Here is a 72089-nt window from a genome sequence, read left to right as displayed (position 1 = left end):
ATAAGATAATAAGAAGTAACATTGAAGCCGAATCCCAGCCTTTTAAATTTGTGTGAGCGTCCGTATTGCTTAAATAAATTTGGCGATCAGCAGCTCAAGTAATATACTTCATCACAATACCATTCATTGCTCGTCCAAAACACACAACTCATTGTCAAAGTGAAGGTTTCACATTGCTAGGAGCCTAAGACCCAAGGTCATTCAACATCAGAACCATTTTTATTCGACAAATTATACTTCGCACTACTTAAAACTACATTCAAAATTGATCAAAAGAACAGTAAACCTTAATCGCCAAAGGTCACACAACATGACAGAAAGAAAACGGCAGAGCTGCAGCCCATTTTTGGCAAAAAAAAGTGCTCATACAAAGTTATCTTACAAAATGATAATCTCACAAAAGATTTAGCTATTGTCAACCTTCACTACTGTTCAAATATCTCCTCCACTCCAAACTTCTGCACTGACCTCCTCAGATGGAGAAAGTAGCTTTATGTCTGACTGCTTTCAAGCGTATGGCCAAATCTTCAAAGGATACGAAGCTTGGTCCAAACAGGTAAAATGAGTTGGAAATCTGAGAACCTCGTGAAATTCTCTTACCTACGAGCAGTGTTTCCACCTCGAGTCTGCATTTCGTTTCCTGCTGTGGTTCGAGCAGCAGGTGGTGGAGCAGCAGATCCATAAGCCATATTGTTTACGGGTGCTTGACCCTGAGAGGGAGGAGGAGGAGGAGCGGCAGCTGCTCCCCTAGAATGTGCGTCATAGTTATTTGCCCACGGCATTTCATAAGCTGCTCTTTGCGGATCATAAGGAGGTCTTTGCATGTCATAATTAACTCCTCTATTATATCCATCATAACCTGATGCTCTCTGAGCGTTGTTGTAGACTTGACTACCCTGCGGGTCATAGGTCAGACCCCTTTGTGCTTCATAACCAGGATTCCCATACCCTACTCTTCCAGAGGCTGTCCCAGATTGAGGTGGAGCATAAGTTGGCGTACCACCGCTGCTGGCTACCACACCACCACCTGTAGCAGCAGGTGTAGATGCAGTAGTGGCAGCACCGCTAGCTGGAAACTGGTGATGGACCTGTTGCAAAAAACAAAAGAGATGACCTCAAATTTCTAGGGCGGGCAAACAGTTCATACTGGAAAGTAAGCAGCAGTACGAATTCAGCATAAGAAAAGCAGTATACATTCCAACAAGAGGAGGATAAGGTTCAAATTTATTTGACCATATTGGAAATATATATTAAAGCAGTACATACAAATAACCAGCTGCAAGGTTCGGTATTAACACCACCTACTATGAATCACACCCCTAGCCACGATTAAGAAGGTAATATGCAGCATTTACCCCTCATGCAGGTAGAGAGATTGTAATCAAAATACACACATATGACGCTAGATTTGGGTTGCAAGGGGAGAGTACCCCCCCCCCCACACACACACACACACACACAAAATAAGAGCAATGGGGGGAAAAAAACAGGAAAATGTAGTAAAATATAAGAGGCAAATAGGAAGGATAAATAAAATAAAATCACTATCACTGAAAACTAAAGCAGACATGATAGACAAATACAGCACAAAATACAAAGACTACTAGATGAGTAAACTTAACAATTAGTAAAGCTTACAGTAGAGCTTCATAATGGAAGGCATTAGGAAAAGGCAATCAACAAAAGCACGTGAGACAGATTAGGGGAGCATCCTAAAATTATCAAAATGGGCACGAATGAAAGCAAAAGGGGCCGTATTCGTGTAAGCTACCCTTGAAACTATTGTAATCTGTAGCTAGTGAACATATCACAGCACACACAAAGTACGCCAAAGTCCAGAACCACATGCTAAAGAAATGCTGAAGTTCGATATACTCTAAGACCAGAGGAAACACCTCGCCACTTAACAAACCAAGGTATTCTTCTAGAAAACACCACACGTCCACCAAGAAGAACAGTAAACCAACTATGAATAGTGTCAAGAAAAGGAAAGGCGTGAGTGGTGAATCGTGCCAGAAGACCAGAGCTGGTCTTGCAACAATTTATGTAATTATGCACACAAAGTAAGATCTAACAAGAAGATATGTAGCAAGTTCCTTTGACAAGCCGATAAAGCAAAAGACACCGAATGTAGCTTAAAAGGAAGACGAGTTATGTGAGGGTTTGAGCATGACAACTACACTTTACAAATCAAGATTCAAGACAACAAACAGACAAATCTCGGCTGAATTCATATCATGTCAGATTGCCAGCCAGGGTAAGGGGGTTCTCAATCAGCAGTCTTGCCACCAAACAGTTCAAAGAGGGTGTTTCCATTAGGCCTCGCAGTGCAGATCTCAGTATAAATGCAGTTAAACAAAAAATGCTCCCTTGAGCTGAGGGGTTCTTTTCATAAGAAAAAGTGGTTAAGTTTATTAATCGAGGATAAACCTACTCTAGTCTCAGCTAATCAAATTACAACTGCCTCATAACGAGGAGGGCCAACCAACCGGCCAAGGGGAGGGAAAGCAAGTATAGATCTTCAGATAAAGTCCACCTGCTTTAAGTCCAGTAGATAAATATGCAAGTCAAACTACAATGTTGGCACATGTTTCAGGTTGACAATTGACCACACATCAATTTCGTGCAAATTGAAGCATAACAATCAGTACCTAAAAAGCTCAAGTGATTTGAGGTAACCAAATGTTGCTAGCACCTTTTGGTGGCACATGAAAAAATACTAAAGACTTTGTACCTGCTGCATCCCATAACCATCTTCATAGGAACTCTGCGCCGAAGGATTGTGAGCAGAGGCATCAATGTCCCCATATCCAGCAGCACTACCATAAACTGTGCCAGCATAGAGGTATGAGTGTGTGATTCAGAAATAATTAGAAACATTGAAACCACAAACCTAAAAGGGGAGATCTTCCACAACAAACAATTTACCAGATCTTTTATCAACATTTGATGTATTATTCAACTCAGTACGAAGCTTTGCCACCTCATCAGCCATGCTCTTATACTCCTTATCCATAGCTTGAAGCGATTCAATATGGTCACGGTAAACCTTTTTTTCATGTTCATATGTTGTCCTGCAAAATTCAGCGTCTAAGAATGTCAGTGAATATTCAGAACAGCGACATGAAAATTTGAAAGGAGTCTTAACAAGTTTATGAACCAAAATATTGAATGTTGAAAACACGTTTACCTGTACTGATGAAACTCTTGTCTGAGGTGATTAAGTTCAGACATCATAGCAGGTATTTGCTGCACATCTACATGGGCCCTTTGAAGCTCACTGTTTAGTTGCTGCGCTTTAGTAATAAGCTCTTGCCTCACTTCAACCAAGGTTTGTGCCTCTGTCCTAGCCTGCTTCAAATCCAGTTTAAGGCGATCCACTGCCTTCAATTCGGTTTCCATCTTCGAAATTCTATCCATAAGACCCCTCGTTTGTTGCTCCCTCTCTGACTTTGAAGCTCGAATCTGAGTTTCCAACATCTGAAGTTCCTGCTGTGCAGCAGCAAGCTGTTGTCTCGATGACCCATGGGTGGCAGCTAGCCTTTGGTTCTCCGTTGCCAACCTCTCCATCTCCACATGTTGAGAAGCAAGTTTTTGCTCCAAAATCTCCGGCGGAGGCAACATGTCACCATGAGGAAAACCACCATGCGGGGGACGTATCCCGGCTCCAAATGGCTCTGGATGCACTAAACCAGGCCCATGAAGAGGGTGCCTCATATGATGAGGTGGTAATCGACCTTTGCTCCCCATTTACCCACTGCGAATGCAAGGAAACCACGAGGTTGAGAAACATATGCTATCTAGTAACATGGTAACCAGTATTATCAATAAACGGCTTGCGCCAAGTAACAAAATAATGATGATACTAATAAAAAAAAATCCTTCCATCTAACCGAGATTACAGGATAGAAACAAAATAAATGACATGGAAAAAGTTGCCAAATAATAGTCCTATATATGCTCTGCTTTTCTATCGTCCCCCAACAATATCACTCTATTAGAAAAGTACCCCAGCTGATTACCCCAACACTTTAGCAGGCATGAGCTCGAAGAAAGAACCTCAAATTGTCTCAGGTGTCTGTGTTACAGTCTTACAGGTCCTCCTGATTTCTTTCTAATGCCCCGAAACACACCCTACTGTTAACTAGAATCTTACAAACGGGCTTGTCTACCTAATCAATCTTATGAGAATCATATCAAAAAGGATAATGCAAATTTCAAGCAAAATCATGAAGTGGTATAGAAACCATCATATAGAACAACACCAAAACAAAGCTAACAAAAAATCCAACTGAATACATTTAACAGATTGAAACCATCATATAGAAAATTACAAATAAAATAATTTTTTAATCAATAAAAGTACAAATAAAATCAACAGAAAATCCAAAATATAACTCGATACAAAATAGATAATACCGAAAATAGCAGCAGCGAAGAAAGAGAGGTGGTTGGCAGAGGTGGCGCAGACTACAGGAGATGATACAAGTACAACTACAAGATGCTGCTTTTATTGGAGGAGACTTGTCAGGGTCCTGAGAGGAGGAAGGACGAAGGAGACGCAGAGCAGATGCGACCATGCGACTTGGAGTTTGAGCCATTGAGGAGAGAGAAATTTCATTTGTTAATTATATTCTGAGCTCATTACCCAAATTTCAGATAATTTCATACCAGAAATCCAAATTTAAGGTGCTCGAGCGAAAACCCTAATTTGATAATTACTTCGCTGCACCCTGCATGAACCCTACCCCGCAAAATCAATCGACACTAGCCATATTAACTCAAAAATCCTCACCATTCAACCTCGACAACTAACCTAGCTACCGTGTAATCATCAAACAAACAAACAAAATGAAGAACATGATGCTCATACAAATTGAGCCAATTCAATTGAAAAAATGATGATTATCATCATAATAAATAAATAAATAAATAATCGAATGCCTAGAGAGCTAATATAATCACTGAAATCAGAAATTTAATCGAAGAACTAACCTTGTGAGAAGCAGAGAGATCGACAGAGAAGAATGGCAGTGAAAAAATTGAAGCGAGTTTAGCAGTGCCGAAGAATGAAATTATTGTTTGGCTCTTCAAAACGCAAACAAAAACGATAGAGGGTTCAGTTGTTAACGGATCCAAATAGCCAATGTTCAAATCCGTCTGGCGAGAGACCTGAATCACTTAACAACAGGCAGAGCGGGTCGGGTTCGGGCGGGTCGCTGTAATAAAATCTGTCCATTGTGTCGGGTTGGTCCGGGCCAAGCTTCAGTTTTTGTGCCCATTATTTCGGGTCAAAATAGCGGGCTTTTCGGGGCGAGCCAAATTTATAACTAAAATTTTTGTTTTACACTGGTCAAAGCCCGTAAAAAAATTGGAGTTCGAGTCGGGCCCGAAAATCGGGCCGGCATATTCTGACCAAAACTCGGTAATTTTTGGGTCGGACCCATATTGATCAGCTCTACGTGAATTAGAGTTGTGAACGAGTCGTTTTGCTCAAGGACGGACTTGGCTCGTTTGATATCATTGTCTCTCTGTTTCTTATTTTGGTTTATTGATTTTGAAATTCATATACTTTAGATTAAACCATGAATCAAACAATAGGTTTATATTGATACGTTGATTATGAAAACTGACAACAAAAAATGAAAAATATTTTTTGTGATTTTCATATTTTGGTTTTTAGTTTTGCAAAAAATAGAAAATAAAAAACGATAAAAAACAAGCCCTAATGAACAGATGAATTTCATCCAATTACATCTATGTATACTAATATATTAAAAGGCGTTGAGAAAAATGTCCATGTGGCACATAGTACTCTTCCCTCTGCACCACATCATCCATTCACCAAATGATATGTCATATCATGGACAACCAAAAATCAATACGTACAATAAGGTTTGAACTCGAGACCTCAAGTGTGGAGGATAACTCTCATTACCATCTTAACCAACAACCATTTGTGGTATATCTCTTCACATTAATTTATAAATGAATGTTAACATGAAGTTTACAACAACTAAACTTTTATGTGACTTTTTATTTTCTATTGACTATTTTGGAAAAAAATAATAATTAAAGAATTAGGACAACCATGAATAAACATGATGTCATAAGTCTCATAAGCATCAACTACAGAAATGCCTTGCATGACTGCATGTGTCTAATTTGGTGTTTGTAAATTTTGAATCACTTATTTCCACTAGAAAACAAATTATAAATTGTAAGATGATGCAATTGAAAAATTATTTCTCATGATAAATGACTTAGTGTGTTTGTGTTATTGACGAACTTGATGAATGCTTTCACTTAATGCTATACATGTATCTTATCAAATATTTTGCTCAAGAAAAATCTAAAATTTTAACTATTTAATGTAGCAATCGGGGCATCGCCCGAGCCACACACTAGTACCTATTTAAAAAGGATAACCATACATGATTAGATGACACGTGTCACCTCCTTCTATCATCCATGGATTTTTTCTTTTTTGTTAGAAAACATGTGTCATCTCCTTCTTTCATCCATGGATTTTTTATTTTATTTTTTTTAATTTTTCATGTTGTTGTTTGTTATACGAAGCATTTCACAATTTCAACACATTTTCCACTTTATCTTCCTCATCCAACATCAATTCATCATTGAATTCATATTCAACCTCTACTACTTCATCTCCCTCTTTAACACTTAATATTATTTCACCATATAATTTATATATTTTTAAACTTAGAAATTTGATCACCTCTATATAAATCATATACTCTAACTAAAATCACAAGTCCTCAATAAAATTAACACTTTAAAAAACGGCTTAACAAATACTTCGTACTATATAATCCCGTTCTTTGAACGGGCTCCAAAGCTAGTTTTTGGTTTAGTACAAGTTTGTGAGGGTTATCCAATTGTTTATCCGTGAAGGAACCGGTTGTCAATATAACTCGTATTTAAATCAATATTGTTATGTCATTAAAGTGTCAAAGATATAACGGAGCAAACAAATATATATTGAGATCACATTAATATCTTTAACTTTGATTTTAGCATAGGAATCCAACGATGCTCTTGGATAAAATGTTGAGCTTATAAATTTGTCTTGCTTTCTCTTTAGTAATGTGACCATAATTTTTATGTTGGAGTAAATAGTGGTCTTAATATGATTAATGTCACTTATGAGTTACTCATATATTATTGAGCAGATTTGAAACCTTGCGTGAGAGGAACAATAGTAAAACGCGTTCTTTCAATATGGTAAAAGGTGTTCTTTTTTAACGAAGTTTTTATTTTACGACTTGGTTAATTAATGAAAAATGTAAAGGTATCACACGTAGTATAGATGGTGTTCATACAATGTGTTCAAAATTAATAGAGATTTAGGTATTTCTTAAAGCACATGCAATTACGGGTTGTTCACTAGTTTACTTGTTCATTTGACTCCTATTATAAACGGATGTTGTGTATTATTGTTGTTTTAATTTTATTTTGAAAAACTAGTTGTAATTAGGGGTTTACAACTATGTTTGGATAATGCCTTTAGGATGTACAAACGTATAATAATTCATTTTAGAACCATATCAACAATTGTTAGAATCCATAGTTTCCTAATGTGATCAAATAATGAATTGCATTTTAAACATGATAGTATATCAGATTAAGTACCTATGGTGATTATACGAGAAAAATAATCATACTAAAATGTAAGGATATTTTTATTTAATATAATATTTTAAATAAATCTTCCTAAAGTGGTAATGACATTTTGAAGATGGAAATATAAGATCACTACCAAGATTCAACTTTGTATTTTTGCAAATTGAATTGATTTACTTAAATGTCAATATTGTAGGGCCCGTTCGTTATTATTGCCAATTTTTAATTTTTTGGTTATTTTGGGTTCTTCAGTTTTTGATTTTATGATTTCTAAAGTTATGTCTTTTAGGTTGAATGAACACCAAATTTGTTATCCATATAATAGTCATGTTAGTACTTGTTTGGGCTCCCAATTGATTCTCAATTGGGCCACTAAGTCCAAAGCCCAATGGCTCTAAACAAACAGCATCAAACCTACCAATGGCTAGTCAGCCATCCATCAAGGCCCAAGGCCCAAAAGCAATAAATGACCTATGGGCATTTATTATGCAAACACTATAAATAGGCCGCCAAGGCTCACACCTCAAGGTACGTCCAATTTATCGCCTTAAGACTACTCTTCTAGAGAACTTCTCTCTAGAATCCGAGCATCGTTCTTACTTAGGCATCGGAGGGGCTTTCCTCGGAAACACCCCCGAGGCTAGTGACTTTGCTCTTGTGCAGGTGAATTCGGACTCTACTCATTCAAACAAGCAAGATCTTCAACACATACGAAAGGGCCTTCATTCGAAGCCCATTGTTTCCATCTTTACAACACCGGAACAATTTGGCGCCGTCTGTGGGGAAGAACACTTCAAAGCCTTTGAAAGACATCAATCACCTCTTTCCGCGAAAATGGTTAATGATGTTATTAACAACAATGATGACGATATGATGGTGCGGTCAGATTCAGAATCTGACCAAGAGGAGCACCCTCAATCGATGGCGAGGTCACAGCCAAGCAGAGCTACGACCGCCACAAACGCAGGACCTCCGATTCCAACTAGGGAAGAGCTCACTGCGGCCATGACCATCATGCAAAACTTCCTCTTCAATGAGAAGCAGCAAGGATTGGCAAAGGACCGCAGAGAAGAGAGGAGGACCAGGCGAAGGCTGAACGAACAACCCAGTGTAGAAGTGTCCAGACCCGAAAGAGAGCTCCTCCCCTTGACAGGAACACACCTGACGTCGAGATGGATGGAAAGCACGTGGGACACCCAAAAAAGGGCACAACAACAGCCAGATTGGTTTGCAAGACCATCGCCTACTCCAACAGCTCTCCAAAGCGAATCGAGTACTCGTAACACTCGGATCCGAAGCTCGGTGCTCAGCAGGTTGAGGCCCTCGGTCCACTCAAGTTTAAGACCTTCGATCCATACGAGACTCGGGGTAGGTGAGTCAAGCAGATCTGGCGAACGACCCGAGGTCAGTAGCCGAGAAAGAAGAAGAGACAGGAGGCATGATCGAACCCCTAGTCCCCATCGTACGCCCGAACGTTCTAATCACAGAACCTCGGCAAACGAAGGCATCAGGGCTAGACTCGGGAAAAGAATCATGACTCCCACGTCATCCCCTTTCTCGGACGAGCTGATCATGGAAGAAATACCGAAGGTAAGACTGCCAGCACACCTAACCTATAGCGGAATCACAGATCCGAGGGATCATGTCATCTCCTACGAGCAGCAAATGTTCTTGAGTCCCTACTCCGAAGCATGTTGGTGTAAATATTTCCCAACCACGCTAACCGGAGTGGCGGGAGAGTGGTTTAGATCGCTGCCGAAGGGATCAATCAAGAGCTGGAAGAAGCTGAAAAAGAGATTCTGCACACAGTTCGTGAGCAACAATCGCCCCGAGCGAACCACAGCAGAACTGACCTCAATCCAACAAGAAAGAGACGAAAGTCTAAGAGAATTCATGGCCAGATTCATGAAGGAATCAACAAACATACCAAACTTGCAGCCAGACGTGGCCATCTTCGCCTTGAAGCACGCGCTCCAGGAAGGGAAATTCCGTGACGAACTCTCAATGAAGAACCCCTCCAGAATAGCTGACGTGCTCCAAATGGCTGATGCGTTCATCAGAACCGAAGAGTTCAACAAGGCCGCTGCAAGATTGAAAGGATCGTCGGATCCGAGAGACACAAAGAATACCCAGAGCAAGCCCGAGGGCGGCTCAAGGAAAGGGAAGGAGAAAGTAGGAGCTAGAGAGATGAGCCCGAAGAAAGACGGGAGGAGGGGTGAACTTCAACCCAGATACACTAACTACACTCCACTGACTCTGCCCCGAAAAGAAATCTTTAGCCTCAACAGAAATGATGAAAAGTGGAAACTACCTGGGAAGCTCAAGTCCAACCCAGCTCGGAGAAACAAGAACAAATGGTGCGAGTTTCATGATGACTTCGGTCACCACACCGAAGAATGCAACTCGCTGAAAGACAACATTGAGGACCTCGTTCGACGAGGCTACCTGAAACAGTACTTGTTAGACCGAAGGGAGGAAAAAGAAAAGGCCGCAAGTGGCAAACAACACGAGCAACCCCAGAAAAGGGTCTACGAAGCAACAGGGCACAAGAAGAATGACATCCTAGTGGTGTTCGGGGGACAAAAGTCTGGCCAAGCCAGCAAGAAACACCTAAGAGCCCTCTCCCATCGGGTCAACTTCAGCGCGGTGGGAGACAACCAGCCACACCCCCCGAACATGACCTTCACTGCTGATGATTGCTTCGGAGTCCAGTACAAACATGACGATCCTCTAGTCATTTCCATGGACCTCAATAACCACAACGTACATCGAGTGTTAGTCGACGGAGGAAGTGCCGTCAATATCATCTTCAGAAACTGCTTCGAGCAGCTGATCCTCGAAGAACCAGAGGAAGCACTGACGAAAGTCAGTTATCCTCTGATCGGATTCAACGGATCCGCAGCTATCCCTCGAGGAAAGATCACCCTGCCAGTCACGGTGGGTGAAGGCCAAGCAGCAAAAACCCTTCGGGACGAATTTTTGGTGATGGATTGCGATTCCGTATACCACGTAATCATGGGAAGAACCATGATCCACAAGATGCAAGCAGTCCCCTCCACATACCACCAGCTGATGATATACGTCTCGGACGCAGGGTTCGCCGAGCGAATTAGAGGCGATCAAGAGGTCGCAAGAAGAACCTGCCACACTGCTGTCCGAAAGCCCAAACTAGGGGACGGCCCCGAGGAAGAAAAGGGAGCTACAGGAGAGGAAAGCGAGGCAAAAAGGAGAAGAGCAAGCACGAGCAGCCTATCTCCCGCAGAAGTTGATGCCCGTCCCGAAACCCTATCTCCTGAACCAGATCAAGAAATGGAGGATATCTTCCTCGAAGATAACTCAGACAGGAGCGTCCGAATAGGCAAGGGCCTAAGCTCGGGGCTCCGAATCGATTTGATCCGACTACTCAGGGATCACAAAGACATCTTTGCATGGTCAGCAGCAGATATGCCAGGGATAAATCCGAAGCTGATTTGTCACAAGCTGGACGTCAACGCTGAACCTCGGCCAGTCAAGCAAAAAAAGAGGAACTACTCCTCGGAGAAAAACAAAGCCATCGCCGAGGAGGTGAAAAAGTTGCAGGAGGCCGGATTCATCGAACCATGCATGTATCCGAAATGGCTGGCCAACGTGGTGATGGTCAAAAAAGCGAACGGCTCCTGGCGAATGTGCGTGGATTTCACGGATCTGAACCGAGCCTGCCCCAAAGACTGCTATCCCCTGCCAAGGATAGATCAATTGGTAGACTCCACCAGCGGCCATGCGCTGCTCAGCTTCATGGATGCCTTTTCAGGCTACCACCAAGTGTTCATGCACCCCGACGACAGGGCAAAGACAGCATTCATCACAAGCGCAGGAGTGTTCAACTACAAAATGATGCCTTTCGGCTTGAAGAATGCCGGAGCCACCTACCAGAGGCTAGTTGACCACGTCTTCGCCGACCAGAAAGGGAGGAATGTGGAGGTCTATGTGGATGACTCCATCGTAAAAAGCATCAAGGAGGAAGACCATGTCAAATACTTGGCAGAGACCTTCGGAAATCTGAGGAAATACAGCATGAAGCTGAACCCAAAAAAATGTGTCTTCGGGGTGAAGTCAGGGAAGTTCCTCGGGTTCATGGTGAGCGAAAGAGGAATCGACGCGAACCCAGACAAAGTCCAAGCGGCATTGGATTTACCCGAGCCGAAGACCAAGAGAGATGTGCAGAGGCTAACCGGCAGGTTAGCCGCACTAACAAGGTTCATATCAAAAGCCTCGGATAAGGGAGCCCCCTTCTTCAAAGCACTGAAACCAAAGAACCTCCCTGGGGGAGAAGCAGAACCAGTCAAGAAAAAGGGGGTCCCGAGGAAGGTGGATCCCGAACTGATATGGGAACAGGAGCAAAGAGAAGCTTTTCAGCAACTCAGAGCCCACCTAGCTCAACTGCCGACACTGGCCAGACCAAAGGAGGGGGAAACCCTGTACCTATATGTCGCAGTCAGCCCTGGAACCGTCAGCGCAGTGCTTCTTCGGGAAGAAGAGAAGAAGCAACAGCCAATCTACTTCACCAGCCGAACACTCATAGGGGCCGAAACTCGGTACCCGCTCATCGAGAAAGTCGCATATGCAGTAGTGGTAGCTGCGCGAAAACTGAGGCCATACTTCGACTCCCACCAAATCACAGTACTAACCGACCAACCGCTCGAGAAGGTACTCGACAAAATAGAGAGGTCAGGAAGATTGGCTGCCTGGGCCTTCGAACTATCAGAGTTCGGCATCAAATATCAGCCGAGGACAGCAATCAAAGCACAAGCATTGGCAGACTTCTTGGCCGAGTGCTCATACCAGGAAATGCTGGATGATACGAAAAGCACTTGGGAGGTCTTCACTGACGGATCTTCCACAATAAACGGCTCAGGAGCAGGAGTTGTACTAATCCCCCCAACGGGGAAAAGCATAGAGTATGCATTGAAGTTCAGCTTCAAAGCAACTAACAACGAGGCCGAATATGAGGCCGCAATCGCAGGGATAGAGCTTTGCTTATCCCTGGAGGCCGAGCATGTCTGCCTCAAAACTGATTCCCAGCTTGTAGCCAACCAGATCCGAGGGGAGTATGAGGCCAAATGGCCCAGCATGACAGCTTACCTAGCAAAAATTAAATCCTTAACGTCAAAGTTAAGATCCTTTGAAGTCATTCTCATTCCCCGAGGACAAAACACGCAAGCAGACGCACTGTCAAAACTCGCAAGCTCAACACTCATCGACCTAAATAGGTCGGTCCACGTGGAAGTTCACCAAGAGAGAAGCATTGACTTGCTACCCACCACAGTATGCAGCTTACGTACCGAACCCAGCTGGATGGACGCAGTAGTTGCATACAAAGAAAGGGGGGAACTTCCCGAAGATAAGCTGCAGGCGAGAAAATTGAAGAGATTCAACAAGTGGTTCATCATCAGCGCCGAAGGAGAGCTCATGAGGAAATCATTCTCCGCTCCGCTGCTAAAATGTGTGGGTCCAACAGACGCTAACTACATCCTAAGAGAAATCCACCTCGGGATCTGCGGAAACCACATCGGAGGAAGGACACTGGCACATAAAGCCCTTCGGGCCGGATACTGGTGGCCCACTATGGTTTCCGAGGCAAAGCAGATGGCCAAGAAATGCGAGAAATGCCAAAAGTTCGCACCAGCCATCCATCAACCAGCTCAAACCCTACAATCAACACTGTATCCCTTGCCATTCGCACAGTGGGGGCTAGACATCATTGGTCCCTTCCCCTCAGCTACGAACCAGAAGAAGTGGTTGATTGTAGGAGTCGACTATTTCAGCAAATGGATCGAAGCCGAGGCTGTCTCCTCCATCACCGAGCCTCAGGTCCGCAAGTTCATATGGAAGAACATCATCACAAGGTTCGGCATACCAAGACCGATGGTCTTCGACCACGGGAAACAGTTCGACAACACCCCGTTGCAAAAATGGTGCAAACAGTTCGGCATACACTTAGCCTACTCGGCAGTTTGCCACCCACAAAGCAACGGGCAAGCCGAAGCTGCCAACAAACTCATCCTCAATGCACTCAAGAAAAGAGTCGAGGATGACAAAAACAAATGGTTAGAAGAGCTACCCGGAACGCTATGGTCCCTTCGGACCACTGAGAAAGAAGCTACCGGGCAAACACCGTTCCACCTTGTATATGGATCCGAAGCTGTCATCCCTGTGGAAATCGGAACAGAAAGCCTGAGGATCCAGGCATACAACAGGTATGATGGACTCCAAGGAGAAAGCAACAACCAACTTCTGTCCGAAGCTCTCGATCTACTGGACGAAGCTCGGAACGATGCAAGGACACTCAACGCAGCCTATTTGCAGAGGGTCAACAAGCATTACAACCGAAGAGTCAACGCCAGACCCCTAAAAGTCGGTGATCTAGTACTCAGAAACGCCGCCTCGGTTCAGAAAGGACGGATCCATGGCAAACTCTCAGCCACTTGGGAAGGACCATACATCATCCATTCCGAAAAAAGGCCAGGCACGTTCATGCTGAAACAGTTAGATGGAACAATTTTGAAGAACCATTGGAATACCGATGTTCTCAAGAAATATTTTGTATGATCTCTGTCTGTAAACCAAGTAAGTTGTTTAATGAGAAGAGGAAAGCCATTGGCACCATGAGTTTCATTAAACTTATCTCTATATTTATTGTCCCTTTATATATACATGCAGCCTCGGATCTGATCAATCCAAGACTAAAAACAGGTTGACTTTGCCCATTCCTTGATAAAATGCAAGAAATGACCAAATCAAGTTAAAATCAACTTCAGGGAATCGTCCAGAATCCTCGGATTCGCGATACCCAGATAAAATTTGTTCGCAACAAACAGTCGCTCGAATCAAGTTATAAAACTTCGGCTCAGATCCACGGATCGCCGAAGACATAACTTAGAGGCAGACTAGCGATCTCTTGCCCAGGTTTCCGAACCACAAGAGATCGGAAGAACAATCCAGACCTCTGAGCAGATCGACGGATTTGAAGAGTCTGGAAACTAAAGAGTCTCTTAGCAGATCTACGGATTTGAAGAACTCGCAAAACTAAAGAGTCTCTTAGCAGATCTACGGATTTGAAGAACTCGCAAAACCAAAGAGTCTCTTAGCAGATCTACGGATTTGAAGAACTCGCAAAACTAAAGAGTCTCTTAGCAGATCTACGGATTTGAAGAACTCGCAAAGTTAAAGAGTCTCTTAGCAGATCTACGGATTTGAAGAACTCGCAAAGATAAAAAGTCTCTTAACAGATCTACGGATTTAAAGAGCTCGCAAGATCAAAAGGTTTTCAGCAAGTCTACAGAAAGAAAAGCTCGAAAAGTCTACGGATTCAAAGACTTAAAATTGCGAAAGTACAAAATTGAAAAGAAGCAGCCAAGTAACAAACATTCATTTTTCATTCAATATATGGGGGAAGTACAAATACATTGAAAACCTCAAAAATTGAAAACAAAATGAAACAGTTAAAATCAGCAGCCATCAACAGACAATACCGGCCTACCGAAGTACTAAGAAAACAAAAAGAAATAAGTACAACGCAGCGCCGAGGCAAAAGGGGGAAAAGCAAGCACATATTCGGAAGTCCTCAACTGGAACCGACCGACTCTGAAGAAGACGACTGCCCGAATCCCTAACTCTTGGGAGTCTCAGGAGCAGCCCCTAGGGGAGCATCCTTCGAAGAACCCCCAGCAGTAGTATCACCCTCGGAAGTCGCCTTCTGGGCCCGAGCCTCTGCAAGAGCAGCTTGGCGTTCAGCTTCAGCTTCATCTCGATCAGCTTGGCATTCCACCAAGTGGTCCTCGACCTGCATCCAGAGGGGAACTTTCTCGTTCCAAGGGAAGTGAGGCATGTGCTTCGCAAACATGCGCCGAGCACCCAGGATGTCATTCCAGTACTGCTCTCTACACTGATCAGCAGTGTAGAGGTCGACTCGCTCTTGCTCCAACTTCCGAATGTAGTCGTCCTTTTCCTGGAGCTTCAGCCGAAGGACAGGCACCTTATCAGCTTGCTGCTGGATCAGCTCCCGATGCTTGACAAAATGGCAAAGCCTCAACTCTGCCTCTTTACTCTCCTTATCGGCCGCTTCAAATTTAGACTTCATCTCCTGGAAGAGTCTATCTTTTTCTTCAAGTTCGCTAGCGAACTTAGCGGCCATATCCTTCTTTTCCTCAGCAAAGGAAGCGATCTTCTCAGCATCCTCTTCAACTCGGAAGATGAGCTGGCCAACCTCGGCCTCGATCTTCTCAGCAGACTCTCTAGCCTCGCGACTATACTGAAGGTATAGCTGCTTGACTTCCGTAAGCTCGGAGAGGAGTTGCCCAGCCTTCTGGTCCAAAATGGGAATATCACGAGCATAATCCTCACGATATTTCCTCAATTGTTTCTCCTCAACCGAGCTGCACTCGGAAGCGAACGAGGACAAGAAAACAGCCTGGGAACGAGGGAAAGATGAGCAAAAATAGGAAAAGTATAAAAAAAAAAAAAAAAAAAAAAAAAACACAACTCAAAGAGAAAAATCCAGCAATTACCTCGTTCAGATAGTACTGGGCCATCATAGCCGGATTCCTCTCTTCAGCCCCAAGAACCCTCCACTGCGGGTTAGCACGAAGCAGATTCTCCCGAGCAGCTTCGGGGCCCACCAAGGATCCCACGTGAGCCAAGGGGTCATCTCCCCAAAATCGGAGCCCTGGCATACCGAGCCATCGCCTCCCTTACTTCTTCGGGGATCCGTTTCAGCGGAACATCCGAACAGGGATCAGCATGGATCAGCCTATCCAAGGCCGAGGTGGAAGTAGAACCCAAAGTCGAGTGGCGCCTCTTCCTTGTCAGACCTTGCTCGGGCTGCTCCTCCTCTCCAGCAGAGGGAACCTCTTTCTGAACTTCGGGAACCGCAGCTTCGGGGCCCGAGAGATCTACCATCTCCTTGTCTGGACTCTTCTCCCTTTCGAAGGGAAGATCAGCAGACTCCTTCTTCTCCTCAGCTACCTCAGGGACATCCGAGGCAGGTGCAAAATCGGCTTCAATCGCCTCCACCACCTCGGTGATATCCTGGATTTCGACCCCCAAAGCAGCAGATGGCTTCAATGGAGAGGGGATAACATCTTCCTCGATCAGCGGCTGGTCCACGGGCGGCGATTCAGCAACCACCACACTCTTTAACTTCTGCCCTGGCAAGGGCATGAAGTGAAGAAGGCTCTTAGGAGGAGGCATGACTTCCGAAACCGCTTCCTACAGGGCAAACGCTCAAAGGTCAGTTTCGGAAAAAGAGAGAACGGACTACAAAAAGCTCCAAGTCAGAACAAATACCTTCTCCGAGGACTGAGAAGCCTTTGCTTTCTTCGGATGCGCGGAAGGCCTTAAAAGAGTACTACCCTTCCTTTTGCGTTGATCCTAAAAAGGAGAGACCAAGGGTCAACAAATGAAAAAGAAGAAAAAGGAAGAAATAAAGAAAAAAGCGTGAAGTACCCAGTTCTTAGATAAAGAGATATCTATCCGAGCCGGAGATGAAACCGAAGGAACGGCACGCGGCACAGCGTCAGTCCCAGGACCCTAAAAAGATGGTCCAGGACCAAGACGTTAGCCGACGGCCAACCAAAAAGAAAAAGACAAACGGAAAACCGAGCCTATAAACAAACACTCACCGGATCCGAAGTTGTCTTCAACACAGGAAGCACAACCTTCACAGGAACAGCTTCAATAGAGGAGGCGGAATCCCACGGATCAGCTCGAACTTCGGATATCCGAGCAACCCCCGAGGGAGACAACACGTAATCCTTCAGGCGAGGATTACGAGGATTATCTTTTCCGAACTTGTACTCGGGAGCCGGGTCGTGAATAGTCTTCAAATCCAAAGAAATGCCCAACTTCTTAGGATCAATGCAGCTAAAGCCGTACTCTGCAAAAACAAAGCACAAAATATGTCAGCAAAACGAAACAGGAAAGAGAAGGACAAACTCACTGAAAAAACGGTCTCAGCCGAAAGACACCTACCCCTGTCAAAAATCCTGCTGAGACCGGCAACAGCAAGAATGTCCTCCCGCAAAATGTAATTAAGGTTCGGGAGCCAGCTAGACGGCAGTCGATAATTATCCTCTTGAGCCAAGAACCACTGGAGGAGATCCACATAGTGGCGATGATTCCGATCCGGAGCTGCCACACCCCTCATATCAGGATCAGGAGCCACGAACCACTTCGGAGGACGATAAAAATTGGGATGCTTCGGATCCGTCGGCACACGAACGAGCAACCACTCCGTCTTCCAATTGTGGTCAGAGCTAAGGTAAGGGTACGCCGTAATGTAGTTCGGCTCCCCCCTCTTTCGGGACTTTTTGTTGACGATGGTCCACCAACCATACCCATCACCCTTGGAAGCATGGTTGAGAACCAGATCGTGAAGATCCCGAAAAATAGCGACAGAGCAAGGGAAATTGACAAAGTCACACACCCATCTAAATCCGATTATGTGCCTCATAGATTTGGGTGTGAACTGGGCCAAACTAATGTTGTACGACACCAAAAGCTCGGATACGAACGAATCCAAAGGAAAGCGGAGACCATTCTCCAAATGATGAGTGTACACGGAAATGAACCCTCTCGGTGGATGAGTCACCCGAGGACGCTCTTGTTCAGGAAGCTCGCACCAGTACCCCAAGGCGTGCTGAATTCCGTATAGCTCCTCGGCCTTCCGATGATAATTCCCCAACTTCGCTTCCACCAACCAGTCACCACTGACCGATTTCTCCAACGGACCGTCGATCTTGGTGGTCTCGTGCAAAATTGAGGCATACCTGCCCTTCGGATCAGCTTCCGTCCAATGAACTGGAAACTCGGGGTAACGACGACGAGCACCCGAAGAACCAGCTCTCTCACCAGAAGTTGCGCGTTCAGACACGCTAGACCCACCAACAACATCATCTTCGGAAGCATCCCAACCAATCGAACGCTTCTCCACCGGCCTCGCCGAAGGCCGACCCCTCGAAGTTTTCGGTAACCTCCCCGAAGGCACGTTCTCCCTCTCACTAGAGGAGCCAACGACGAACTTGCTTTTGCCCCTATTCTTTGCCATGGTCGCGAAATCTCGGTCTAGGGTTTAGATTGAGGGGTAGAAAGAAGAACGAAGAAGAAAGGAGAATTCAGAAACAAATTACCTTTTTCCGAAGCGGAATTCGCCGATAAAACGAACAACACAAGTTCCCGAAGTCTAAAGCTGGCCGAATTTCGTAGATCTGAAGAAACTTAAAAACTGCGATCGCCGGAATTTAGAGAGAGAATGGGTTTGAAAGAAAGAGTAAAAAGTTCGAAAGGAGCAAAGCACCCAGTATTTATAGAAAAGAAAGGGGGCGCATCAACTTCCTCAACCCACGATCTCCACGACACAATACAACTCCCAACACTTGTCATCAATGCAAATCATCCCTTTTCAAAAAAGAGAGGGAACTTTCGGACTTCTGACAGCTGGAAACCCACCCATTTAATTCTAAATGGACCGGGTCTGGGGGGCATGTTGTTTGGGCTCCCAATTGATTCTCAATTGGGCCACTAAGTCCAAAGCCCAATGGCTCTAAACAAACAGCATCAAACCTACCAATGGCTAGTCAGCCATCCATCAAGGCCCAAGGCCCAAAAGCAATAAATGACCTATGGGCATTTATTATGCAAACACTATAAATAGGCCGCCAAGGCTCACACCTCAAGGTACGTCCAATTTATCGCCTTAAGACTACTCTTCTAGAGAACTTCTCTCTAGAATCCGAGCATCGTTCTTACTTAGGCATCGGAGGGGCTTTCCTCGGAAACACCCCCGAGGCTAGTGACTTTGCTCTTGTGCAGGTGAATTCGGACTCTACTCATTCAAACAAGCAAGATCTTCAACACATACGAAAGGGCCTTCATTCGAAGCCCATTGTTTCCATCTTTACAACACCGGAACAGTACTTAAAGTAGACAATTAAAAACTATAAACTACGTAGTACTTTTTAATCCGTATTTTTAAAACTATAAACAAAAAATGAGAATGAATGAAATCTTAGTTATAAAACACTAATATGATTTTTTTTCTTCTTCATATAATGTATTATTTCTCTTCGTATGTTCTTTATTGATATACATTTTTTTTAATGTTTGTTCCTTAAGTAAAGCACTGACTCGAAATCCAAGTTTAAAAATTGTTCTTGTCGATTATAATTTCCATTTCCAATGTATCTCCTACACCCTTTACTACATAAAGTAAGTTTTATTAATACGTGTTGCCATGCAAGTCGGCTAATATGAGTCAATTTCATATATCGTTGTTTGTTTAGTCTACTGACTTAAACAAAGTATTGGTTTACGAACAACATTAGAAAAAAAAATACATGTTTCATTCATATTCTTGTAAACAAGGGTCATTTATACATTGTTCGTATGTAAAAGAACCAAATCAACACGTGAAAATCACTTTGTTTTTATTTTTAAATATTATACACAATTTCTTATATCCTCACATTACTCTCGAATGTTTGTCATGATATCAATACACAAATACACAATACACAAGCTTTCAGCTTTCATACTTCCTCCGTTCTTATTTACATGACGCAATTGGGTTTTTGACACTATTCACACAAGCTCGTTTAACTTCCTTTTGTGATTTATACTTAAGAAAAAACATAGTCGTGTGGGGTCTTATTAGATTCGTGTCAATAAATATTTTTTAAATATCAAATTTTATAATTTTTTCTTATCCATAATTGAAGATATTAGTGTTTGAAATCGTGAATTGGCAAACGTGCCTAAATAGTTGCGTCATTTAAAAAAGAGCAGAGGAAGTATAATCGTGTACGATCATATTAGAATTAATGTATATGCATGAACTAGATACTTCCTCCGATTCTTCTTAGTTGCAACACTTTGTTTTTCACTTTTGTCAATTCATATCTTGAACAATTAATATATTTAATTAGCGAGAAGTAAAAATTATAAAAAAAATAATTTTCGCAAAATATGCATTAAGACGAATCTAACAAGATCCTACATGCATGAATATGTTTTTCCTAAAGCATAGATCGTGAAAAATAAACGAAGTAGATTATGTAAATAGTGCAAAAAATAAAGTGTTGCAACTATTTTGAAGCGGAGGAAGTATATAACAATAATGTCATCAAACATGTAATTCCCTCAGAAGTTGATATCATGTACTTCTACTATATACCACGTACCGTGGTCACTTTTATCTTCAAATAGAAAACTTTTAAACAATTTGACTATACTTAAGTTTAATCCTTAGCCAAGATCTAAGTTTGAAAAATAAGAAAAATGCTAGTCACTCACCGATAGTTTATGGCGTTGTTTATTATTAATAATCATTATAATTTATTTATTTTTTGACACATGCAAAAGAGAATTAAATCCTATTACTAAACGTAGATCCTTCCTTTCTGCAATGTTAGCAATGACGTGTGCTCGTTTCACTTTAATCCTATCTGTTTTTAGGATCGTGCATATGTTGAACGTTGTTGCTATCTTCTTGATTTCCTGAATCTCCCAAACTATTTGAATTTCATTTCTTAACTCCATCCTCAAATTTGTCAATAAATTCACCGAGTCCGTAAATAGCATTATGTTGCCAATGTTCTGCTCCTTTGCCCATTTTAACCCATGAAGGCAAGCTTTTGTCTCTGCTTGGAGTGTTGTAGAAGTACTACTGTAGTTCCCTCCTCCATCCCTGAAGTAATCGTTGCCCCCCTCCTTATAAGCCCAACCCCACCCTTCTTTTTCCGTTCCATTCTCCCATGAGCCAACCACCTGCAAAACAAAGTTAGAAAATATATCCTTGTTGCTTCCTAATTGAACCAGGTAGAACCTTGGAGGACTACTGAGTTCCTTTCCCAACGTATGGAAACCAACACATGCAATTGAAGGAGATTGTTGAAACCAATGTAAATGGCTCATGCCTTCATCGGCTTGAGTTAGAAAAGTTCTTGCATGACCTCCTATATTTCGAAACACTCGGGCGTTCCTAGTCACCAAAATACTCCATAGCATGGTCACGAAGCCTTCTAACTTGCTATTGTCAGCACCATCCTCGCTATAAAAGAGCAGGATGTGTTTTTGAACCCATGTTGTAAAGCTTATGGACTCAATACTTTCTATTTGAACTTGTATATTGTAGACCGTCAAGCTAGTCTAGCCACATTACAAGTTTGAAAAATATGTTGTAAACTCTCATCCAAAACAACCACAGTAGCCACACTGGCTATCAACATCAATACCTCTTCTTCTCAGGTTATAGTTAATTGATAACCTATCATACATGATCTTCACATAAACACTTTCCATTTTCGAGGAATATTTATCTTCCAGATTATTCGAAGCACTTTAAAAATATCTTCTGCAATCCTCTCGTCCTCCATGATCTTGTTCTCCAAGAGCATTACACAACCTGACCTAATAGTAAACTTTCCTGACGAGAAAAGAAAGACAAAAGGCTTGCCTTGGGTTAAAATGGGCAAATTAAGGAGCGGAACATTAGCTAGCAACATAATGCTATTTACGGGCTCAATGAATTTAGTGACAAATATGAGGATTTCATTTATTGGAATAATCATTACATTTGAGGTGACAAGAAAGACAATAACATGACTAACCGATCGAGGACATGCATATTGTATATAGTTGTATGTTGATGGAACAACTAATAGGAATAAGTTTTCCATTCATTGTTATTTCAACATATAATGGTTTGCATGTGATCAATAATATCCCCAATAAGTAACATGTAAGTAAAAATTAAATCAAGTGGCGATTAGTTATTGGGATGATTTTCACTTACCTTCTTAAGACAACAACTATGCGATAAGTATATATATCCGAAGTATGTAATAAGGAAATAGTTCGTTTTAGATATATTATTTATTAAATTACTTTGGATTTGTTATGTGTACAAAAAAAAGCACACAGTGATTCCCATCAAGTAATATGTAAGTAAAAATTAAATTAAGTGGCGATTAGTTATTGGGATGATTTTCACTTGCCTTCTTAAGACAATAATTACGTGATAAGTATATATATACGAAGTATGTAATAAGGAAATAGTTCATTTCATATTTATTATTATTAAATAACTTTGGCTTTAATGTGTAAGAAAAAACACACGGTGAAAATGAGATTAAAGCATTGGAAGGAAATGAAAGGAATGTATTAGGTTACTAAGAAAAGAGACCAAGTGAATACTATAGGCATGCAGAAAGATTGCCTATTAAATTTTTTAAAAGGTTTCATAACAACGACATTCGATATAAATGATAACCTAAACTTGTAAATAAAACACAACTATGATTCTCACTTTTGATACGTTAACTTTTTGTGTGATCAATCTAATCACAACAATTAGAGCAAGCAAATTAACTAGTGTAGCTTTTACGTTGTTCAGTTTTATTTACAAATCACGAAGCACTTTAGCTGATAATATAAACGACAGATTGCAAAAGAACCACCACCGATTCACTTGCCGTTAAGTGTATATTGATTCTCATTACTTAAATGAAAATCACTTGTTTCGCATCGCCCTATCTTTCTCCACGTATTGTTGTCTAGTTCATTTGTATTTCATGATACACTCTAAACTGACAATATAAATTAAACAACAAAAGTCAGCAACCACATTCAAAAAATCGCCTATTTTAGAGTATTGATTCTTATTTCTCTATGTGAATCACAAATTTTACATCACCACACATTTTTCCGCACTAATTTCAGGCACATATATAAAACCATGAAAGATACAAACAACAAACAACAAACAAAAGCAAGCTTGAAACAAACTCACACTCTTTTATTTATGACCTATGACTTCTATATTCATAACGTCTCCTATCAATGAGTTGATCTGACAATTATTTAGTTAACTACATACACCAATCAGACTAATATCAAAACATAAACATGTTTAATTATCTACTAAGTATCTATGTATAAAAGTAACTTTCATAATCCATTTGCGTCTCAACGTCTTTTCAAACATATCCATTCTATAGAATAATCCACGATTACTTACTTTTTTTTTTACTAATCTATAAAAGCACATGTGCTCGATCACAACCCATAACAGGCTGCATATCATTAATCATGACGTATATATTCATAACATTTCCTATCAACAATACAATCCGACAACTCTTTACCGTCAACCAACCATATTATACTGAAACATAAACCTGTTTAATAACCTACATTATCCATAAAGTACTTTCAACATCCATCTCAACCTTTAACTGTTTTCAAACATCAGATCCATTCAAAAAACAATCCAAAATTACATACTTTTTACCAATCCATCCATAACCATAAGAGTGTTCGTTCTTAATCACAATCCATAATTGACTGCATATACTTACCCACCAATTTCCCGAGTTTATAAAACACCAAACAAGAGCCCAAATTTCAACTCCAATCCCACACAAGCGGACTCCAAATCTCAGTAAAAACCATTTTTCATATTTTTCTGGGCATTATTTATCTGAACACTCTCTTCGCTCACTGTGAAAAAGTGACGAAATATTTCATTTTCTCTCCCATCAACAAAATTAAAAACCCTCGTCATAATTCATAAATCCATCTTACGAAAATCTTGGGGGAAAAAAAGAGAAAGAAAAAAAAGGAGGCTCTCATAATTTTCTACCACTTCGCACAAAAGTAGGTTTCTTTCTCTCTCCTTCTCTATCTATCCCCATTTCCCCCAAAAATTAAAATCGATACAAAACCCTAGTTTTTCTCTCTCATCCGAAAAATTTCATCTTCCTCCTCTTTTCTCTTCCATAAATCGTAAAAAAAAAAAAAAAATTAATCTCCACCCCTTTTCGCGCTCTTAACTTTCTCTCTCCATCTCTAAAACCAAATTTTTTGATATTTTTTTTAGTTTTGAGATTCAGTTTTTTTAATTCATTTTTCGGTGTTTTTTAGTTGTTACGGTGGTGATCCTGGGTTGCCAGGGTTTTGATGCTGTTGAAGAAGTTGAGTAATTGAGAGATCTAGAGAAGTTTAACAATGGCGTTGTCAGATGAAGAGCTGCTTGAGAAGCAGCTCACCGAAGCTGGTAACCAGCTTCTCTCTCCTCCGTCTTCCGTCGCTGAATTGCTTGCTTCGCTTGACGTAAGTCTTTAATTTATCCCTTTTCCAGTTTTCCAGATGCTAGGTTTTTCCCGAATTTCTTGAATTTTGCTTGATTTATTTATTTAACTCAAGTGTTAATTGGGTGTCCTGTTGAATTAATTGCGTTCTAATTTTCTTAAACAGTTGCATGTGTTATAAAGTTGCTATTTTTTTTTTAAAATGTTTTTTTAATGTTTAAGTTTAAATTGTAATTAATTGGCATTTGTGCTTTTAAACGCTTTTTTTTTTTTTTTTTGCTACATTTCCTTACTTTTGGTTCAATAATACGCTTTTAATTGATTCCTTTCCTTATTTTCTCAATTTCCTTCCCGTCTTAACAAGATTATATATCCCCTCACAAAAAAAACAACATTATAGACTTCGTATTATTAGTCTACTGCCACGTAAGTTGAGTTCTGGGTACGGGTGTCAAACGTTCGCGATTTCTGGATGAAACTTCTGTTTGCTCGAAGATGCTCAGTTATGTTCGAATTATTTTCTGTAATTGAATTTACTAACTCTGCTGTTACCCGTTCTGCGGCAACAATAAAATTGTCCTATTATGTTAGAATTCCGATACTTTTTTCTGCTTTACTAGTAGTTAAAACTTAATGAGCTTTTGCACTTGAATTTACTAACTCTGCGCTTTCCGTTCTATGGAGATAACAAAAATGGCTTATTATATTGAAGTTTATATTAAAAACTTCGATACTTTTTTGTTTACTAGTAGTTAAAACTTGTAACTTAATGAGGATTTTTTGCATTTTATATGGGAAAGTTGCGGGGTGTGTGCGGTTGGCTTTGCAGGATACATAAAAATAATACGGTTTTTTCATGAAATACCCCCGAGGTTTACAAAAACGCACCAAATACCCTCGCGTGTTTCGATTAACATAATATGCCCCTATTTATCCGTACTGTTCATGAGATGCACCTAACAGTTAACGGCGTTAGTCTACCGTTAGTGGAGTTTTACTATTTTGCCCTTAATTGTGTTATGACCCCATTTACTTACCTTCCCTTTGACAAAAACTCAAAAAAAAAAATCTCATATTCTTCTATTTCTCTCTCTCTCCCCTGTTCTTCAAGCTTCAACCTACTCGAAACCCAGTAATTCTGGGTAGATCCTCCTGCTCTCTGGTCGCTGGCGACGTCCGATCTCCGCTCTCTGGTCGCCGGCGGAGGCCGATCTCTGGTCGCCGACAGTGATCCGGAGGATCACTTAAATCAGATGTTGATGGTGGTCGACTTGGCTTCGCGGAGTGTGGTCGTTCTCCGGTGGCCGCATTGGGAAGGTTGTCGATTCTCCGGTGGTGCGGAAGTTTCGCGGCGGTGCAAAAAACGAAGTTGTTCTTCCTCCTGCTCTCTGATAGCCGACGGCGTCCGATTTCCGTTCTCTGGTCGCCGGCGGAGGCCGATCTCGGCCCAGGGTTCAACATCCTCGGTTGCACCGTCGATTCATTGACCCACTCAAGTGCAACGAGCAATAGAGAAAGAAGGGATTCGGAGGACGAATCCCTTAGTTTCTGCAAAGGTAAGGGAGTTGAAGAAGATGAAGAGGAGAGAGAGTCTTCAAAAGTTTCTGCAATTTGAAGCACAAAAGGGTCAAAAAGTGCTGCATTTAGGGTTAGAATTGAAGCTGATTTTGACGAAATTGGGTATTTTGATTTGCAATTGAATGAAATTCGAGAAGTTGAGGGTGTTGGGAATTGGGAATTGGGAGAGTGAGTAAAATTGAGTGGAGACTGTTTGAAGAAAATTGGGAGTCAATGTAGAAGCAGACATTGATTATGGATTTATGGTGGTGGATTTCCAGAATCGAATTCTAATTCTAAGGTTTCTGACTTACTACTAAGATAGTATGAAGCACTTAGTTAAGGAATTCTCTGTAAATGTTGTTGTAAGTGTTGTTGATCTGAATATCTTTGATAAAGTGGTTTAATTCTTGCAGCCTTTGTGTTTTAAGTAGCTCAATCCTGTATGTTCTTCTCTGGGTCCGCCCTTCTTGTTTCTCCAATCTCAGTCCAATTTGTGGGCGATTAGTGTGAATGGAAGTAATTGATTTTTCGAATTTGATTGTTTGCACGTTGATTCTTATGTTGGCGGTTGTAGAACAATGGAGTGCACCGGAGAAGATGGATCAGGAAAAGAGAAGGAAGGGATGGAGAGAAAAGAAAAAAAAAAAAGCAGTTTGGATATTTAGTGCAACTTAGTTTACAAATAGGTGTATATTGTGCAATAAGTTTAAAAATAGGGGCATTCTGTGAATTATAAACATGACTTAACGGAGGACTAACGGAAGGTCGGATTAGGGGTATTTGGTGCAAACTTAGGCAAAAATAGGGGTATATTATGTGATTCGAAAGACACGAGGGTATTTGGTGCGTTTTTGCAAACCTCGGGGGCATTTCATGAAAAAACCGAAAATAATAAAACAGATATTTATTCACCCCCAGAATTTTGAGGCTGTGCTGTTTTACTTGTATAGCAATACTTATAAGGTGCTCTAACTTCATGTTTTCGTGGAGCCTCTCTGGATTGCCTGAGAAATACTTGGGTTATGTTCTTTTCACCTGAATGGTCCTTGACATAAAACGCTATTAATTGAACCTATCTGTACTGAGTTTAGCTGTAAGTTGAATTTGGTACTTGGTAGTCCTTATCTAAACTCAGTTCACTCGAGCCTTTTTAATTTTAAAAGGTGAGTAGTTAACGTCTCAGTTATTTATCCAACATTGTGAACTTGGAGGTACTTGGATATGAAAGCAACACTGGTTCCTGGAATTTAGATGTTTATTCCTACTTTTCCAAGACAATTTAGATTTATTTTCGGATTCAGATTCTTTTTTCTGTCATCTAGTCTTATATTGCAGTTTGAGCTTCTGGCAACATTATGCTTGGAATGCCTGTGTGTATTGTGTGTGTGTGTGGGTGGGTGGGGGGGGGGAGGTCTTTTGTGAGTCTACTATACCTGCTTAGTGCTGAGCTGCTGCCTGGAAGGATGCACATTATTCTTTTGTGTGTTGTTTGCCTACTTCTAGGAGTATGATGTGAAACCTGTATTCGTGCACCAAGTTGTGTTAGAGATACTTCTTTGGGAAGTTCCACAACATAGAGTCTTCAGTTGTTTTATTTATCCTTGTTTCTCGTGCTTGTAGCGTGTAGAAAACTTGCTCACCCAAGTGGAACAGTCACCATCGGAGTCAATGAAGAAATCACTCTCTCCATCAATGAAAGCATTGATCTCCAATGAACTGTTGAGACATTCAGACATTGATGTCAATGTTGCTGTTGCTTCATGTATCAGTGAGGTAACAAGGATCACAGCTCCAGATGCACCTTACGAGGATGACCAAATGAAGGTGTATATGATCAATCAATCCACTAGTGTCACTATTATGATTATTCCTTCTGTCCATATGCTGATGTAGCCAACTGTGTACAGGAGGTGTTTCAATTGATTGTATCATCGTTTGAGAAGCTAGATGACAAATCTAGCCTGTCATTTAACAAGAGGACCTGCATCCTGGAAACAGTGGCAAAAGTCAGATCATGTGTGGTGATGCTGGATCTGGAATGTGATGCATTAATTGTGGAAATGTTCCATCACTTCTTTAGAACTATCAGGTAACTGAAAGATATGAGCATTTGTTTTTGATGTTGGGAAACATACTTTGTGAGAGTTCTTGTTAGGTTATTGTTCTTCTTTTGGTTTGTTTGGTATGTGTACAACACCTCTGGTTTGTCATTCGTGCAGCTTGCCTACTTCTGGATCAACTTAGATCTTGCAGTGTTAAAAAACTTTCACACTTCTTGATCTCAGAGTTAGAATATCTAGTTGTTCCACATACATCCTAGAATTTGTATGGCACATCTTCCTTTAGGTGCCTCCAGGTAGTGAATTATAAAAACCCAAAACAGAAAGTGGTGTTTAGTTTATTTGCTCTCCCCACCTTATGTAAAAGGATAACTCCTTGCATGCTTGCTAAGGAGAAAAGCTCTTCTGATTTGGTACTGGCCTTTGATTTCTTGTGTGTGGACCACTATCGCAAAATGGTTTTTCTGATGAAGATGAATTGCTTATTGTTGTGGACTATATGGTACACATATTGTGAACTATCTTGTGTCTCATTCTTTTTGTTACACATTCTTTTATCTGAAGATTACCCGTTGCCTTTTCTTTATTGCTATCCCTGTACACTGCATGCCTTTATGTAGTTTCCCTCTTTGCTCCCCACAAGAATTGTATTTATGTAAGTTCTTGGAGCCTTGGTCCTGTATCTCCCCAGGATTTTGTATCTGACTATGCTTGATGCTTTTAAAAAGAGCAACATTGAAAAATTATGGTTCTGATCTTTTCTATCTTATGTCATACACTTTGTAGACCCTTCAATGGTGAAATATGAAAACTTATGCTCTTGCTTGTTTATACATGTACGGTAATTGTTATGTACTCGAGCACTTGTGAATTTTGTAACCCTGAAATTTTTTAGTCACGTGGAGGATTATGTTGTTGAATAATTTCTAAACTACTAATACATTTTGAAAGAGAAGGAAGGTAAAGATTTGGAGTGGAGAAACTCTTACATGCAGTCTTTGCAATTTTGTTCTCTCCCTATGTCTTTTGGGATATTTACTGCACAAGTGCACAAGAAGGAAGTGATGGAAAACCTTCAAGTCACTCTTTGATAGACTGTGATCGATTAACCTTACCTGACGACGGTTTATTCTTTTGGGATCTTGTAGGGGTGATCATTCTGAAAATGTGTTTTCTTCAATGGAGACAATCATGACCCTTGTCTTGGAAGAAAGTGAAGATATATCAACAGATCTTTGTTCGTCTATCCTAGACGTTCTGAAAACCGAGAATAAGGTCAATTTTCTTACAAGTTGCTGAAGCTTCATTTGTGATCACCCTGAATGAGTTTGGTGATCTTTTTTATATTCTGATGTCCAGGAAGTTTTGCCTGTTGCTCGTCTGCTTGGGGAGAAAGTGGCTGAAAAGTGTGCTGTCAAGCTTAAACCTTATCTGATACCAGCTATGAAGTCCCTTGGTACTACTGTAGATGATTATAGTAAGGCTGTGGCAACTGTTTTACAAGCTAGAAGTGAAGCTGTTGAGCCTAGTGAGGCAGATGCTGTGAACGAAAATGTGGTAGTATATTCCTTAGTCCATGATGATTTTTTTTTTTTTAATAATATATATCTCTTGGTAGTTCTGCAAAGCTAAAAATATTTGGTAATTGATAACATGCAATATATCTTGATGGCTGGTTAGTGGTTATTATAGTATGTGTTTTACTCTCCATGACTTAAGTCCACAGAGTAAGGGCATTATATGCTAATATAGTGATGTAATTTAGTTTTCTTGATTTTAGCCAGGAAGGTTAGAGAAGTTACGGAGTGACTGAGTTGTAGAGTTTGTGCAATAATTTTTATGATTCATTTGGAGTTGGAATTTGGAGTTTCTCCTTCAAATACTGTGTTCATCAAATTTAGCAACGAAGCACACTGTTCTATTTCATTCTCTATCTTATATTTAAAACTTTTGCTCTGAAGCTTTTCTAAACTTTACATATCACTTTTCCTTGTTTACATGAGGGAGAAAAGGCTCACATATAGAAGAACATGGTATATTCCATATCCTTAATTACTTGAATAAATGCTACTTAAGTGTAGTAGACTATGGATGTCACATGATGGAAATCTACGAGCAGTTTGGAATGATTTTGGAGAGGTTTTGTACCTGGAAGATGCTGTTATTTTTCTTTTTTTGCTTTTCATGGCGCTGACTTTTTATCAAGATGTTTAAATATTACACTTGATCTGTTTTTGATCCACTTCATCACATATTTAACAGCTGTTGAAGACCACATCTAACACTAATTTGTTGAGAGCTAACTTTCTGTAGTCGTTATTGTTTAGTCTCACATCAAAGTCAGTCTTTTTTTTCTTCTTCTTTCTTCTACGTTTTGAGAAACAGGTTTACTGGGTATATGTTGTGCTTGCACAGTTAGTAGCATGAAGCAGCCAATTGATTCTTTAAATATCTATTATTTCCTGCTTTTTTTAACGTCTTCTTTCCAATCTTTCTTTAATCAGGCTGCTGAGAATGATGTGACCAACCCACCTTCAGAAAAGGCAGTTGAAGTATGTGTGTTCCTCATGCTATTTTAATGAGCTTGGTCATTTTTCTGGAACAATGGCTTAATGTTAGCTTTTCATTTTTTCCTCAGGTAGCTTTGGAAACTTTGGATGATGCGCCCCCTTCTGAAGAAGTTGGTCCTGCTACTGTTGGGTCTCCAAAGGCTGTGGTCAGCAATGGTACATTACAGAATGAGGTTGAAGATATCTCTGCAGGCAACGATGATTCCAAGGAGGTAAATCATGAGGTTCATGATGAAGAGGCAGAACCAAGCAAGGCTAAGGTTGACAATATAGATGCTGAAAAGCTCACAAAACCAAAAACTAAGCCAGTAAAAGTTAACAAGCGGAAAGGGAAGAAAACAAATTCGTTGAAGAGCTCTTTAGAACTTCCAGAACCTGCTGTTATGGAGGAAAAGGAGGAAACAGTGATGCCTGAGCCTCAAGAAAAAGATGGGAAGGATGCTGACAATGTACCAAGTGAGGCTCCGTTGGCTGATTCTGCAGAGCCAGCAGAAAATGAAAAAGAGCCTGATGCCCCAGTACCCTCACCCAAAACATCTGAAGAGCCTGTTGGTGTTCCATCTCTCTCCCCAAGTGGAAGCCTTGCTGATGAGGATCCAAAAGAGGATGAACCAGAAAAGAAGGATGAATTAGTGGAAAGTGAGCCAGCTGGTGATGTTGAAATGGAGGAGGAATCTGATCCCAAGAAGTCCCTTGAAGGAGTTAGTGCTTCAGAATCCAAATTGCATAAGCAAAAAGGGAAAAAGGTATCTTCTACCACCGACAAGGAGGACAGTGTACCGAGTTCTGATGCATCAAAGGAAGATGAAAAAACCAGTGATGTGGATGCCAAATCGGCGAAACAGACGGGCAAGAAGGCCGAAGTTGTTGTTAGCCAGCGTGATAATAAGAACAAACGAGCTCAGGGAAAAGCTACTCCTGCAAAAGATCTTACAAAAACTCCGTCCAAGGATGAGAGGAAGGTACTTATGTAAAGCCGTTGTGTTTATCCTTGGAATAAATTTTATAAAGTTGCTATGTTATACCTATTACAAAAGCTTTAATGACTACGTATTTAATTAATTTTCCAGAAGTCTGTTGGTTCAGCAAAGTCCACTGCAAAGCCCGTTAAAGATGAAAGTGATGTGGAAAAAGCATCCGATTCAAATTCCAAAAGGAAGCGTTCCAGTGAAAAGAAAGTATCCAGCGAAAAGAAAGTACCCAGCGGAAAGAAGGTATGTTTTCCTATTGATGTCTTGATCAGTTGACACTGCTTGCGGTTAGTCTGCTGCTATATGATAATGCTGTTGCTTAGGTGATATCCTCAATTCTTGGTGTTACAGTTATTTAAGAAGCTGGGTTGTTTTGTATCTAGGGAAGTATGCTGTATTTGGTTGCCTAGAATATGAAATTTATTAAATATAGCCACTTAAAAAGGTGGTAAAAGGAGTGAAGTTTGACCAAATTTGCAATTAGACTTCCAGGTGCTATGAATCTGAATTATTTAATTTTTGTAATGTAAGTGTTCTTAGTTGCATCTTAGAATGCATTATCATTAATCATGTAATCTGTAATTTTATAAATCTGAAGATTGAGCATATTATAAGTATTTGTAAACTATTTGTACCAGTGTGATGTACATGTTCGACCCTGTTCACTAGTATTGCATTTCCACAAGTTCCTTTTGCTTCCATTCACTTTATGCGGACATGCGGTGCACAATCTAGTTTAGTTTGTTGTAGCAAGTGAAATGAATTTGTAGCATGTGGCATGCCCTGAATGAGTCAGTTTCAAAAGAGGATGGTGTTAGGGTGAGATTAGCCCGTTTTTAGTATGACCCATATGCCCTTCCATTTTTTCGTTTGTAAAATACTCCCTCCGTCCCTAAATGTTTTTCCCGTTTGCTATCATGTAGGTAGGTAGGGTTGGTTAATACCATTATTGGAGCTCTTGTTCTTGCATGAACTTATAAGTTATTATAACATGCTTGATTCTTCTATGACCATATGGATGCATCTGAGAGAATCTCATCAAACACCTAAAACGGATTGTTACCAACTTACCATTGGTTTGTACTCCATACTAACTGTATTATCTACAGATTCATATGGAATTATGACATTTTTGGGTTTCTTTACTTAAATGTTTCTCGAAAAATTGTTCAGGAATGAGCGTGATTGACCATGTTGAAGTCTTTAATCTTTGCATTGAATTTTTCTTCTGATGAGTTTGATATAAATTTCCAGGCTTCCAAATATGGTAAGGAATTGGTTGGTTCGACGATCCACGTTTGGTGGCCAGATGACAAAGAGTAAGATGTTTGCTTTATTTGCTCATGATAAATACTTCATTTTGATAAACGTTGTGGAATTTACTCTCTTGTTTTTCATCTTCTGTTCTAGACTTTGAGAAAAATTTCGTCATTGTTTTGCTATAGTCTGGTCTCTGTTGAACTTCAACCATCTTAACTCTTACATCACCCTGTCTCTGATGTTAATAGATAGTATGTGCAAACATGTCTTACAGATCTTGCACTTTTGTCTTGACATGTATAGTTTATGACATACTTTCCCCCCAATTGATCAAGACATTTTAATCATTGTAGGCTGGCAATGCAATATCTTTATAGCTGGCTATGTAGCTCATGCATGACTGAGTTATAGCCATACTATCCTGGATATTGAATAACGGAGATTAGATGATTCCTGACTTCATATAGTACATGCTTTAATTTCCTTTCTTTTGTCGGAGTTATTTGCAGGTTTTATAAAGGGGTTGTTGAGCACTTTGATCCTGGTTCAGGAAAGCATAAGGTGATTGGGAGTTTCTTGCTCTAAATTGCTTCTTCATTTATCTTTGTGTATTTTGTTCTTAGTAGTTTGCTTTATTTTGATGTAGGTAATATATAGTGATGGTGATGTTGAGGTTTTGAAGCTTGAGAAGGAGAAGTGGAAATTGATGGAAGATGATCAGGTTTGCTCCCTTGTATTGGTTTATGGGTTTTTAAAAAATATTTTACAGTTAATAATGTGTACTGCTGTATCTTAATCACAGAGGGATTCAAGCGACGGTGAAAGCCCTGATGAATCTGCTGAAATGTAAGTCTTTCTTGTTGTACATTGAGTTCTTATGAGCATTAGAACCTTACATTTTTGCACATCAAGTTGATTCAATCACTTTCCGGTTTTTGATAATGAACTGTTTTGACTGAGTTTCTGTGATCATATCTGAGAATTCATTGCTCCAGTCTGCGGTTCTCTTATCTGATGCATTTGATTGTGTTAATTTGGCTGTTTTGTAGCAGTGCATTATGCATTTGTGCTTCTCTATCTACTTTCTGGTTATCTAATCAATTTCAAATGTACTATCTTATCTTGGCTGGTTTGTAGGCCACAAGCTAAAAAGGCCAAGACAAGTCCTGTTCTAGGGGCTAAACGAGGAAAGACTGAGACTTCAGCTAAAAAGTACAGTGTGATATCCACTATGTTTTTAGACATCTGTTTTTATTATTCTCAGTCTAAGATGTTTTGTTTGCATTTTCCAGGGCCGGAGGTTCAACCAGCAAATCTAAAACTACAACCAAGCCTCGAACTAAGAAGAAGGATGATAATAATAAAGTGGATGCCAAAACAAAGGACGAGCCTTTGAAGAGTATTGGTAAATCTGAGGACCCTAAAGGTGGAAAACCCAAAGATTCAAAATCTGGCAACAAGGACAAGACCCCTAAATCAGTTGGAAAATCCAAAGCTAATGATGTGGACACACCCAAAGGGAGTAGCAAGTCAAAGCAAGAAACACCTATAGTTGCTACAAAGTCCAAGGGTAAATCTCCAAAGAGTGGCGGCAAATCCAATACTACTAACGGGAGCAACAAAGTGAAAGCTGCTCCTGCAGCAGAGGAAGAGGATACTGAAGATATGGAGTCATCACCAGAACCAGCAAAAGCGCCTGAAAGTTCAAAGGGGAAGTCTCAGAGTGGATCAAAAAAGAGTGCAAAGAAGAGAAAAAGAGGCACAAAAGGCTGAGGAAGTGGAGCGTAACTGTTAGATTTATTTAGTGCCCTGGCTGTTGAAAGTTAAGCCACACACAACATTTGTGTTAGGAAATTGGTGGCTTCTATAATGTGGTATAACAGCAGCAGCTTTACAACAGTTGCCTTTTAGGATGAGAGTTTTATGTGTAGAATTTGATTTTGGTTGTTGAGGTCAGAGGCAGTAGACTTTTGGAAGATTAGCTTGTCTAGAAATTAATTCCATAGATAGATGTAGATTGGTGCTCTCTGTTAAATTGCAATCTATTTATCCAACTTACAAATTTGCATGACATGTGCTTTTTATCTCGTCTTGCTTGGGTCGTTGTATATCTAGCAGTACTTCCTTCCTTTTGTCTATGACTTGAGTTGTTTCTTTGGCAGTTTGGGTCGTAAAGGGGTATCGTATGCTTTGAATTGGTCATTCTGCATTCCTCCTTGCGGTTCCAGGTGCGTTGATTAGGAGTTTGTGGTGATAAAAGTACTCATGTTCTTTTCTCGTAACCGGATGTTCTTTCAATTATATATACTAGTGTTCTTAAGGTGCACCATGGTCCACCTTCTAAATTACGCCGTGTACTTTTCATTGACGGAAGCCAAGAGTTCATATATCTGCAGGTGCGTTGATTAGGAGTTTGTGGTGTTGCCCGTATACTTTTCATTGACGGAAGCCAAGAGTTCATATAGTTCTTCGATATACTGAAGTTCATGAGAGAGAGGAATAGCTCAGTAGGTTAGAGTGTCCATCCCGGTTCCAGGTGATCCTGGGATCGATTCTCATTTTCGCCCTTGTAGCTCATTCGTACAAAAAAAAAAGTTACGATGTTCATGCATCATTAGTTTAAATGGATAAATGAAGAGAATGATTATAGATTTCTGTACCGAAAGAGCTCAAAATGAATTCATTGTCATAACTTGTAAAGGAACTCACCATGTATCCATTATTGACCATCTCCCAATTACTGTTTTTATTTTGCTACTTCCTCCGTATTTATTTAAGGGATACACTTGTCTTTTCCGGCCGTATTTATTTAAGAGATACACTTGTTAATTTTAGTAATTTATCAACCCCACCATCTAATTAAATAATCTATCTAATATATCTTATGTCCCACCACCCTATTAAACAAATAATTTCAGAACTACACCCTACCCCCACCCCTCTAAAAAGACATGGTCCCCCACTTGTTTTACTTATTAAAATATCTACCCCAACCCCACTTGTTTTATTACTTTATTTCATTCAATTCTTTTTCTTAATATCCGTGTCCCGCCAATTAAGTGTATCTCTTAAATAATTACGGAGGGAGTATCTTCCAATTCTCTTTTTTCGTTTCCCAATTACAATGTTTTGTTAGTCCGTACAGTTTAAATTTATTGCTGAACTAGTGGTTAAACATTTTTTCTAAGAGATTACCGATAAGGCTATGACCACATAACCTTATCTACTACTCCCTCTGTCCCAATTTTATAATCTTATATTCTATTTTGTGCGGCTCAAATTTAGTCATGTTTTTATTTTTGGTCATTAACTTTCTCACTTTCTCATAGATTATATTTCACATTTACACTTTTTCATGCACTCTCTTACTTTTTCATACACTATATTCTACTTTCCCGTACATTATATTTCACTTTTCATACACTATATTTCACTTTTCTTAAAACTCGTGTTTTTAGTGAAACAAGACTATAAAACTAGGACAAATTATATTTTATGTATAAGGGATTAAATAACAAAATAGAATGCGAATGAATATTTTAAATAGACACCAATTCTTAAATGGATCTATCCTCAACTAAATTTATTTTGTAGACCATGCCTAACAAATAAAATCAATAACTTGCTTCTAATTTATGTTTGCACGTTTTATTAGGGTATTATGAAAAAAAATGAAATTGGTGTCGTTAATTAATTCAAGTTGTGCTTGAATAATGTGATTTTAAAACAAATTTTACTTTTACAAAAAAAAAAAGTTACCCTGATTCAAAAATGGTTACTACTATATCTAAGAAAATTGATGTTTAAGGCCCTGTTTAGTTCACCTTATTTCAGGACCTTATTACTTATTTCAGATTTAATCAGATTAGACCAGACCAGACTAGATCAGAAAAAATAAGTTCAGATCTGATCAGACCAGACCAAATCAGATCAGATCAGATCAGATCAGATCAGATCAGACCAGATTATTATGATGATTATGATTATTATTATTTATATCATTGTTATTATATTTAATATTTAATACTATTATTGCTTTAATAAAAAAGAATTTTGTTGTCGGTGCAATTAAAATCTATTACTTAAGACATAAAAAAATATTAACAAAACATTCAAATTCATCATGTCCAAATTAAAACCATTATAAGTCCAGATCAGAAACGATATGATCAGATCATGTCCATATCAAAACTGATTTTTATAGATCAAAACTATTACGGAGTATATATCTAGACCAGAACCGATAGAATCAGATAATATCCATATCATAACTGATCTGTACAGATCATGTCCAGATCATGTTCAAATCTGCAAAGATCTTGTCTACATCAGAACCAATTCTTACATAACCATTATGTTCAGATCAAAACCGATTTGTACAGATCATGTCCAGATCAGAATCGATATGTCCAGATTTATCACTGGTCTAGATATCGACTCTGTACAGATTATGTTCAGATCGGAATTGATATGTCCATATCAGAATTGATTAATAGTGATCATGACCAGATCAGAACTGGTCTGTACAGATCATGACCAGATCAGAACTGATATGTACAGATGATGTCTAGATCAGACCTGATCTGTACAGATCATGTCCAGAACAGAACTGAACTGTATAGCTCATGTCTAGATCAGAACTGGTCTGTACAATTGATCAGTACAGATTATGTCCAGATCAGAACTGATATGTACAGATCATGTCCAGATCAGAACTGAACTGTACAGATCATGTTCAGATCAGAACTGATTTGTACAGATATTGTCCTGATCAGAACTGAACTGTACAGATCATGTCTAGATCAGAACTGAACTGTACAGATCATGTTCCGATCAGAACTGATCATGTCCAAACAGATCAGATCTGTACAAATCATGTCCATATCAGAATCGATCTTTACAAATCATGTCCAGATTAGAATCGATCTGTACAGATCATATTCAGATCAGAACTTATATGTATAGATCATAACCGATCTATCTAGATCATATCTAGGTCTATCTAATATAAGGAATAGTTAAATCATGAGCAAAGTCAAATAAATAATATCAATATTATAAATTTGTGTAACATTTATTTTACACGTAAGTCGTTTAATATTAATAAATGTAGATTTTTTTAAACTTAATTATGAAGAATCAGATCAGATCAGATCATATCAGATCAGAAAAAATAAGTTCAGATCAGATCAGATCAGACCAGACCAGATCAGATCAGACCAGACCAGATCAGATCAGATCAGGAGAAATAAGGTGAACTAAACAGGGCCTACGTCTCATTTTTGTTTGATTTATTTTGACTTATTTAAGATAAAATAAGTTCATTTAAGTTCAGATATTATAAAGTCAGAAAAAATAAGTTCTTTTTACAGACATTTTCACACCCAAATAACTTTACTTCACAAAAAGTAAGGTTTTTTTTCCAGATAAAATAAGTTTAAATAAGCTCAGTTAAATTCAAACAATGTATGTCAAATTGAATTGAGTCTTATTCTAATCACTATGTAAACAATAAAGTTCAATACTTCAATGTGCACGTAAGAAGATTGCTAGAGAAAATTATTGGCTCCTATAATCATGTTCCAGGTCCATACAAGAATAGTCCTTAAAACAGGTTTGCCTCTTGCTTCAACATTACCACATTAGTAGTGTAACTTTTTTTTTATAGGGATTTCTAAACATATGTTACCAAATCTGAAGGGTGACCAAATACGGGTACACCCTTTTTTTTTTTTTTTTTTTTTTTTTTTTTTTTTTTTTAATCTTTGGTGAATACGGGTTCTAGGATACACCTATTGAATAATCTTTTTAGGGGTGTAAATGAGTCGATATTTTAATAAACTACTCGACTCGACCTTGGCTAAAGTTCATTCATGTTCAATTTATTTAATAAATGAGAAGAGGTTGAACAACGTTTGAAGCTCGTTTAATAAATGAGCTTCAACATGAGCATATGTATGCTCGTTCATTTAAGTTCATGAATAAATTCTTCTATTTATATTCATGATCAAATTTACCATATTTAAATCATATTTTGACTTTTAACCTCCAACAAAATAAATTATACAATACAAGAAATTTAAAAACAAAACTATAATTTTTAATTCGTGTATATCACAAAACACATTTGCAAAGGGGAAAAAATTACATGGTAAGGTGTAAAGCGCCAGATCTTCATATTTTACAGCTTTTTTAATTTAAAAAACTCCATAGAATTAGGAAAAACAATCAATATTCCAAATTCCAAAGTTTGATATTGGACAAGGAAAATTGAGGGTATACAAAATGTTTGATTTACTACGATCTTAGCTATGGTGAAAGAAAGTTTTTGTTTGATTCGATTGTTATGTATTACGTATTTGTTAGATTTAATTCTTGTGTAGATGTCGTATGACTTTATATCAATGAGTTAATTTGATTATTAAAACAAAAAGGAAATTGAGAAGCACAAAGTGTAGAACTCTTAATTCATTTTGTTTAATCATAAACTCGTTTATGAACCCGATTCGATTAATAAATGAGTGAAAGTTCCACGGACCGTTCCCGAATACAGTATTCCTAAATGAATCGAGGTTAAACATTTTTTTTTAATCTCTGTCAAAAGCTTTGACTTAAGCTCGTCTAAGTTAAATAACATGAACTTGAATAAGGTAATAATCGAGTTGGTTCTACTCGTTTACACCCTTACCTGTTCTATTTTATAAGAGCATGGCGAAAATGAAAGAAACATAAAATTAAGAAATCCTTGCATGAACCTACTCCACAATAATATTACAGTGGACCTGAAACCAACAATTTATTCTAGCGCTCCTTTTACATACATAGTGACCTTTATTGTTTACATAATGTCTATAATAAATTAAACACTAATTTTTTTTAGATATAATAACCATTTTTCAATCAAAGTTACCCTTTATTTTAAAAGAGAGTGATACCTTAAAATTCATATTATTTCAGCACAATATATACTATAACACCAATTTGATATCATCCCATTTCCGTACCAACCCAAGATTTTTCATTATAATTTTAATAAACACATTAAAACAAATAATTATCAAATTATTGATCTTTATTTAGACATGGTGTATAATAAATTTAATGTGTGGACCTTCGTTTAAGAATTACGGAGTATAGCCGTATAGGCATTTGCTTAACCGACTCTAACCTTTAAATACGGAGAACAAATTTTCATTCCAACCTTCATTCATCTTTCCCCAATTCGAGGAACAAAAACGAATACAGAGATAGCAAACCGCGCAAATCAAACTTTTGGTACGTTACTGAATTTTGTTATTGAGCTTAGTTCGTATGATTTGCTCTATTATTTTTGTATTTTTTTTCTAGGTTTTTTTACTCCATAAATTAACACTTCTTTCTTGAATTTTTTTTCTGGAGTTTGTATGATTTGCTTAACTGGTATAAAATTCAATGGTTTATTGTTTTATTTTGTAGGTTTTTATGTGTTTTCTCAACTGGGATGTTGATTTGGGTTCGCATTTCTTGTTCATTAGGGTTTTACCCCTTTTTTCACTCCCCGACTTCAATTTCTGTGTTATGTGTTTTTTCTTTCAATTTGATGGATTACGATAACTTATTGCTTGAATACATTTTGGGGTTTCTCATGTTTCTTTCTGAAATTGGTTTTTGGGAGTGCCCGATTGTCTGCATAAGCCGTTAGTACTCCTGAAATTGGGATTGGGTGTAATTGGTTATTGAGTTAAAAGTCTAGCACTTTTGAAATGAGGATACTAGACTTCTACATTTTGGCTTGATGGGGATGAATTTTGCTTTTTTTTTTTTTTTTTGTTTTATCTTGGCCTGCCTTTAAGAAACTTTGTTTTAAATTTGAGATTTTTTTTGTTTTGGGGATCCTGTATGGGCACTTGACAATATTCGATCCTAGGTCTTGGATGCGTTTAACCACATTAGCTAGTTGGCATTCACAAATTTGAGTGTTTTGTAAGTCGAGCATAATTAATTGCCTGGTGCATTACTTGCTGACTTTATTTATTTAATATGGACATCCTTGTTGAAGTAGTTGATAGATGTGATAAAGAAGTCCTTGTTGTGAACTGCAGCTTTATAGTTCTTCAGATTGCTTGTATCCAATGTTGGTATTTCTTCAGAGTCTGTAGCACCGCTGCACAGGTTTCCCAAGTTTGTATATCATTTTTTTCCTTGTAAGTACGTTTATGATTATTGCTTGGTGATCTGTATGTTGGATATCTTGTTTGTATTCATCTAATCGTCTTCTCTGTCTCATAATTAAGTTGACCAAGTTATATGCATATTCTGGCTTTCGGTACTAGGTTATTGTCTTTTGAACTTTCATGTAAGTATGGTTGTCATCATAAGATGTTAGTGATTCCTTATTATAGCTTATGAACATGAAAGGCTTGAGCTAGTATGGTGTAATCTTTAGATATCCGTTTTCTTTATATAATCTGTTTGAAGAACCTCTGTGCAGTTGCTATCTATTACTCATATTCTATTGAATGAGGGTACATCTTTCAACAACTATTGGATATCAATTTGTACTGAATTTTTGTGTGTTGATTCTGTCCAGATGTTTGGTTCTTTTTCAATAAACACAAGCCATACATAAATTCAATACCATGAAGAGACCCTTAGAGGAAGTTGCCAGTGTGGTTGCCTCTGTTGCGGTGGCTAATACCAGTTCTAACAATGCGAAGCCAGTCTTTTTGACTAAAGCGCAGAGAGAGCAGTTAGCTCTGCAAAAAAGGCAAGAAGAAGTTGCCGAACAGAAACGCCGTGCTGAGGAGCTTCTTCAAGGCCGATCTGCTGATATCCGATCCTCTGATTCTTCCTATCATCGCTCATCCCGGGACCATGACCGGGACCGCGATCGTGACCGTGATCATGACCGTAACCGTGACCGAGACAGGGACCGTGTGCGAGAAAGGGATCGTGACCGGGAGAGGGATCGTGACATTGAAAGGAGGAATCGTGAGAAGGAACGAGAAGAGGAGAGCAAAACTCGGGATCGGGCAAGGCTAGAGAAGTTGTCTGAAAGGGAGAGGGAAAAGGAACTGGAGCTTATTAAGGAACAGTATTTAGGTTCTAAGAAACCTAAGAAGCGTGTGATTAAGCCCAGTGAGAAGTTTCGCTTCTCTTTTGATTGGGAGAACACAGAGGACACCTCCCGTGACATGAATGCTCTGTATCAGAATCCTCACGAGGCTCAGCTCCTGTTTGGTAGAGGTTTCCGAGCTGGAATAGATCGTAGGGAGCAGAAGAAGCTAGCTGTCAAAAACGAAGTTGAGTTGCGCGATGAAATTCGCAAAAAGGATGGTACAGAAGAGGGGCCTGAGGATGCTGCTGCACAACGTCGCCGGGAGCAAGCTGCTGAATCATATGAGGGCCATGATATGAAGGTTGACCGCCACTGGTCTGACAAGAGGCTTGAAGAAATGACTGAGAGGGACTGGAGAATTTTCAGGGAAGACTTTAACATATCTTACAAAGGATCTAAGATTCCCAAGCCAATGAGAAATTGGTTGGAGAGTAAACTGACTTCGGAGCTATTGAAAGCTGTGGAGCGAGCTGGCTACAAGACCCCATCCCCTATCCAGATGGCAGCTATCCCTTTAGGTCTCCAACAACGAGATGTCATTGGCGTTGCAGAGACTGGTTCGGGTAAGACTGCTGCTTTTGTTCTTCCTATGTTGGCTTATATAACTAGGCTGCCACCAATTACTGAAGAGAACGAGGCTGAGGGTCCTTATGCTGTGGTTATGGCCCCTACTCGTGAATTAGCACAACAGATTGAAGAGGAGACTGTTAAATTTGCCCACTATCTGGGGATTAAGGTTGTCTCTATTGTTGGTGGACAATCCATTGAGGAGCAAGGATTCAAAATTAGACAGGGATGTGAAATCGTTATCGCAACCCCTGGACGTCTCTTGGATTGTCTGGAAAGACGTTATGTTGTTCTAAACCAGTGCAATTATGTTGTTCTTGACGAGGCTGATCGAATGATAGATATGGGTTTCGAGCCCCAGGTTGTCGGTGTGCTAGAAGCAATGCCTTCAAGTAATATGAAGCCTGAGAATGAAGAAGAGGAGCTTGACGAGAAAAAGATATACCGTACCACGTATATGTTCAGTGCCACTATGCCACCTGCTGTAGAGCGGCTTGCCAGGAAGTATTTGAGGAATCCTGTGGTGGTGACTATTGGTACGGCTGGGAAAGCTACTGAGCTCATCACACAACATGTGATCATGACAAAGGATTCAGAAAAAACTTATAAGCTACAAAGACAGCTTGATGAGTTGGGTGATAAGACAGCTATAGTGTTTGTTAACACCAAGAAAACTGCTGACGTGCTTTCCAAAAATTTGGACAAATCAGGTTACCGAGTCACGACATTGCATGGTGGGAAATCCCAGGAACAGAGAGAAATAAGCCTTGAAGGTTTCAGGACCAAGAGATACAATGTGATGGTTGCAACAGATGTTGCAGGACGTGGTATTGATATACCTGATGTTGCTCATGTGATAAATTATGATATGCCTGGGAATATAGAGATGTACACACATCGTATTGGTCGTACTGGAAGAGCTGGGAAAACTGGTGTAGCGACAACATTTTTGACTTTGCATGACACTGATGTCTTTTATGATCTGAAGCAGATGCTTACTCAGAGTAATAGTCCTGTTCCACCTGAACTTGCAAGACATGAAGCATCAAAGTTCAAACCTGGATCAATTCCTGATAGACCTCCCAGGCGCAATGAGACTGTTTTTGTGCATTGATGATTTTGCTTAATGTGGCTGTTGTTTTTGTGCATTGATGATCTTGCTTCTTCAAGACAGATTTCTGATAGAGTTTCTCTGGCACGAACTTGAATGTCTAGGATTTCTGCATTGGAATTTCATGTGAGTAACTGCAACTGTTTAACAATTGTTACTCTGTTATCAGCTTTATTTTTTAGTCCATTAGTTTATTAATAGTTACTCCTCTCTGTCTCTCCCCTGACAATAGTTCTCATTCTGGTTTTATGACTATATATGGGTTAAGTTCAAAAATTGTGTTAAGTTGTGGGTGTTTTTTTTTTTTTTTTCTTTCACTTCTGTTTGAAGCATTTAAAACTTGTTTAATATGAGGTTTTGTTTCATGACTTTTGACATGCTATCTACCATTTGGTCTTTTATGAAGTCTTATTTCCATTTGAAAGGGTCAACCTACCCCCAAAAAAGAGTGTTATAATGATCCTTCCCTCCTCAGTCCTCACATCATCCTACTTGAGAAGTAGTTTATGTGTCACCCTCTGATTCTCTTATTTGTTCTCCTAATCATTAGTCATCAACTCCAGTTGAAGCATTCTCTTAAGATGTTCTTTCCTAAACTATCACGTGATCCATAAGAGCACACTAGTACTGTACTCTTCCCCTTTTTGATGATTAAAGTACTTAAATCAATTCTCCGTAATTAACCTTTTTGATACGAGTATATGTATATGACAGTCTACATTATGGCTTTTGATTGATACGTGCATAGTTCTGTAAACTCCTATTTGCCGTTTAGGCACTGTCTTGCAATGCTGCTCCCTGTAATCAACATGTTCTCTTCTATTTTGGTTTTCAGCAGGGACAAGACTCAAGAGGTTGGAGCTGAAACAATGTACACATGAATCATGATGTAATTAAGCAGGCAAGGACCTTTTTATCACAACTCTGTTGCATTTGCATTACAGTTTGGGTCGTTAAGGATGTATAGTTTTACAGAGGGAGGTAAAAAGTAAAAAGTAAAAAGTAAAAAGTAAAAACTGTGCTCGTATATTTGAAGAATTATGAGTTCCACAGATGAGCTGTATGGTTCACCGTACACTTGATGAGTGATGTAGGATACTACGTATTTATGGATTGAAGGATTTCAAATGGAAATCATCATCCTCTACCATGTATAGATGAACTTGGAAGTGTAAAGGGTTGTTAATTGTTATGGTTAAGGACCTCTTAAGCTAATTGCGTTGATACTGTTAAAAATCAATTAAAATGCCCAACGGGGTCCGCCGCGTTGAAACTAAACCTAAACCTAAACCACACACGGCACACCGTCTCCACATTCCACAATCATCAGATGCCCAGATTGTTATTCAATCACCAAAATGACCAAACTACTATCTCCATTCAAGTCCACATTCAAATACAACCCACCCAATTTCATTTCAATCACACAATCCATATCAAACTACGGAAGTACTCCAACTTGCAACAAAAGAGATAAAACACGAAACCAACAAAAAAAATGTTGAATAAAGATAAAACTCAATTGAACAATCAATCTAAGGCATTGGATTTCTCATTGGAAGTTAATCTAAGGTATTTGGCTTTCTCATTGGAAATTAATCTAAGGTACTGGATGTCCCCACTTGCAAATTATTGCGGCGATGTATTGTCACAAATCACAATACTATTGTGGCATTGAAATGAATCCAACGCATTACTACCTCCACAGCTCCACCCAAATTGCAGTACGGGTAAATGTTACTTTATTAATATTTGAGTAAAAGTTACGTACATGGTTAAATAAAGTGGGTTTATTAGGAGAGAGATATAGTTAGAGATACTAAGATTATGTGCATTTTTTACCAATTTCTCTCTCATCTTTCTCCATCTTCCACCTCATTTTTCACTAACTTGACATATCTCTTACTTAAATCTCTCATTTTCCTTCTACAATCTTAACTCAATGTCATTAATTTCTCTTTTTTACTTTTTTTTACTTTTACGTATCCCCACTTCAAATTCATATTAAAAAACAATTATTAATTTTAATAAAAAATAAATATGAAATTAAATTATCATACAAAATTTTCTAAAAAGTAATTATCATTCAAAATTTTCTAAAAAGTAATTATCATTCAAAATTTTCTAAAAAATAATTATCATTCAAAATTTTCTAAAAATAATAATATGCAAACCATGAAGTTGCATGGCCATCACAGATTACTTGAATTTGGCGCATGCATGGTGCCAACTCTAGGCACTTCAGTCCACATTTGGAGCAAAGATCAGTACAGGAAGCAATCAAAATAGGTAATTCATGCAAGTTGCCATTGAATTTGGCCCCACATTCCATATTTATTAACTTGACGTTGGGTCACATATCCGACCCGGGTCAAGTTAATAAAATTTTGACCCTTGTACACTGTCAACATTGTAGTCATTTTGTCATGTCAATTATCACTTGACCCGAGCTACATGTCAAGGTTGTACGTACTCTAAGTGGGAAAAGTACGTTACAGGGTATATTATTTAAGGAATATGGGGCAATCTGCTAGGAATTGAGGGAGTACATATTACGGATTAACATATTTTTGATTTAAAAAAACGTAAAAATATATTTTACATGTTCTTATTTTTTAAATGACATAATTATTTAGTTATGTTTTCCAATGCACGATTTTAAACATTAATATCTTCAATTATGGATAAGAAAAATTATAAAAAGTTGACATTTAAAAACTATTTATTGAAACGAAATTAATAAAATCCTACACGAAAGGAAAACAAATGAGTTTATGTAAATTGCGTCCAAATCCAATTGTGTCATGTAAATAAGAATTGGGGAAATATAAAGTATGTAGTACTCCAATTAACAACGTATGGTCAAACTCTGGGTATAATTGTATAAATAGTGCAAAATGCGAACCATGGGAAGTCCAGAGTACTAGTTACGTACAAGAGGGAGGCTACATCGCTGGTAACCAGCGACACAATTACTCCATACCCGGGATAAAATTATAATTTCCGCTCAAGAGTTGAAAAGTCAAACAAAGTATTATGTATGGGCAACAATGACAGTAATTAGTACAACAATGACAGTATTTTAATACAACAATGACAGTATTTATGCAAACGATGACAATACTTATATAACACTTGTATACATACTTTTGCTCATTCATTTAATATGCAACACTTTTATCCATTCATTTAAGTGGTCTCTTTACTTTTTATATTTAATTACAGTTGTATACATAATTTCCTTTTTTTGGGTGATTGTGACAGTATTTTAATACAACAATGACAGTATATATACAACAATGACAATACTTATATTACAAATGACAGTATATACCAAGTTAGCAACACTTTTACACATTTATTTAAAGGTGGGCCATATTTCTAATTTTTTTTTTTTTTTTTTAAAGGTAGGTATGGGGTAATATGTCGCTGTTTACCAACGATGTAGCCTCCCTCTTACGTACAATGGTGTAAGCTACTCCGTATAACTTTATAAGTAGTAAAATAAAATGAGAGTGAGTGTGTGAGTGAGTGAGTGAGTGGTAAGATTGTTTAGGTCATGCACTTGGGTTGAGATATTTTGATTCATGTTGGGGTTGTCCTGTAACTGTTTGGGTTTGTTATTTCCCATCACCAATTATTTTTAATCATTTTTTTATTTTTGTCGTCTTTACGATTATGCTTATTATCATCTGCACTTCTCCAGTACACTTTTGCTTTCGTCGGTCAAATTTTACGGCAACTTTGCTCTATTTTTCTCTCTTTATTCTTTTGGCTACTTTCTATAATTGTACATTGTTTTTAACTTTGTTACTCCCCATTTCATTTTATACTATTTTAGGGTTTTGTCTTCGTCAATTTTTAATTTACAATAGATTGTACAACGTATTTTTTATGGATTGAGACTATGTTTTTTTAATTCAATTGCTCATTCGGGGTTACCATATTTAGGTCCTATTCTTTAGAATTGAACTGAATTGAATGCTCTTGAACTGAACTGAACTGAACTGCACTTAACTCAACATAATAGAATATTATAATAAATAAATAAATAAATAAATAATAAATAAATAAATAATAAATAATACTTCCTCCGTTCTGCAATAGATGCATCGTTTCTCTTTTGGACACTATTCATTAACTAACTTTGACAATTATTCTTTCACATTATGTAAAAACAAACATAGTCAAGTGAGATCTTGTTAAATTCGTATCAAGGTGAGGATTCCAAATATCAATGTTTTTTTAATTTTTACTTACACGCAATTAAAGATACTAATGTTCAAAAAAGCATGTTGGGATGCGTGAAAAAAAGAAATGATGCATCTATTGCGAAATGGAGGAAGTAACTTAACATAATAAATAATAAATAATAAATAATAAATTAATTTAATAAATAATAAGTAATAAATAATAAGTAATAAGTAATAAATAATAATAATAATAATAATAATAATAATAATAATTATTATTATTATTATTAAGTTGAATTGAATTGAATTAAACTGAACTGAACTGAACTGAACTGAATCGCGAAATAAGTCATGAAACTGAAATTAAGCTAAAAAGAACAAGGCCTTAAAACCTTACTCTCCTTAAATAACTAAATTAACTTAAACAGTATAAATTAATCATTTTCTCTTGCTAGTGTTAAAAGTTATGCTTAAAATTAGTGTGTTAGTGGTCCTTAATTTTAGGAACATGATTAGTTATAAATATTATTCAAAAGGTCTTGCATACATAAGGTGTACAATAAATTTTAATTTGTACACCAACATAACTTTTACCCAGTTTCTCTATCTTCTACCCACTTTTCTCTCACTTTTATATTATTAAAAATAAAAGTTGATAGATAAACATTTTAAAGGGTTAAATGATTATTTTATACATTATTAGTAATTTTAAAGAAATATTTTTTATTAAATTGAAAAATTTTATCACTAAAAAATAAATAACTTTTACATATATAAGGGTAACGTACTTTTAAGCATTTTACGTTAACTTTAACTTTGGTGTACATTATACACTTTAGATAAATGTTGTTGATTTGTTGAAACTTGTCATTCCAATTTGATTATACATCAAAATACAAACACTCAAGAATGTGGAACGAATCCACATTACAACTGCCACTACAAGAATTAATTTGTATCTTTAACGACAATCTAATTACGACGGGTTAAAAATTTCGTAACAACCAAATATAGACGGGAACCACCGTCGCAAATGTCTTTTACGACGGGTTAACGGCGGAATTTTTCATTAACGACGACCCTCTTTTATGACGGGTTCGCGACAGGAAATCCCGTCATTAATCAACGATTATTAATCAATGATTATTGGTCTTTAATGACGAAATTTCTCGTCGTTAATGATATAAATTTTTGTAGTGATACTTATACGGAGTATATTGTTAATTCGCAATCTATCTATATATTATACTAAAAAAGAGGAAATCAATGTGGTGATGACAAATGTCAATACATGATTCGCTTCTCTTATAAATTAATAAAGTAATTAAAAAATTATTAATCTAAATTTAAGTTGTCTTATTTAAGGAAAGATATGCGCTAGAGAATATATATTATATATTGTTTGCCAATATTAATCTTAAAGATTCTTTTAATAATAAACATTCTAAAAATACTAATAAAAATAGAAAATGTAAAAAAATATGCACAAATAAATATTTTATTCCCGTGTTTATATAAACGTTATGTAAATATGGTGCACTGAATAAATTACCATTTAAAATGAATATTCTACAAAATATAGCATAAAATATACTCATAAGTTTTTAGGATACTACCTATAAAGATGACATGTTGCTTGTCTAATTTATTTATTTTAATCTAAATATTAATATCATTAAATTTGGAAATATGGTACATAATACAAGACATTATAATGTACTACGTATCTATCTATCTATCTATCTATCTATCTATATGCTATACTAAAAGAGAGGGTACCTCAATGTGATGCTAACACATGTTATTTTTAATTTTACTTTTCATTTTTATTGCCTAAATGTATACCATTTGTATTAGTGTATATAGATAAGACAATCTATATTATTGAATACACGGTAAAATAATATCTATTTACTAAGTTAAAGAAACTATTTAATTTAAAGATTTTATTGACTTCTATTGTCTATATACCACAAAGATAATATGGAAAATAATACAGAGAGAGTGCATTCTATATACATTTTGTAATATATTGGCGAAATTATAATACGACTATAGTACTCTGACTTCGTAGTACTTATAATATGACTATCACAATATTATACGTACTCCGACTACATAGTACTTATAAGAAAAGAATATCAAACATTATTTTAAAAAAACATTTTATCTATTTATTTTTTATTTGCAACACTTCCCTAAAACAGAAAAATTGCAACACACTATAAATGGAAAACTATTTTGTATGATTTGACATTTCACCCTCACTTTAATCTATTTATTAATTATAATCTCTCAAACACCAAATAAATAATGGAACATCTTTTCGGTTTTACCCTTATATTAAAGAAGTTTGATTCCTTCTTAATTAAGGGTGAAAAAGTGTACGTTCCAACTACATAGAAACGGAAAAAGTTATCTTAAAAAGATCACTTCCCAACTCTTTCACAATTCTTTTATTCAGTAGTCCTTCAGTCCCTTTATTTGCATCATATTCATCTTTGGTATATCCGTTTGAGATTACTCCATACATTAAACGATCAGTTTTCCCTCTTGCTCTCTCTCTATCTCTTCTGTCGTTGACCACTTTATCAACTCATGTGCATTTGTTACACTCAATTCTAAATGAAGTAAATTTTGGCCATGGGACCATCAAAGGGGTTGGAGTTAGTGTATTAGATAGTTAACTGAAAAGGTAACGTCATGTAATATTGACCAAATATAGGTATGCTACATTGTTAGTGGGACGGGTTTTGGGGAGGCCTTTATGCAACGCCCCAAGTGGGAAGGGGTGGAGGAAAGCTTAATTTGGTGGGTGATGCGGATAGAAAAAGTATATGCCTCAGGTGACAATGCAATGATGAATTTTAAATTGTACCCTCCCAATTACTCGCATATCTTTCATCTAATTGATCGTGAGTAGTATTTTTATCAACTAACCTACATATTACAACCTTTTATTTATTTATTCAACTACACTAATAAGACAACCAAATTGAAAAATACTCTAAAATAGAGTTTTAAAATTGAAAACTACCAAAAAAATAGGGTATATGATGGGTTGAGATAAACAGGTGGGTGATGGAGCGAGAATGAATTTTATTTTATAGATGGGTAGCACACATATTGTGGGTGGCAGGGATAAGAATGAGATTTTAGGTGGATACGGGTGTGGAGGGACAATCCTCCGCACCCGCCACGGCGCCTCGCCTTAACTAAAAGTCATCTGATAAAGTACATGATGTGTGTAAGTGCTAAGTGATCGGATAATGATGTAAATGGTAGGGCGAGTATTTGGTGAGTAGATGAGTATAACTATAGTAATAAAGTGTATATGAGAATAAACTATAGAAAGAAAAGGTATATGAGAATAACTTTATGTTCACACAGGTGATGAGTGAGAGTGAAAGTAATTTTATCTACATACCTTATTTGTTTCATTTTTATTTTTTTAATAAATAAGATATGAAATACGACAATAACAAATCTAGCCATAATTAATTTAATTAGAAAATCAAGCTCTATCTTGGTTAATTGTCAATAGATATAGTTTAGATTTCATTCAAATTTAATATTTTGCGTAACAGATTATAAATCGTGCATCACACGGGTATTATACTAGTATCTGACTAATACAACAATAAAAATATCCATACCTGCCTTATCATCCACTTGCTAGTCTCGCTAGTCGCCAGTCGCCACCAACAAATCCGCCCCCCCTGCCCACACGACCATGCAAAATTCGCCTCACCTGGCCAACTCTATGTCTCGGATCTCCTCGATCTATAAAGGGTTAAAAGTCTAAAAACAAGAATGTAACTTTGGCCTCTTTATTTATCTTGTGTGTGCATCTGCACCGACAATGTAATATTTGATTCGTCATGATCATATCATCAAGTTTAGATCATTGATTTGCTCATTTGAAATCAATCCAAATAAATACACATGCAATTTTATGCACAAATTTTCATGATTTGATTTCAAAACATAAGCTTAGATTATTCTGAATTCATGTGGTGATGGATGTGACAATCTTGCTAAATCTGGAATAATTTACTGCTCTACATCTAGATCATTTTGTTGATTGGACATATTAGTATTATTTAATTTATAATATTGTCCTAATTAAATCCCACTTGACACCATCCACAACAATCAACGTAAATGTAATCCATGTTCCTAGACAATAAACTCCAAGAGACGTGGGGTTTGTCAATCGGAAGCAACTACAGGATTTGTGTGCAAGGATGGCAACATGGAGTTTTGTCGATTTTTCGTTTTTTTTATATTGTCCTAATATAAATATGGCACATTCTTGTTTAATTTAGAGGTGCATTAGATTGGTAGTCTTTTTAGTATTCATGTGATCTTAGGGAATCTTTTTTCAAAGGTTATTTCTAAAAAAGTAAGAAAATTAAACTAATAACTGCTAAAATGGGTTTGCAATAACCATGTGTCATCAACCATCACTTCAAAAAAAAAAAAAAACATATGTCATCATTGAATAACTATTGAGAATATCATGTGAATATCATCCACATCAGCAACAGTCACATGCATTTTTGTGCATTGTAGTATAGCCTTTATTAGCTTTGTCTTTTTCTGATCTTGTATTGATCCTAGGAAGATATCCTAGCCGTTATTTTGTTGCTTTGTACAGCTATTCCTCGGTTAGAATAGTGAGCTCATGTATATAAGGGAAGGAGGAGAAGGGGCGCAGTTTGGTAACACACAATACACAGAATTACAGAAAGAAAGGAAACTGGTTCTGATTGAACCAAGAAAACCAAAACCAGAGTCTTTGTTTTTCTACATGGTATCAGAGCAAGGTTGGAAGATCTTGCGTAAAGGAAGAAATACAAAGGCTCACACAACCAAAAACCTAGCAAAGCTTCAAGCTTTTTCGAATTCAAAACTGAAAACATGTCTGAAACAAACTCAAACACAAACACAAACCTTAACCCTTACAAAGATCCTCTTTTTATTGCTGTAAATGAAAGTGCAGCAACACCTCTGGGAAGCATTCTCCTTGATGGAAACAATTTTTTTAACTGGAACAGGAGCATTAAGATTGCTCTTGGTGCAAAGAACAAGCTTGCCTTTCTGGAAGGAAAGCACCCTAAGCCTTCTGAAGGACCAGATGAAGTGCAGAAGTGGACTAGGTGTGACTATATGGTGAGGTCATGGCTGTTGGCTACCATGAAACCTGGTATTGCAGGGAGCCTGGTGGGTATGCCATCAACCAAAAGGCTATGGGAGGAAATAGTTGAGAGATATGGACAGACAAATGCCCCTCAACTGTATCAGCTGAAGAAGGATTTGTGGTTCCTAGAGCAGAACAATCTGAGTGTAAGTGAGTATTACTGCAAATTGAAAGATCTGTGGGATCAAATTGCAGAACTTGAGGACATACCTGAATGTTCATGTGGAGCATTAGCTAGATGCAGTTGCAGCATTGTGAAGAAACTACTGGAAATGGAATCCACAGACAAGTTGATGAAATTTCTCATGGGACTAAACCCTGGTTATGACCAAATGAAAACCAATTTTATGGGTATGGATCCTCTCCTACCTGTGAACAAGGTTTACAACTTGGTGATGCAGGTTGAAAAACAGAAGCAAATCTCTGGTGAGCTTAGCCTTGGCCCTGAGACAAGTGCATTGGCTGTGAACAGACAGGGCCAAAGCTTAGGACCATTGCTGAGTTTTGACCAAAGGGAATACAAGAGGAAGCAGAGGGAGAAATGGGAGAAGGAAACAAAGACATGTGACCATTGTGGGATGAAGGGCCACTTGAAGGAAGAATGTTTCAAGTTGGTGGGATATCCAGACTGGTTCAAGAACAACCCTAAGGGAAAAGGAACTGGGAGACAAGCTGCAAATGTTTCAAGGGAAGAAGAAATGCTGACTGGAGACAATCCCTTGGATGTGCTATCTCACCAAGCAGAAGGTACTGGTACTAAGCATGATAACAATTTCATTTCTTCTGTTGTACAGGAAGTTATGAGAGCTCTGGGGGAGAAACATAACACAGGAAGTACCAGCCAGAGCAACTTTGCAGGTAAAGAAGTTTTGGTTTTGTCCAGTGATGCAAGTGCTCATAACAATTATTGCTCAAATACATGGCTCATAGATTCTGGTGCTAGTGATCACATGACTGGAAATCTAAAAAATTTGAAAAATTTAAAGAGTTTAGATAAACATATAAGAGTGGGGTTACCTGATGGGAGTGTAAAAACTGTGAAAGAAATGGGTAGTGTGGTGCTGAATGAGAAGGTGACACTTGATGATGTTCTGTATGTGAATGATTTCAAACACAACTTGCTTTCTGTCAGCAAGCTTCTAAAGAAAAGTAACTTATCTCTGTTGTTTGATAAATATGGATGCTCTCTTCAGGGCCTTTCCACTAATGAGAGGATGATACTTGGGAAGAATGAGCATGACTTGTACAAGCTCATCCTAGAAGAGAGGAAATGTAAAGGAGAAGAAGTTGGGAAGAAAAAGGGATGCATGACAGCAGAAAGAAGGGAACATAGAGACATAAGAAGTTGTAATAAAGTAGAAAATCTTGACTTAATTCATGCTAGACTTGGTCATGTATCCATTTCCAAGATGAAACACTTATCTTTTTGCAAATGTGATGAACTTAAGAGTTATTTCTGTGACACTTGTTCTCTTGCTAAACACCACAGGCTACCTTTTGTGCCAAGTAAATCTATTGCTAGTGATATTTTTGATCTGATTCATGTTGATCTTTGGGGTCCATACAGGACAAAGAATATTACAGGGGCAACTTATTTTCTAACTATAGTAGATGACTATAGTAGAGTTACTTGGACTCATCTCTTGTCTAATAAAGAACAAGTGAAAGGAATTCTGAGCAATTTTCTAGCTCATGTGGAAAATCAGTTTAGCACTAAAGTTAAAATGTTAAGGAGTGATAATGGAACTGAAATCTTTCAAAGTGAATGTGGAAAGATTCTTGCAGATAGAGGCATCATACACCAGAGGAGTGTGCAAGGTGTTCCTCAACAGAATGCTAGAGTGGAAAGGAAGCACACGTTCTTGCTTGAAACAGCAAGAGCTTTGAAATTACATGCAGGTCTCCCAAGCTACTTGTGGGGAGAATGTATCCTTGCTGCTACACACTTGATAAACCTACTACCCAGTGCAGTGATTAACTGGGATACTCCATATAAGAGAATGATGAAGAAGGAGGCCAACTATGATCATTTGAGGGTGATAGGAAGTCTGTGTTATGCAAGCCCACACAAGAAACCAGGAGACAAGTTTGCTGCAAGAGGGATAAGGTGTGTGATGATTGGATATCCATATTGTCAAAAGGGATATAAAGTGTTGGACCTGGAGAATAGGAAAATATTTGTCAGCAGAGATGTTGTTTTTAAAGAAAACATATTTCCCTTTCTTTTAAAGAAGGGGGAGCACAATTTCATAACTTCTCTTAGGGAGAATATTGCAGAAAATGGAAATGAGAATGATGAGTTTGGTGATGTGTTGTTAGAAGTGATTGAGCAAGAAACAGAACAGATCCACACTCAAGAAGAAGAAAATTGAGATACAGATGCAGAGACAAATGAAGAAGAAAATGGCCAGCCTATTCTGATAAACAATGAGCAAAACACAGAGGGAAACTTGAGAAAATCCTCAAGAGAAGGAACATTACCAGGTAAGTTCAAGGATTTCATACTTGACTTACCTGGTAGGAGAAGGGAGTTGCATTCAGCCAACATGATTGTTGCAAGACTGGTGGATTCAGAATACTATTCTGAAGAGTACTTGGCTTCTTTGAACAATGTATTGAGCATAAAAGAGCCAGCTCACTATGGAGAAGCCTGTAAAGATGAAGGATGGGTTGATGTAATGCAAGAGGAATTGAAAGCTCTTGAGGAGAATGATACATGGGAGATGACTGACTTACCAGAGGGAAAGAAGGCCATTGATTCAAAATGGGTGTACAAGATCAAATTTCTCCAAGAAGGAGACATTGATAGACTGAAAGCCAGATTAGTAGCAAGAGGAGACAAACAGATTGAAGGGAAGGATTACAAACACACTTTTTCACCAGTGGCAAAGTTCACCACTGTAAGAACTTTGATTGCCCTTGCCACTGCTCTGAACTGGAAGATTCACCAACTGGATATCAACAATGCTTTTCTGCATGGTTACCTGGATGAAGAAGTGTATATGAAGCCACCCAAGGGGTACAAAGGAGGAAAGGAGGGACAGGTGTGTAGACTGAAAAGGAGTCTATATGGTTTGAAACAAGCCTCAAGACAATGGAACTTAGAGCTGACTAAGTTCTTTCTTGAGCATGGGTACACACAGTCCAAAAGAGATTATTCCATGTTTTCTAAGGGTGTGAATGATAAAGAAACTATTGTTCTTATATATGTAGATGATCTTTTGATCACTGGAAATGATGAGGTTGAAGTTAGAAGTTTGAAAGAATGGTTGGACAAAGCTTTCACTGTGAAAGATCTTGGAGAAATAAGATACTTTCTTGGAATTGAAGTTGCAAGAAATTCAAAGGGTACAATGCTGAATCAAAGAAAGTTCATCCTTGATATCCTGAGATCAACTAGGACAGAAGATGGTAAGCCCACAAAGTTCCCATTCCCTAAAGGAATCAAATTGTCCACTGAACATGGTGAGTTACTGGAGGATGCTGAAGTATATAGAAGGATAATTGGAAAATTGTTATATTTGAACCTGACTAGGCCAGACATCTCTTATAGTGTCCAACAACTTAGTCAGTTCATGCATGAGCCAAGAAAACCACATTTACAAGCTGCAATTCATGTGATCAAGTACTTGGCAGGTACCATGGATTGGGGATTATATTATCCTGCAAACTCTGAGATCAAACTAACAGCTTACTGTGACTCAGACTGGGGGAGTTGTGCATTTAGTGCCAAGTCACTAACTGGATATTGTGTATTCTTGGGAGACTCCTTGGTGTCTTGGAAAACAAAGAAGCAAAAAACTACTTCAAAATCCTCTACAGAAGCAGAGTACAGGTGTATGTCTCATACCACCAGTGAAATTGTCTGGTTAAGTGGAGTGTTGGAGGATCTTGGGTTCAATGTTCCTAAACCCATTGATCTTTTCTGTGATAACAAGTCAGCCATTCACTTGGCTCATAATCCAGTTTTCCACGAGAGAACCAAACACTTGAATGTGGACTGTCATTATGTGAGAGACCATTTACAGGATGGAACTCTTAATGTTCTTCATGTCAAATCTTTCTTACAACTGGCAGACTTGATGACCAAGTCTCTCAGTGAACAACAACACAATCATCTATCTTTCAAGTTGGGCATTGTCTCCTCAGCTCCAACTTGAGGGAGGGGTATTGAGAATATCATGTGAATATCATCCACATCAGCAACAGTCACATGCATTTTTGTGCATTGTAGTATAGCCTTTATTAGCTTTGTCTTTTTCTGATCTTGTATTGATCCTAGGAAGATATCCTAGCCGTTATTTTGTTGCTTTGTACAGCTATTCCTAGGTTAGAATAGTGAGATCATGTATATAAGGGAAGGAGGAGAAGGGGCGCAGTTTGGTAACACACAATACACAGAATTACAGAAAGAAAGGAAACTGGTTCTGATTGAACCAAGAAAACCAAAACCAGAGTCTTTGTTTTTCTACAATAACCACGATATAACTTATATAAAAGTTAAAGTTTGTTACTTGGATTAGTTAGATACCAATGATATCTTGGCCTAATGGTTAAGACTGAAAGCCTGTGTACAATAAGTTTCATGTTCGAATGTTAGCTATAAAAATTAGAATAACGTAGTTGGATATTACGTATATACGAACTGAACAATTTTTCGCGCCGTGGCCGAACCACTGCTCTAAAAGACTATTATGTGCTACCTTCGATGCAGTAGAACACTTGCGGTTGCCCTCCAGGGTTAACACGACATCAAGGTTTTTGTGCACTCACAAGCCTCGGTTGGAGACTAGAATACTTGCCCGGAAAAAACAGAAGAGTGTTTTAGAATTTGAGAGAGAATGCAATGAATAGTTTATGTGATTGTGTGTTTACGAAAAACGGAAGAGAAGTATTTATAGGGAAGCTGTAATGGTCATAAACGGCTAGTAGTGGAAGTAGTGGGTGGTTACCACGTTTTATTGGTTGATTAATGGGGTAGTTACAACAGCATTTGTGGGTTAATTAATTCTAACCGTTAGAATTAATCAAAACCACTTTCTACAAAAAAGAATAACCTGGCTCACAAAACCCACCCCACGCCCGCGAACAGCATTCGCCAAGTACCAAGGCCCATGGCCCACGGCCCGGCCCGGCCCGGCCCGCACGCGCACCTGTGTGTTCTTTATCCACCCATGCCACTCTAATGGTTTCTTAAACAAATGTTTCCCTCAAGTCTCCAAATATATATAATAAATGAATTTGGTGTTTTTCCCATGTGGGACTTTTCACATTCCCACTTTTCCCACTCATTTTCTTTGTACTCTCTCACTAGGACTTTCAACAATCCCCCACAGGTCCGAAGATGAGAAGCAAAAGAAAGAAATGAAGGAATTGAAGTTTTGGGCAAAACAAACAATTGAATAAGTATCAATGTCTTGCGACTTGAATTGACACTTAGTGACATTCAATATGGGATCTCTTTTCTACCAAGTGACTTTCGTTTTGAACTTAATAGGAGGTCAGAAATCCGTTACTCAAAGCTCACAATTGAACATGTATAATGTTATGAATCTCCGCCAATAAGAGTGACACATTATACTGGCCATACGTCCGTAACCTGGATGCTCATAGGTGCTCTAGAGAATAGTCCATGCAATTCTCATAGGAAGCAACACCACTTCCACACTTAAGTAGGTGAATCCTATCAAGTGTGAGCTACATCACACCACCAAAAAGTACGGATATATGGGTTCATTAAGAGCCGTATGCTCAACCTCATTCCAAATAGTAGCAAGCACATAATAAACATATAAGGGATGGACAAAAACAAAAATTTGAGCTTCTGAATTATCACATATTCCCCTTTGAACTCATAGTGAGTAAGATTTCATTACCTTACAATTCATCAAATGGGCCTCAAGCCCATCACCTCCAACGTTTCCAAAACTAGTTTCTTACATAGGCCTTTCATTAACGGACCCGAGATATTATTTTCAGACCTAACATATTCTAGTGATATTACTCGACTTGACAACAATTCTTTGACAGCCTTATACCTCAAACGAATGTATCTCTTCTTCCCATTGTAGGATTGGTTGTTTTCCACGGCAATAGTAGATTGCGAATCACAATGAAGTGCAACTGAAGGAGCTGACTTCCCCCATAGTGGAATATCTACAAGCACGTTCCTCAACCATTCTGCCTCATGACCTGCCAATTCAAGAGAAATATACTCAGTTTCCATAGTAGACATAGCAGTACAAGATTTCTTACAGGATTTCCAAGAAACAGCTCCACCCCCTAGGGTGAAGACATAACCACCAGTGGAGTTGACTTCACCATTTTTGGATACCCAGTTGGCATCACAAAATTCCTCCAACTCTCCTGGAAACTTGGAGTAGTGCAATCCCGAATTCATGGTAGCCCCTTAGGTACCTAAGCAATCAAAGCACCCCGATGCTCATTGCTTGTGTTATTAGTGTACCTGCTCAACCTACTTACAGAATAGGCAATGTCAGTTCTAGTATAGTTCATAAGAAACATGACACTACCAATAATTTTAGCATAAGATTGACAAACAGGATCACCTTTATTTTTCTTTAAATGGATGCTTATATCATAGGGGGTCTTGATTGGACCGACATTGAATGAATCAAACTTTTTAAGAAGTTTTTCAACATAGGGAGTGTAACACCCCGACAATTCCCTTTTTCTAAAACAACCCTTTTATAAATATAACTATAGAGAATTATCAAGGCATTATCGCCCGTGTGGAAACGTACGGCTTATTCAGAATTTTGCAGCGGAAAACATAAAACTAACTTTTAGGTTCATAAATAATTGATTACATATTAAGTCCAAAACCAATTAACGGAAATAAAGAAATACGAATAGTACGACGACTTTCAAATATAAGTTAACAAATTAAATCACTTAATTAAACAAATAGAACTATAAGCTCTCTAATCCCGATCCCAATGATGCATCATCTTCAAACCTGTAGATGGGCAACGCTTATTGATCCTTAGAGACTGCTCACCAAAGATGGGTCATCACAGGATCAATAGGCATAGCCATGATCAACACACACAAACAAGGCACGTAATCAGCAAAGCTGAGTACTACATACTAAAGCAATAATAATCCTAACATGATACTATTAAACATAATTAAGGGCAGACAAAGCATGATAACCTGACGACCATACTTAACTAGACTAAGCTAGACTTGACTAGACTTTTATAACAATAATATTAATTTAATTGAAATAGGCAATGGACCGAGTTTTCTAGCTAGGCGAGGTACGGGCGCGACTCCGTAACCTCAGTGACCTGCGATATCGAGGAACGTTTGACTGAAAATAGGACGCGGTGATCAATCCGGTCCGAATGAAAGGCCATGGGCTACCACCATGAACCCCAACTCCTGTTTGTCCGTCACTTTAGACGTGCACAGTCTAGAGCTATTGCTACTCAGTTTCACTTTACATGATTTACAAATTGACACCCTGTTATGACTCAACAATCACATAAGGCATGCAACTCACATTTATTTATAACTGTTTTTATCTTGGAATTGAGTAAGTGATCACAAAGGCCTCAAACAAGACTCATTCCAATTAACTCCAATCTTTTCTTTAATACTGATCAACCCCTGAATATGGGTATAAGGTTTCAACTTACTAAATGAGGTCCTCCGCCCTCATAAAGTAGTGAAAAGCTAAAAAGGGAACAACAATTAACTGATCTGAATTATATACTAAATAATCTAGTGTTCCCAATAAAACATGTTTGCATCAATCTTCCATACTAACATGTTATAATCCTCAAAATGCAATAAAGGTTTAATATGTTCATCCAACAGTATCAAACATGCAATTTCAACCTGACTAAGTTCATCCACAACATTAACATAACCAAGTTCATCAATAATTCAACATGGTTTCAACAATTAGCACACATTCCAAGCACACAGGTATGTACGTACCTTGTGTAAACAAACTGCAAGACCACTTTAATAATTCAAAAGTCGCCTACGGAGAATTCTCCACCTAACAACAACCAATATAGACTCATATCAATTCATATTGAATTTTCAGCAACATTAGGGAGCTTCAAACCCTTCCTAAACATAATTAGAACATTTCCCAATATCGAAACTTGAATATTTGATTTCCTAGCATCATAATTTTTATATTAATTATTGAAATTCGTTGAAAACTCTTCAAAGCATCATACTTTAAATTTCCAGCAATATAACTACTTTCAAACTACTCCAAAACATAATTAACATGTTTGAAATCATAATAACAATAACTTTAATAATTCCTAAACATCCTACCATGATTTAAATCATTAAAAACCTTAAAATTCATACTTTAAATAATTAAAAATCAATATTTCAATGCATTTATATAATCTGAAATTAATAATTTAATTATGCAAACATATAATTCTTGAAATTCATAGTCAAATCATAAAACTTATAATTTAAATTCAAGAAACATAATTAAATCATTAAAACGTAATTCAATTCATTAATTAGTTTAGGGTTTAAGAATTAACCAAAAAGAGAGACAAAAGGGTGGCTGGCCGGTGGTCTGAGGCGGCGCCAGCAGAACAATCGGCAGCTGACAGGCAAGGCACGATGGTGGCGCAGCGGTGGCGGCTGCGACTGACTCGTGTTTGCGGGATATGAAGAACGAAAAGGAGTTCCGTCAAGCAAGAGGGAGAACAAGGGAGGACGTTGGTTGGTGTGGGCAAGGAACGCGGCGGCGCAGCGATGCAGGTTGGGCGGCGACGTGGCGGTGGTGCTGTTGGTGGCTGTCGCACGTAAAAAGAAAAGAAAAAGCAAGTAAGGAGAGAAAAACGCAAGAGAGAGAGGAAGAAAGAAATACGAGGGGAGAGAAGAGGTTACCGGCGACGATGGGTGGAAGTCGGGCGTCGGAGGAGAGCAACGGCGGCGGCTGCTGCTTGACCGGCGGCGGTGGTGGTTGCCTGAGAGGGAAGAAAAGAGAATTAACGTGAAAGAGAATGAGGGTTTCACGTGAGTGTGTGAAGTTGAGTGAGGAGAGAGAATTAGTTGTGGGTAAAATTTGGGTTTAGGGGGTTTATTTACTTTGTGGGCTATAACAATTGGGCTAAGATTAAGATTCCTTTTCCAATTTGAGAGTATTTAAATTCAAACCCGATTAGAAATACTTTTCCAAAACCGAAGTGTTTCTATGTTTCAATTCGTTTTCGAATTATGATTCTAAAGTGTTTGATTTCAATAAATCATTAAATATTTATAATTCATTTAAATAAAATAAATATACATTAAATATATATTTATTACTAAAATCGACCAATTTCATTTAAATATAAAAAACTATACGTTAACATATGTTAATAAACTTTATAAATTTACGGGGGATTACAATCTACCCCTCTTAAAAGAAGTTTCGTCCCGAAACTTGACATGAAAATTCCACATTTTTCAAAAGTTCTGAACTCATTCTTACTGGAGAAGTACTGGTTTCTCATGTGCACTCTTTAGCCAACTTAAAGTTGCTTGTGTTACTCATGAACAGATTTTCTTATGCGGCGAATCTATTTATTTTGCATCAACATGTATAATTTGCTAAAATAAGCATTAAAAATGCATAAAAACACCATAAAATTAGGTAAAAAGCGCGAATTTATATCGCATTCTACCCCCTAAAAGAAAACGAGTTACGCCCTCGTAACTCATCTCAGGGAATAATTCTGGATATTCCTAATTCAACGAATCCTTTTCCCAATACAACATTTTCACGGAAGTCATTCCAGTAAGTGGGATTTCTACACTTCCATACTATGCCTCAAAAGGTTTCATCTTAATGTTCGCATGGTAGCTATTGTTGTAAGAAAATTCAATCAAATCTATGTGGTTCTCGACTACCATTAAAGTTAATACCACAGGCTCTCAACATATATTCCATAGTTTGGTTAGTCCTCTCAGGCTGACCATCAATTGCAGGGTGGAAAGCAGTACTCGTTTTCAATGTTGTCCCCAAGATTCAACTAGACTTTATTGCCAAAATTTCAGACTTTTGTGGTCGGAAAGGATCTCAAATGTTGCTCTATAAAGGTAATGTCTCCAAATATTCGTAGATAACACCATAACAGCTAACTCTAGGTCATGGGTTTGGTAATTAGCCTTATAAGGTTTCAATTGACGCGACAAAAGCTAAATCTAAAAAGCTTCCTCACATTTCTCACTTCACTTGAATTTCGATTCCTTTTTCAACAAGTTGGTCAATGGTTTTTCTCTCTTCGAAAAGTCTTTCACAACATCCTATAATGGTCATCTAGGCCTAGAAAACTTTAGATACATACACGTTCTTGGAATAGGTCACTCACTCACCTCTCTAATCTTAGCAGGATCTACAGAGACTCCTTCTGGTCAACTTTTCCTTTTTACCAAACCTCGTTATGCCTTTCATGGATATGTATAACTTTTGGGCACAACCCCTAGCTCTTTCACCAATTCATATATTTCTTTTCATCTTTTTAAGATGCCAAATGATTTCTAACGCTCCTGGACCACTCAAATCTTCTCTTAAATTTATTCCCTTAAGTAACGTAGTTTTCAATCAATTTAGTCCTTCACTATTCCGCCAGTGTCACTTATACCCACATGACTTCAAGATTTGTATACTTCATCCATATAAAACTAGATTCTTTCTAAGCGTCTCCAAAATAACTCTCAAGTGTTTACCATGCTCTTTCTCATTCCTTGCTATACGGTGTTTCAGATATAGGTGTCGTTTCAGGATTTAACTCTATAGTGAACTCAAATGCTCTAGTTGGTGACATACTCGCAATTCCACTCGGAAACACATCAATGAATTCATTCACACTGGGAACATCCTCGATCTTCACTCCAACTTATTTACTCCCAACTAGCACACTACAGAAAAAATAGCTCACGCTCTCTATTCGTCCATTTCCTCACTCGCATTACAGAAATAACTAAAGGTTCTTGGACTTCTCAAAACATCTACATGAGGTCAATTTCCCAACAAGGTTCCTTAAAATTACTCTCTAAATTTCACAGTCTATCTTAGCCTTGGAAAAACTTAGTCAATCCGTCCCTGGAATTACATCTAGGTCCCTAAAATTAAACTTTTGTCCAATCAGAAGGGAAAACGCAATCTTTTGTCTTCAAAGGCAAGTTCTTAAATAATCTTATACACCTTATGGTTACCCCGGTGGGCATAATAACAGGTAAATGAAACATTCAAAATCTACTAATTTCAGACTTTTAATAACAAATGACAAAATGAAAGAATAAGTTGCTACCGAATCAAATAATGTTTAACTAGCACAAAATTAATAATAAAAAAAAAGGTACCATGAACTACGTCTGCAGAACGTTCAGCTTCATTTCTAGTCATCATGAACGGTTTGCCCGGAGTCTTATTCTGGTTGTTGTTATCATTTGCAGGTTTATTATAGTTCTCTTGATTGTTTTGTGCCCCTCCAGGCTTTGAATTTTGACCTCCAGACTGGTTAAATCTCACTTGGTTCCCACCTCCATTACTATTTTGTTCCTTTCTGTGCTTAGTGAAGCACTCATACTCCCTATGCCCCCTTTTCTGACAATAGTTGCAGGTCACTAATTCTCCTTTGCAATTCTTACCAGGGTGATTATTGTTGCACCTCTTGCAGTGATACATTCTCACGGATTGCCTCCTATTGTTGTGCCCCTGACTGTTTCCTCCTCGATAATTTCCATTTCCATTTCCATTCCTATTCTCATTCATATTCCTCTTGAAATTCCCTTGGTTTTCCCGGACATTAAACACTTTTCTTTTCTTCCCAACAACGTTTTTCTCGTCCCTTAAGGACTGCAAACCATAAATATTAGCGGTTCCCTCATACACATTATCTAAAGATGTAAAGGTTTCTCCACCTAATCCCAACTGGATCTCATCGGTCGACCCTTGCTCAAACCTCCGAGCCTTTATCTCTTCTGTGGCTACAACCTCAGGTGCAAACTCCGACAGCGCTATAAATTTGCTATAATATTCAGCCATGGTCATACTCCCCATCCCAAGGTTTATGAATTCCTGCGCTTTTCGTTTTGTTATGAAAGGAGTATAAAACTTTTCCCTCAACGCAACAACAAATGAGTCCCAATTAAATCCTTCAACAACACTTAGCCTAGTTCCATTCTCTTTCCACCATAGACCGGCCTCATCTTTTAGGTAAAGGACAACTTGACCTATTTTCATATTTTCAGGACAGTTTACTACCCAAAATAGTTTTTCAAACTCCCTAATCCAGTTTTCTATGAAGGTCGGGTCTGCTTGCCCCTCGAAATATGGTGGCTTAAATTTCGCAAGCCTTTCAAACATGTCCCCTGCAGAATCGGGGAGCTCAGTTCTTTCCTGGGCTAGTTTTTCCGCCAAGAGGCGAAAAACAACAGCTAGGTCATTATTGTTGGTCATCCCAGAACGCGGCCTGAAATTAATATACTCTAATTCAGGTTCGAAACTTTACTTATATTATCCTCTAGCAAGGTAATATCACACCAACATCCAAAATTCACGTAAAATAAACAAACATTTACGAATGTGCAACAATTATTTACGAAGGTAATCCCCTCGATCATTTATGAATGATATTCACATACAGGGCATTCAACTGAGAAATAAGAAACACAGTCCAATCATCACGAATAACAAGGAAGCATAAAAGAAGAAAACATTCTCTTTGCGTGCCCAAAATAAACTCTTGATCCTTTGGATAATCAATGATCTAACTCTATTCCTCAAAAGAATGTTAATAACAATCCTAAATATCCACAACACACATGTCCTCAAAATAAAATTAAAAGTTCTATGACATAAACATAAACTATTGTTGGCGAATTATGGAATTCTCACATTGGAAACGAATGCCTTAACTTTTATTGCTAATTCTATAAAGGTTTAATACATCCTTGAAAAGAATAAAGAATAACTCAAACTCTTATTGCTTTAACTTTAAACTGTTGTAGCTTTGCTACTTATTCTCCAAAACATTTAAGAACAAACTAACTATTACAACTTCAAATGTTTAAGGCATCTTGTCTATCTGTTCTTTCTTTGGAAATTTGTGAAGTGAAATCTAGATCCTCAGTATTCGTCGATCTTCTCAAAGGATCCTATGTTGGTGTACTTGGAAAGAAGCGTTTTATTCATGAAACAAACAACTTAAGATCTTACTAACGATTTCCCAACCAAAGCATAATCAGAATTCAATAAAACAATAACTTTGGTGTAATCAAACAATTTTTATGCACATTTACATGCAACACTTAAACATTTAACATATGCACATAGCAATTAACTTCTTATGCTAGCAATTAACTACTAATGCACATATAATTCTATCCTATATGCCCTTTCCTATATTACCCATCTCTCATAATAAATCATAATAGGTCAAACATTGAAGAATTTAAAGAATAAAACAAGAACGATTAGTAAGAAAAAGTTTATTAAACGAATTAATAATAAACGAATAAATAAAATAAAGAAATTTTATTATTATTTTTATTTTCAAACGAATAATTAATAAGAAATTTTTTTTTTTTTTTTATTAAACGAATAAATATTAAACGAATAAATATACTTAAGGGATAAGATTTTTTTTTTTTTTTTTTTTTTTTTCCGAATATATTTAATTTAATTTCGAAAATAACGAAAAACGTACTTAATTCACATAAACGAAAAGTTTCGAATAAATAAGTTAATTCTGAACTTAAATAAGAAATATTATATACTTTCAAACAAGATAAAAGGAAATCGGCCCCCGAAAAAAAAAGTACCAATTTTTGAACACTATAATACGTAGAAGCTCGATTTTTAAGAAGTTTATTTTAAATAACTAGATAGTTAGGCGCCTAAAATTTTATTAAAGTAAAACCTTAGCTTCTGACACCACTTTGTAACACCCCGACAATTCCCTTTTTCTAAAACAACCCTTTTATAAATATAACTATAGAGAATTATCAAGGCATTATCGCCCGTGTGGAAACGTACGGCTTATTCAGAATTTTGCAGCGGAAAACATAAAACTAACTTTTAGGTTCATAAATAATTGATTACATATTAAGTCCAAAACCAATTAACGGAAATAAAGAAATACGAATAGTACGACGACTTTCAAATATAAGTTAACAAATTAAATCACTTAATTAAACAAATAGAACTATAAGCTCTCTAATCCCGATCCCAATGATGCATCATCTTCAAACCTGTAGATGGGCAACGCTTATTGATCCTTAGAGACTGCTCACCAAAGATGGGTCATCACAGGATCAATAGGCATAGCCATGATCAACACACACAAACAAGGCACGTAATCAGCAAAGCTGAGTACTACATACTAAAGCAATAATAATCCTAACATGATACTATTAAACATAATTAAGGGCAGACAAAGCATGATAACCTGACGACCATACTTAACTAGACTAAGCTAGACTTGACTAGACTTTTATAACAATAATATTAATTTAATTGAAATAGGCAATGGACCGAGTTTTCTAGCTAGGCGAGGTACGGGCGCGACTCCGTAACCTCAGTGACCTGCGATATCGAGGAACGTTTGACTGAAAATAGGACGCGGTGATCAATCCGGTCCGAATGAAAGGCCATGGGCTACCACCATGAACCCCAACTCCTGTTTGTCCGTCACTTTAGACGTGCACAGTCTAGAGCTATTGCTACTCAGTTTCACTTTACATGATTTACAAATTGACACCCTGTTATGACTCAACAATCACATAAGGCATGCAACTCACATTTATTTATAACTGTTTTTATCTTGGAATTGAGTAAGTGATCACAAAGGCCTCAAACAAGACTCATTCCAATTAACTCCAATCTTTTCTTTAATACTGATCAACCCCTGAATATGGGTATAAGGTTTCAACTTACTAAATGAGGTCCTCCGCCCTCATAAAGTAGTGAAAAGCTAAAAAGGGAACAACAATTAACTGATCTGAATTATATACTAAATAATCTAGTGTTCCCAATAAAACATGTTTGCATCAATCTTCCATACTAACATGTTATAATCCTCAAAATGCAATAAAGGTTTAATATGTTCATCCAACAGTATCAAACATGCAATTTCAACCTGACTAAGTTCATCCACAACATTAACATAACCAAGTTCATCAATAATTCAACATGGTTTCAACAATTAGCACACATTCCAAGCACACAGGTATGTACGTACCTTGTGTAAACAAACTGCAAGACCACTTTAATAATTCAAAAGTCGCCTACGGAGAATTCTCCACCTAACAACAACCAATATAGACTCATATCAATTCATATTGAATTTTCAGCAACATTAGGGAGCTTCAAACCCTTCCTAAACATAATTAGAACATTTCCCAATATCGAAACTTGAATATTTGATTTCCTAGCATCATAATTTTTATATTAATTATTGAAATTCGTTGAAAACTCTTCAAAGCATCATACTTTAAATTTCCAGCAATATAACTACTTTCAAACTACTCCAAAACATAATTAACATGTTTGAAATCATAATAACAATAACTTTAATAATTCCTAAACATCCTACCATGATTTAAATCATTAAAAACCTTAAAATTCATACTTTAAATAATTAAAAATCAATATTTCAATGCATTTATATAATATGAAATTAATAATTTAATTATGCAAACATATAATTCTTGAAATTCATAGTCAAATCATAAAACTTATAATTTAAATTCAAGAAACATAATTAAATCATTAAAACGTAATTCAATTCATTAATTAGTTTAGGGTTTAAGAATTAACCAAAAAGAGAGACAAAAGGGTGGCTGGCCGGTGGTCTGAGACGGCGCCAGCAGAACAATCGGCAGCTGACAGGCAAGGCACGATGGTGGCGCAGCGGTGGCGGCTGCGACTGACTCGTGTTTGCGGGATATGAAGAACGAAAAGGAGTTCCGTCAAGCAAGAGGGAGAACAAGGGAGGACGTTGGTTGGTGTGGGCAAGGAACGCGGCGGCGCAGCGATGCAGGTTGGGCGGCGACGTGGCGGTGGTGTTGTTGGTGGCTGTCGCACGTAAAAAGAAAAGAAAAAGCAAGTAAGGAGAGCAAAACGCAAGAGAGAGAGGAAGAAAGAAATACGAGGGGAGAGAAGAGGTTACCGGCGACGATGGGTGGAAGTCGGGCGTCGGAGGAGAGCAACGGCGGCGGCTGCTGCTTGACCGGCGGCGGTGGTGGTTGCCTGAGAGGGAAGAAAAGAGAATTAACATGAAAGAGAATGAGGGTTTCACGTGAGTGTGTGAAGTTGAGTGAGGAGAGAGAATTAGTTGTGGGTAAAATTTGGGTTTAGGGGGTTTATTTACTTTGTGGGCTATAACAATTGGGCTAAGATTAAGATTCATTTTCCAATTTGAGAGTATTTAAATTCAAACCCGATTAGAAATACTTTTCCAAAACCGAAGTGTTTCTATGTTTCAATTCGTTTTCGAATTATGATTCTAAAGTGTTTGATTTCAATAAATCATTAAAATATTTATAATTCATTTAAATAAAATAAATATACATTAAATATATATTTATTACTAAAATCGACCAATTTCATTTAAATATAAAAAACTATACGTTAACATATGTTAATAAACTTTATAAATTTACGGGGGATTACAGGGAGATTGACTAAGATAGATGGCATTTGGAGTTCTAATAATTTTTACTCCCAAGATCACTTCTGCCTCACCCATGTCTCTCATTTCAAATTTTGAACTCAAAAATTCTTTTATTTCATTCACTCGATCCGAATCAGTAACAAAAATTAGCATATCATCCACATAAAGACAAATAATCACACAACCAAAATAATCATGTTTATAATAAACGAAAGAGTCACCTTCATTTACATGATAGACATTACCAGTCACTGTCTTGTCAAACTTGTCACGCCACTACTTAGGGGCTTGCTTAAGCCCATACAATGACTTACCATTTTACAAACTTTGTTCTCTTGACATGGAACAACAAAACCTTCAGGTTGAACCATATAAATTTCTTCATCTAAATCACCATTCAGAAATGCAGTTTTAACATCCATTTGAAGCACTACAAGATCATGAATGCATGCAAGAGCAATTAAGGTTCTAATGGTTGCAATCTTAGTTACAGGATAATATGTATCAAAATAATCAATGCCATGTTTTTGGGTAAAACCCCTTACCACAATCCTGGCCTTATAGTTGTCAATGGATCCATATGATTTCAACTTTTTCCTAAAGATCCACTTACAAGTAACGGGCTTGCAACCACTAGGCAGATAAACCAATTCCCAAGTATTATTACTTAGAATTGACTGAAGTTCGCTATCTATAGCCTCTTTCCGGAAAACTGCATCAACTGACCTCGTTGCCTCTTCATAGGTTCTAGGGTTGTCTTCTAAAATAAAGACATACACAAAATCATCTGTAATCAAGAAGGATTTAGTCAGAAAAGCAGTAATGAAATCATCACCATAACTTGTTTTCTTTCTTGCCCTTTTGCTTATCCTTGGCTCCAAATCAGAATCATTAGTGGAGGAAGGAGCAATGGCAAAGCATTAGAAGTGCTAGAATATGGTACATCATTACTAATGCAAGAGATTTTCAAAGATAGAATCAATAAAGATAGAATCAACCATTTTGGGACCGATCTTTCCCCTTTTGAAACTGGATATGGCAATCTTTGCTAGGCACCACTACACTTTCAAGTATTTCAGGATTGATTTTCAACTTCAGCCTTGTACCTTAGGAACATCTCCTCAGCCTCGTCCTTTGGCCTGAGAAGAAAAACCATGGTAAATCTAGAGCATTCATCAACAAAAGTAATGTAATATCTTTTACCACCCCTGCTCTCATAATTTTTAAAGTCCCCCAAGTCACTATGAACATGTTCTAGTACTTCTGTCTGTCTGTCTATTAATTTAAAAGGTTTCTTTGCAAATTTTGCTTCAACACAAACTTCACATTTTGAAAAGTCGGTTTTAGAAATACTTGGAATCATATATAAGTGTTTAAGTCTTTTGATTGTAGCAATATTAACATGACCCAATCTAGCATGCCATATATCAATAGACTTAGCAATATAAGCAAAAGAAGAACTAAATTTCTTATTCATAACTTCAATTGAAACATCAAGACTAAACAACCCCCCATTACAAAAGCCCTTTCCCACAAATTTCCCATTGTGAGTAATAACTAGCCTATTAATTAGAATCAAATTAAAGACAGCTTCAAACCAACTTTCATAAGTAAACTACCAGAAATCAGGTTCCTACGCATTTCTGGAACATGTAAAACATTGGTTAAAGTAAGAGTTATTCTAGAAGTGAGAGTGAGATCGATCTTCCCTTTGCCTTGGACAGTTGCAGAAGCAGAGTTACCCATGAAGACATTTTCACCATCAATGTTGTCATAGGAAGTGAATATTTCTTTGTTGGTGCAAATGTGCCTGGTTGCTCCTGTATCAACGATCCATTCAGCAGCATGACCTTCTAGGTTAGCTTCTGAAACAACAACAATTGTGAGGATCAACAACAACTTCAACAAGGTGGGCTTGATTCTGATCCGGCTTCTTCTTGACCCTGCAATCATTGGACTTGTGTCCAACTTTCCCACATTCATAACAGTTTCCCTTAAACTTATACTTCTGTATTTTCCCTTGTGGCTTGAATGGACTGCCCTTCCCCTTAAACTTA

General features: G+C 37.8%; 4 protein-coding genes across 12 annotated transcripts; 3 read left to right on the top strand and 1 right to left on the bottom strand.

The window, feature by feature from the left end:
* Positions 1–265: 265 nt before the first annotated feature.
* On the bottom strand, positions 266–5151 carry LOC110803470 (protein FLX-like 2). 3 transcript variants are annotated; one of them, XM_022008986.2, is made up of 6 exons: positions 4996–5137; positions 4420–4733; positions 3191–3757; positions 2929–3074; positions 2735–2829; positions 266–1088 (listed from the first exon to the last, which is right to left on the bottom strand). In XM_022008986.2, exons 3-6 carry the CDS (start codon positions 3748–3750, stop codon positions 597–599), a joined length of 1293 nt encoding a protein of 430 aa, XP_021864678.1. In that variant the 5' UTR covers positions 3751–3757; positions 4420–4733; positions 4996–5137; the 3' UTR covers positions 266–596. The 3 variants fall into 3 exon arrangements, with proteins under 3 accessions (XP_021864678.1, XP_056694448.1, XP_021864674.1); XM_056838470.1 differs by having other exon boundaries at positions 4420–4744; positions 4996–5125; XM_022008982.2 differs by lacking the exon at positions 4420–4733 and having other exon boundaries at positions 4996–5151.
* A 19030-nt stretch (positions 5152–24181) lies between these two features.
* On the top strand, positions 24182–35259 carry LOC110803473 (sister chromatid cohesion protein PDS5 homolog C). 3 transcript variants are annotated; one of them, XM_022008989.2, is made up of 15 exons: positions 24182–24333; positions 24601–24789; positions 27948–28151; positions 28235–28416; positions 29536–29662; positions 29747–29944; positions 30892–30939; positions 31026–31919; positions 32028–32171; positions 33183–33247; positions 33698–33749; positions 33835–33909; positions 33991–34034; positions 34326–34400; positions 34481–35259. In XM_022008989.2, exons 2-15 carry the CDS (start codon positions 24685–24687, stop codon positions 34959–34961), a joined length of 2694 nt encoding a protein of 897 aa, XP_021864681.1. In that variant the 5' UTR covers positions 24182–24333; positions 24601–24684; the 3' UTR covers positions 34962–35259. The 3 variants fall into 3 exon arrangements, with proteins under 3 accessions (XP_021864681.1, XP_056694431.1, XP_021864682.1); XM_056838453.1 differs by having other exon boundaries at positions 24276–24789; XM_022008990.2 differs by lacking the exon at positions 24182–24333 and having other exon boundaries at positions 24342–24789; positions 29747–29941.
* A 5039-nt stretch (positions 35260–40298) lies between these two features.
* LOC110803468 (DEAD-box ATP-dependent RNA helicase 21) lies at positions 40299–47815 on the top strand. Of its 5 annotated transcripts, none has more exons than XR_008929771.1 (4): positions 40305–40463; positions 41758–44089; positions 44802–44864; positions 47375–47815. XR_008929771.1 is itself a non-coding variant. In XM_022008980.2 (2 exons), the coding sequence occupies exon 2, from the start codon at positions 41807–41809 to the stop codon at positions 43964–43966; it is 2160 nt and encodes a 719-aa protein (XP_021864672.1). In that variant the 5' UTR covers positions 40305–40463; positions 41758–41806; the 3' UTR covers positions 43967–44248. The 5 variants fall into 5 exon arrangements, 1 of the variants encoding a protein (XP_021864672.1); XR_008929763.1 differs by having other exon boundaries at positions 44799–44864; positions 47371–47815; XR_002537451.2 differs by lacking the exon at positions 47375–47815 and having other exon boundaries at positions 40299–40463; positions 44799–45178.
* Positions 47816–52770: 4955 nt separating this feature from the next.
* On the top strand, positions 52771–54826 carry LOC130466094 (uncharacterized). The gene is made up of 2 exons (XM_056834818.1): positions 52771–54217; positions 54553–54826. Exons 1-2 carry the CDS (start codon positions 53080–53082, stop codon positions 54564–54566), a joined length of 1152 nt encoding a protein of 383 aa, XP_056690796.1. The 5' UTR covers positions 52771–53079; the 3' UTR covers positions 54567–54826.
* The last annotated feature ends 17263 nt before the right edge of the window (positions 54827–72089 follow it).

The sequence above is a fragment of the Spinacia oleracea genome, chromosome 1 (genome assembly GCF_020520425.1).
Source record: "Spinacia oleracea cultivar Varoflay chromosome 1, BTI_SOV_V1, whole genome shotgun sequence".
NCBI lineage: Eukaryota > Viridiplantae > Streptophyta > Magnoliopsida > Caryophyllales > Amaranthaceae > Spinacia > Spinacia oleracea.
This window is presented reverse-complemented; position numbering and strand designations above follow the sequence as displayed.

Coding starts and splice junctions, on each gene's coding strand:
- LOC110803470 (XM_022008982.2), bottom strand. CDS start 3,750: ATGGGGAGCAAAGGTCGATTACCACCTCATCATATGAGGCACCCTCTT. Junction 3,075..3,190: donor CAAGAGTTTCATCAGTACAG/GTAAACGTGTTT, acceptor TGAATTTTGCAG/GACAACATATGAACATGAAA. Junction 1,089..2,734: donor ATGGTTATGGGATGCAGCAG/GTACAAAGTCTT, acceptor TTTTTGCAACAG/GTCCATCACCAGTTTCCAGC.
- LOC130466094 (XM_056834818.1), top strand. CDS start 53,080: ATGTCTGAAACAAACTCAAACACAAACACAAACCTTAACCCTTACAAA.
- LOC110803473 (XM_022008989.2), top strand. CDS start 24,685: ATGGCGTTGTCAGATGAAGAGCTGCTTGAGAAGCAGCTCACCGAAGCT. Junction 29,945..30,891: donor ATGCTGTGAACGAAAATGTG/GTAGTATATTCC, acceptor TTCTTTAATCAG/GCTGCTGAGAATGATGTGAC. Junction 33,248..33,697: donor TGGTGGCCAGATGACAAAGA/GTAAGATGTTTG, acceptor AGTTATTTGCAG/GTTTTATAAAGGGGTTGTTG.
- LOC110803468 (XM_022008980.2), top strand. CDS start 41,807: ATGAAGAGACCCTTAGAGGAAGTTGCCAGTGTGGTTGCCTCTGTTGCG.